We start from the raw sequence: 72,089 nt of genomic DNA on the forward strand, positions 1-72,089 counted from the left end.
AGGACATGTCAATACTTACATTACAATACAATACTACATTAATAGATTTTACAAATACAAAATATACAGCCAAAAATTGTAAAAAATTAGGTCTTACTCTCGTATTATGTCAAAATCACAACAAAAAAAAAAATATAACATGAGAAGATATAGAACATTGCAGCCTACTTCTAGGTGATACTAATTATCCACTTTCATTTGACATTTAATTTTACAAGAAAATATGTGATTATACTGCATTATGTACATTTGTCTTATGTAAAAGTTGCTTCCATGTATTCAGCTATAGAATAAAAAACATGCTTCAGAAGCATTGATTTTATCTTGTGCTTGAATATCATCAATTTTTGTTCTTTCCTCACATCTTGTGGTAGTTTATTGTAGAGGTCTATTGAAGAGTTTAAGGGACCTTTCTTACATAAGTTAAGGCGGCAGTGTTTTATGTGAAGTTTGTCTTTATTTCTTGTGTTTAGGCCATGTATTTCCTCATTTGTGGCAAAGTTGGAAATATTTTGCTTAACATAAATTAAGCATTCATAAATGTATATGCAGGGAAGAGTTAACACATTAAGTTTACGGAAAAGAGTTCTACATGAATAAGTTTTCCTTACTCCAGTTATGATTCTTATAGCTCTTTTTTGAAGCATAAAAAGGACATTGGAGTGGCCCTTGTTACCCCAAACCATAATCCCGTATCTTAGTACAGCATCAAAGTTTGCCATATAAAGGCACTTGACAGTTTGGGTGCTTGAGATGTCTACCATTTCTCGAAGGGCATAGCACACACTACTTAATTTTGATTGTAGCGTGTTTATGTGTTCTGTATAGCTAAGGTGTTCATCCAGAATGATACCCAGAAATTTTGAATTTTTTTTAGGCTCTAGTTGTGTATTCCCAGATATTAGATTGAGGCTTATTTGGTTTCTGGTTTGGATTGTAGAAAATGTAATGTAATTTGTTTTTTTGCTGTTGAGGAGTAGATTATTATTTAAAAACCAGTCATCTAATTTGTTTAATACGTTATTAGCCTTAGATTGTAGAGCATCTTTGGAAGTGTCTGTTACTATAATATTTGTATCATCAGCATATAATATTGCATTTGCCTCGGGTATAACATTTGGTAAATCATTTATGTACATAAGAAACAAAAGAGGGCCAAGAATACTTCCCTGAGGCACCCCACATGTTACACTTTTCATGGTGGAGTGCTGATGTGTTACATATCCTTTTGCTGTGGTGTGAGCGATTTCTATAATTTGCTTTCTATTGGTAAGGTAAGATTGAAACCACTTTTGTGGTAGTTGAATTCAACATGGCCGTCAACACTATGCCTGACCTGTGCTTGACACACACAGCTAGATATCTCCCTGTGCCTAACCTATTTCTTTCATGACCAGGATAACTCCTTTACATTTTGTAGGAGGTGTTAAAGGACTTTTGACTCATCATAGTTTGTGTAATGAGACTTTTATCAGTCACATAGTTACACATATTATTTTATATCTTCTGATCCCATTGCAGTCCAAGAATGATTTTCGATATGTTTTATAGTATGGCATGAGGGACCAAATATATTTTCTTCAGGATTTTTGGTGATGACATGTTTTGAGATATTCAAGGTCAAAGGTCAAGGTCACGTGACAAAACTATAAGCTTTATTTGAGCTTCCTAGGCAAAACAGGGTCAGAGTTACAGCATATTTAATATAGCTAAGCGGGCTCAAAAAGGGCAATTTCTGCTAACATTGACCTTGAATAATTTGACAATTACAAACTAACTAACTAACTCTCTAGCCTTCTTAAACCCGAAGGTTCATGGCTGCAGCAACACAGGCCTTCCATCTGTCCCTGTCTTGAGCAAGATCTATATACTCTTTCCCATCCCTACCGATTTCCTTTAGGTCCATCTCAACGTTGTCCCTCCATCTTCGTCGTGGCCTTCCTACAGGTCTCTTACCATCTGGTTTCCCAACAAGAATCCTGTAAACTCCTCTTTCCTCTCCCATTCGTGCCACATGGCCTGCCCACCTAAGTCTTCTTGATTTAATTATTCTAATAATATCTGGACATGAGTACAAATTATGTAGTTCTAAATTATGTAACCTTCTCCACTCACCTGTCTCCTCATCCCTTTTAGGTCCAAAGATTTTCCTAAGGATCTTATTTTCAAATACTCTCAATTTATGTTCCTCTTTCAATGTAAGGGACCAAGTTTCACACCCATATAATACTACAGGCAAAATTACGGTTTTGTATATTTTAACTTTTAGTTTCTTTGATATTAAACGAGAAGACAAAAGTTTATGAAGAGAGAAGTAACATGCATTTCCTGAATTAAGCCTACTTTTTATTTCCTCTTTAATATAATTTTCATTTGTTAATATTACTCCTAAGTATTTGAATTTGGAAACTGATTCAAACGAGTTGTTATCAATAATTAGATTTTGATTATTACCTAACACTTGGTTTCGGCCTGTAAGCATATATTTAGTTTTCTCTTTGTTAACTTCCAAACCTATCTCTTTAGCAGTTTTGAAAAATATTTTAGCATTATTCTTAATTGTATTCACATCATCCCCCAGTAAGTCTACATCATCTGCATATGCTAACAACTGAGTCACACCATTTAATTTTAGTCCTTCTTTAGTTTCTCTTACCTTCCTTACAGCATATTCTAAGGCAAAATTAAAGAGCAATGGAGATAATGCATCTCCTTGTTTTAACCCATCATGAATTGTAAATTTGTCAGACATATTATTACCCACACGAATTTTACTTTCTGTTTCACTGGTGCATATTTTTATCATACTAACAATTACAAGACAAACAAAACTGAAAATTTTCATAGTTACTAAGTTCCATGCATAGTTTCAACTCCCCAAATTTCATGAAAATCTGAGATGGTCAGGTTGGAAATTGCACATACCTGTGTTGATTTGGCATGGAATGACTCAAACTGTCTTTGCCTCCCAGTTTTGACACCGAATCGCTGTTACTGAACATAAGTAATACTTCTTTGGTCAAGCTTCAAGAAATTGCAGTGTATTTGTGCTAAAAGCACTCAACCTAACAATGAAGGCATTCTGTGCTTATGAGCAAAGATGAGGGACAGAGCTTGACCAAAATGTTGTACGAGGGTACGACCAGTTATACTCATTTGAAATAAGCAATAAAGCCAGTCAGGACCAAGGCATCACACCATTCACTATGCCTAAAATCATGCGGAAAATACTTAGCACCAGGGATGCCCACGGAGGGGATTCATGACGTGTCTGCATCATGGAAATTTTTTGGGGGGGACAAGATTTTATACCAATTCTATATATCTTCACACAAGAATGGGTGGGATCGTTTCTTTGATTGACTTGTTATTGATTTTTAGTTATGGTTATTATGTAGTTTCTCTACCTACCTGTGGCCGATCGCAGCAATAGGGTTGAAATGAAACACCGCTCTATGTTTTTGGAATCGGTTTGGAAAGGGAGGGGGGACATGCTGTTCGCATTGATACAAGGTTAGTCAAGCAGGCAAACTGTTAAGAATAAGGTTCAGTACTCTAACAATGGCAGTGAGCATTTTATGTTAGCAAACATGAAAGCCTAAAGTTCCTAAAGTAAACATATATTGCTTAAATATATCTGTATTATATTGTTCCGTAAATTTACTGACCAAAATAATTTGAGTAAATAATTCAGCATGAAGGGGGGGAGGGCAATGGTAATTTTATTCTTTTTGGAGGGAGTGGGTCACAGGCCTTAGGGGGAATGGGCACCCATGTATAGCGCTGATGATGGGTTGGATCTAAGAGCAGCCCAAGAGGTCAAAACATGCCTATTTAATAAAGACGATTATTATTATTATTTCACTTTACTGTTTTATTAGTCTATGAAATTTGTCTGGGGCTATGCAAACTTTCAAAAACAAATAAGACAACATTGGGGAACCCACTAAGCGAACCCTACAAGGTTAAGGAATTTTACCAGTAGTTCTAAAAATGTAATAAATTGAGCCATGTGATGTAGCATGGCAGTATTAAGCTCATATCAAGCAGTAGCAAAGAGGTCCAGAAGGGAGGGGGGTAGGGGTGACATTTACCTTACAAAGTAAATGTCAACCTTAAAGTACATATTTCCCACATGTAATTTAATTTCAGTCACATTATTATGCAGGGAATATGCCTCTTCACCCCCCCCCCCAGAAAAAAATATCTTGCTTACTCCTTTCTGGAAAATGAATGTCAACCTAAAAGCATATATTTCCCATGTATATGTGAAGACATCACCTGAGCTTTGGTGACAAAAAAAGAATTAACTGGCTTTGGAATCACAACATAACACACTGTCTCACACTTCCTTGTTGACCATGAAGTCTTGCACCAAAAATAACTTTACTGTAGACTAGGGATGTGACGAAGCTGAAAATTTGCCGATGCCGATGTACTCACCGATTATTTTTGGAACCGATACCGATGCCGATATTTAACCGATTCCGATACATAAGACTATTTAACGAAAATGGAATGTTATTTTGAGAATGACAAAAATAAATTTCCTTTAAACACTTATATTTGCACATTATACACATACATATGTATTTTCAGAGATTTAGCATTAGTACAAAAGCAGTTGTTATGAGTCAAAGGACTTCCTGTTCTTAGTAATAAGTTCAATTCTGTAAGATTCAACTTTAAAAACATGAGTTTTTGCAGCACTACTAGTGTTGGGAAAAATTGAACATTTCTCGTACTGAAAATATCCTAACTTGGCCAGGAACTTGTAAATTTTTCCCATCCCAAACGTCAGGATTAAAAAAAAGTCCTAGTGCCATTCCGATCAAAACATTTCTATCCCTCACATCCGATAGTCAAAGTGAAGAAAGCATCGAGAATTAGCCCCTTTTAATTCGATTATTGGACAATTTCTGACACTTCGGGATCCCGAAATATTGGGAAATTATTTCCCGAAGTCCCTGAACAGATTTTTCGGAATCACACAACTGAATGCTGATTAGGGATCACATGAAGCGTGTGAGAATAGTAGGGGAGTAGGGGCGTGCCGGACAATTTTTTTTTTTTTTTTGGTCGGGACGAGAAAAATTCGCAATTTCCTGACTAAGTGGGAAAATGTACGAAATTTTGTGAACCTCGGGAAATCTCGAATTCTACACGTCATTTTCACCTTAAGTGATTATTTTTGCATATCTGGAATAATTAAAAACAAACAACTTCCGATAAGTTCCAGACATTTTCAATGCCGAATATGTCGAGAATTCACGAATTTGTAAAACGACCTTTCGGTATTTTCCGACTGCTCGGGATCCCGAAAAGTCAGGAAGCCATTTCCCCAAGTCGAGATCGGAAGGGAAATTTTTTTCCCGATCCCAACTTTCCGGGATCCCGCACACACCAAGAAGAGGGCCGATATTACTCTTTATCTGGCACGAATGACAACTTGACTCGAGTTAGTAACACTGGTTGCATACACAGGTTCATACTTCATTTTATAACCTGTGTATTAACCTTTTTCGTCTTACGGCGTACGTGCTGTTGCAATGTATGTTAAAATTAGATTATATCATTCAAATAATGATAAATATATTTTAGTTGTTGGTGCAAATATAATTTGGCTTAGCATTTGCTGATTGTCCAACCTAAAACGCATTAATCATAATAAAATGGAAAGAAGAACTGTACACAGAAGCTGTCGGAAACAAGTCGGTATGTGTTTGTGAATACGTTCATCACCGGTACTGTACTTTAGTTGGTTTTCTGTTTTTTATGTGAACATTATAAGCACAGTCTCGGATTTAACTCAATTTAACCTAATTTTCAATAAATCTTACAAAATTAAAATATAAAACTTATTTCAAGGTAAAACTCAAGTATAATCGGTACCGGTTTAAATATCGGACTTTTGCCGATGCCGATGCCGAAGCCGATGTGTCAATTTCGGCCGATATTCGAACATCGGTAATCGGCTTCGGTACATCCCTACTGTAGACCCACTCACCCAACTTTGCTCCTGTGACTTTTTTCTATTTTCCAGACTAAATTTCAAGTTGAAAGGCTGCCACTTTGACAATTGAGACTATCCAAGCAGAAACACATGCAATGCTGGACACCTTTACAGAACATTACTTCCAATAATCACTTAAAAAATTGGCGGAATCTCTGGGATAAGTGTACCTACAGACAGGGGTTACTTTTGAGGTTATGGCATAAAATAGCCCCAAGGTGAGTTTTTCACCAGATGGGGAAAATGTTGGATACCACTTTGTAGACTAACTCCAGTACTTGCTCAAATTCTACTCATAGCATTGTTAACCCTGCAACAAAGTTTGCATTTTACCAACAAGAGTTATTTTTTGTCAGGAGAAATAAGTACACCACACCCCATACACAGTAACATTTGATTTTTAAATCAAATGTTTGCACATAAGTAATACCATCTGTTGAATTTCTGGGGCTATGCAAAATTTCAAAAGCAGATAGACAACATTGCAAAAATCACAAAACTAAGTAAATATTACCAGTAGTTCTAAAAATGAAACACGTGTATTCTGGTTCCATATAGTTTTATTTCAATTTATTTAAAAATATAAAATGGAACAACATTTAATTAAAAAAGGAGCAATCCATGCAGGATTGATTTTAAACAGTTCTTTTAAAATGTTTGACAAACAACAATCATAGTGATATTTAGCTTTATTAAGTTAAATACAATTAAATAATAAAAATACATAGTAGAGGAGTTGCAGATATAATACTACTTTCTTTCCACCCATGTAGCAGAAGCATTGGAAGGTTGTGAAATAGGTTCATAGAATAGTGTGCTTTTAGATACAGAACCAAGATTCCTATTGACATAAGATGTTTTCCTGACCTCGCATTTCTATCAGCATATTACTTTTCACAAAATAAGGTGGCCCACAAATGTTTGTTCTTTTCAAAACATTTTGAATGGAAGTGTGATTTAAAGCATTCAAGGTGTGGCCACAAACCATGAAATGAGATTAACATTTTTCTTTACTGCCTATCAAAAATTATAGAGCAACTGATTTAGTAATTACAAATGGATCAGAAATTGTCAGAAAATTTGACCATTTTGATATGAGAATATTAATGATCCTATTTTCATGTGATTTGTCAATAACTATATTCATTGACTTTTCGTTGATTAACCAACCAATTTAACTCTGTACGCCCTCAAAATCAATATTTCTAATATAATAAAAATGTTATTGCTTAATACTTGATGTGGTCCTAAGAAAGACTGTTGGATGTTGGCAACCATAGCTTGTTTTAAAATCAGTGATTGAGGCTTGAATCCTGAGTAGAGCATGAGTGTTCCCTGATATTTATCGATCAAATCATCAACATTGTGATTAACTTCAAGAAGTAACAAAAAATACAAATTGTTTCAAAACACATTTTGTTTACCCTGACCATTGTTGTGGCACCTGCTTCATGAAATTGGTGGTTGGATTTACAAATCTTTCAAGTGTGAGATGATGTAGGTGTCAAATTTCAAACCACGCAAAGTATAATTAATTCTAATTAAAAGGGGAAAATTAAAGGTTCCCTCACATAGGGTCACCTAGTGATGCATCTGAATCGTGTATGGCATGCTAGATTCTATAGTGCAGTGGTGATCAACCTTTGTGAGACTGTAGCATGGTGAATGCTGCTTTTTAAGTTGATGCCCCAGTCCTAACAATTTTGCTCTTAAAAACCTTCTATTTTTTTAACTTTATGTATATTAATTAATATGCACTCTTGAAATATTAATAAATAAATTATATATGTTTAAGGAACACAAGAAAGAAATAATAAGATTTCATAGTCAAAGAATAAAACTCTATGGACAAGTACAGAGTAAATGAAATGTTGAGCTTTTCCACTTGCAACATTGATTTTACATTTTATACTCAATTTGATACTGAACGTGAATATAAAAATACTGTACTGCAAATAAGAGATATAAAGACATGTAAAGATGTCTTTTAAGTTTAACATATAATATACTTCAGTGCTTGGGGAAACCTAGTTAATTAACTAAATGAGTACTAACTGCAAGTCAATTACTTTTAAAAAGTAACTTTCCAAACACTGATATACTTCAAAGTTAATATTGCAAGATGCTGCTCCACAACTACATTGTGGTAATGCTGTTGCATTGTAATCAAGGGGTCACGGGTTCAATCCCTGGTTGCAGGACATTGCAGAGAGATTCGGATTCAACTTTAAACTCTTGGTCTAGTCTTGATTATCCTATCTGAACATAAAATGGAGTTAAAAACTAACTCTTGCAAATACATAGTCTATATGTAAATATCAGTTGTTTGGGGATATATTCTGTCAGCTGGCAAGATATGAACCTAAATTTAAAAAACTGTGAATTGTATACATAAAAGGCACAACTAGTATCCTTTTATGAAGGCCATACCGCAAGCATCAACAAACTTCAGTTTATGTAAAAACAAATCAAGTAAAATTTTTGGCTTCAGTTCCATCGTAATTTTACAAATAACACTTATAACTTTGCCTTTTCTATTAATTAAATTTTATGTACAACAACATATGCATACTAATATGCAGATACCAAAAGCAAAACATTTTTGTTAAAAAATAGACCTAAAGAAAGCAATACTGTTTACCATGGAAAGGACAACAAAAGACAATAACAACATACAATGTCGATGATCATTGTAAAATAAACATTTTTTTTTGTGGAGAAAATATGTTTTGGAGCAAGCCGTTACATATATAAAAAGTGATTAACTATGCTATTCGTGACTACCTTCAACACTCGAAGATGTCAGTGTACTAAAAGTGAAGTAAAGCTGGAAGTAGTTCCGAAGCTTGAAGTATGGATGGTCCCCGTCCTCATGCAATAAGAATCCAAGCTGACTCTGAAGGAATCCTTTAGCATGAAAGTGAAGGCAAAAACCATATCACCGTTACTTCTTATTAAAAAAATGGCAGCTTAAAAAACCAAGAATAAGTTATATCAAAATGTTCAATAATACTGTGTTATAAAATCCAAACCGAGTCCTCACACTGAACTTTCACATTATGCTGTAAACTGCTGGGACACAAACGTTTTGGAAGTTTTAATTTTCGTGAATGAGAAATCTTGCCTGTTACTTCCCTGCTAGCCTCCTGTACACAAACACTAGCACCAAATTCTTATATTTGGTAGATGTTTCCCCAGACACGTGTAAGTCCTGGCCTCACCAAACGTTTTCCTATCGTTCGCACATGGAAACCCATTTCCATCAACTTCTCGTGATCTAAAATTTTTCTTCCGTCAAATATATAAGCTGGCTTCATCATGTTCTTGTATATCTTCTGGTAATCTAATGCCTGTAAGTAGTGCATAATAAATGAGAATTAGTGAAAACTAAAAGTTACTTATCATACTAACAATTCTACAAATGACCTGGCAGCAAGTGATATTATCTCAGGATATTAGCCAGATCAGTTTGGGATATGCTTCATACTTTGGAGAGTTCATGTCCATCTCGATCATTGCACTTGATGACTGACGGTGAGAGTGACCAGTTCTCAATTGTTATACTTTAGCCATGAAGGCCAGTGACCTTACCTCTCGAAAGTATATCATGAACTCAACTGCCTTATATGCAGAGAAAATCTCTTCATTACTATCATTTTTAAAACCTTCACCACTTGTATCAATATGATGAAAAATCAATACTAATGTCATTGATGATGAACTTCTTCCTATTTAACTTCAACCACGTACAGGTTGATCCAAAAGTAATTAAACATGGGAGACACTCACAAAGTGTTTATTTTTCTTTAGCATCGCTATCACTAAATGAGCCCTATGCCTCACAAAAAAATTAGTAGCAAAATCAACTAATAAAGGAAATTTAAAATTGGACAATGAGGTACCATGCAACAGAGCAAGTTTTAATTCTTTTGAGATTGGCGGGCACTAATGTGTCGGAGGTCAAGGACGTGTTTAGCCCCCCCCCCCCTCGAAAGATTTATCAAGTACTAAAATTAAATAATGAAAAATATATTCGTTTAGCCTTTGTTGTATAATTTCCTCTGAACTTATTGGAAGACAAGGATTATATTGGAATCATAGGGCATGAAGGACTTATTTTGGGGGTTCGGATCACCCCCCCTTCCCTAAATACTTATTAAGTACAAAAATTAAATAATGAAAATATTCTCGTTTAGAATTTGTTATAATTCCTCTGAACATATTGGAAGACAAGGACTGTATTGGAATCATACGGCTTTGAAGGACAGGAAGGAGGGGTCCGGACCCCCGAATAACTCGCCAAGTACTAAAAATAAGTAATGAAAATATTACAATTTGTTGCATAATCGATGGTTATTAATTCCCTCTGAACTTTATACAAGGAAAGGATTATATTGGGATCATACGGCTTTGAATGACATTACAAAGAACATTTATACACTACTACTCAATATGCATAAAATATTAATCAGAAACTTACTTTTCTGCAACTACATGTAACATCATTTTTGTTATTCAATAAATATTCAATTATTCATCTATTTCACATTCATTTCATTTGCCAGGTCATTTGTTTTTATGTAAATTATTCCAATCTTAACTACAGGTAAGTTACGTAATGAATATGCACTCTTATATCTCTATTCTTATACAGTCTTTTTACCTAATCATGTAATAATAGTATTATATTAATTTATATATTGTAATTAGTATTAATTTGATTTATAATTATTTTAATATAAACATTATTATTATTCCTGGGACACTTGGTTTGGACCCCCTCGAAACATATTTCTAGATACGTGCCTGTCGGAGGTCTACTTCATTTCTGAAAGGCTACGATATTTGGCATGATGTTGGTCCCATGATATGTAGTCACTACTTTACAACTTCCCTAAACCAAGGAAAGATTATCTGCAACCACCAGCAAGGTTGCTTGATTGATTGATTTTTATAGTTTGGGCACTTCAGTCCATAGGCTATTTTTTGCCTGTCACAAAATATGGGGATAAGCCCCTTAAGCCCTTAAGTGTGGAATTTGTTCAACAAGTCGCTACTGGAAAATGTAGGTTCTTTTAGTCAAATTCAGTATATGCCCCTCCGCATTGTGCTGCTGTAGTGCGGAAGGCGTATATATATGCTTTATGTTTGTTTCAACTATATTCAATATACTGTGGTGTATATAGTTACACAGACATTTGGCGAGATATTTCTAGCTGTAGTAGAAACAAAAAATAGTAGCAAGAGAAGAAAAAATGAAAAGAAAGAAGAAGAAGAAGGGAAAAATTTGTTTCATCTTCTTTTCTTTCCTCTCTTGCTACTATTTTTTTTGTTTCTACTACAGCTAGAACTATTTCACCAAACGGCTGTGTAACTATATACACGACAGTCAATTGAATATAGTTGAAACAAACAAAGCATACACTACTTCCTCACTACAGCAGCACAATGTGGGGGGCATATATATACGCCATCCACACTTAAGGGGTTAACAAAATTGAGGACAGACCGCTAACAAGAATCTCTCTTAAAAGCTTCCTTTTTCAATTTTTAAAACTAATTCATTCATTCATTACTGAACAAGAACTAACACTATACTCTCTCTGAAGACCAAAATCTCATTACATAATTTAAAAGATGAGGCTGTAAAGGGACACTCAGCACACACAAGGACAAACACAAACAAAAACTAAAAAATATGCAAAAAAATGAAAGAAAAATAGAGGAATAAGGGGCCAAAGTAGTACCAAAGGAAGAAGGGAAAGAAAGAATGAAATAAATGAAGGAAAGAATAAAGGGGGAACCCCCAAAAAATGCTCTCTTCCATCCACACACATTTGGAGGTACAGTAGAGCGTCGATTATCCGAAGTAATTGGGGGACATGGGTGTTCGGAAAACTGGTTTGTTCGGATAATCGAACTGTACATGTTTATTTGCCAAAAAGAAGTACTGTACAGTAAATTTATTCATAAAAACAGGCATCTCTTTAAGTATGTATTACAAAGTAACGTACAAAGGCAACTTTAGTAGGAATATATAGTATGTGGTACAGTTTATTAAACAAAAATATGTACATATTACATACGCATTTTGCATGAACAATACACACAGTACACAAAATTAACGTTTAAAAAATCCTTTATTTTGGTCTGTCTAAGCAAGCCTACACGCTTATGAGCAGCTAAGTCACGTACTTTTTCATTACAGATATCTGAAAGTGAGCGAGTACACAGTTCGGTTAAGCGGTCGTTCGGTTGACCGACGTTCGGATAATCGACGCTCTACTGTATGTGCTACTGTCCCAGTGCCTTAAACTATACCGGAATGTCAGTTACGCGAAATATTTACCGGATTCCCCCATTTGTCTTTTTTTTTTATTTCCATTCTTTTTACATGATGGTATGATTTAATATCATAAATATCACAAAGGAAAGAAGACAAAGAAAATGAAAGATGGACAGGACTATTCTGTCATTGGATCCAGACACCTGAGTCTCGTTGGCCAGCAAGAAGCAGTTACAGGTCGCCCCTTATGCCCCAGTTTCCTGCAAGTCAATCTAGACTTACAACCTGAATAAATATCAACTTCCAAACAAGCACGTACCACAAATTCATCCCACTCTGTGCATATAATTAAAGCATGTGCTCCCGTGGTGGCCGAGTACGGATCCGAGTGAATGGAGATGGATTTCCGAACCTTCTCTGGCTCTTCCGTGAGACTGGGATGTGTCAAATCATACAGGATCTGTTCCTGCTCCACCTATGGAAGAGAATAGTATTTGGTCAGATGGTCAGGTAGCTTAAGTTTGAAATTTCATAAAACATGCAATGATAATATTGAGGTCGAGTCTATAGTAGTGGTACGCATATTGGTATTAGAATGTATCAATTTTAATGATAGGATTTATTCACCTTTACTTTTCTCCAGAGTCCAGGTTTCCTACATGGAACCACAAATGCCAATCAAAACATTCACACGAGCTAACAACATGAACATCTAGAGAATGATGCAAATTTCAGAATGATAATGAAGGTCTTACAAAAGCGTTTAAGGAGTGATAAATGCTGCTATCATATAAAGTCTAAAAGGGAGATCATTGATGGGCTATGACAGCCTTTAGCCACTCGCTTGCTAGGCAAGAGGAATGTTGTAAAAGGAAGGGGGTAGTTCTGGAGCGCAACGTCGACACTCAAACTGCAAGGGGACTAGCCCCGTAAATAAGAATACACGGACATACAGGTAATGGACAACATAATATGAACAGCTTGGTTTGCAAAGGCCTATATACGCCATCGTGGAAAAGGAACAACATTCAGCAGAGATTTCAACCATCTAGTGGCGATGAAAGCAAACATATCAGTCCATCAGAAGCTGATGTGAGAGTTGCATGCGAGCAGTCAGCTATCCGTCAAATGCAGGTATGTCCGACCTTTCAGAGTTCGAAAGAGGCATGATCATAGGAGCCCGCCTGGCTGGAGCATCTGTGACAAAAACAGCTACACTTGTTGGTGTAGCACGGAGCACAGTGTCAACTGTTCTGACAGCCTACAGACAACATGGAAAGACAACGTCTGCAAAGGAGAATAGTGGGCGAAAAACAAAGTTATCCAACAGGGATTGACGTGTGTTGAAGCGAATAGTGACTCGAAAGCACAAGACAACACTGTCCCAGATAACCGCAGAGATGAACAATCACCTCCAGGACCCTGTATCAACGAAAACCATTCAAAGGGAGCTGCATTCTGTGAACATTCATGGCAGAGTTGCCATCCCCAAACCGTTGGTGACTCCACGTAATGCTGTGACACGAAGAAGGTGGTGTCAAGAGCACAAGAATTGGACACAGCAGCAATGGGAACATGTGATATGGTCAGACGAATCGTCTTTCACATTATTTCAGACCACAGGACGTGTTTATGTGTGGAGAACTCCTGCTGAAGCATTTGATATTGACTGCTTAGTGCCTACCGTGAAACATGGTGGGGGGTCTGTGATGGTTTGGGGGGCTATATCTTGGAATGGTGTTGGCCCACTTGTAGTCCTGCGTGGGAGAATCAACGAAGAGAAGTACTGCACCATCCTGGGTGACCACCTCCATCCCATGGTTCAGACTTTGTTTCCCGATGCATGCCCCATCTTCCAAGATGATAACGCCCCTATTCACACTGCTAGGTGCGTTGATGCATGGTTTAATGAGCACAGTGATGAGGTAGAACATCTCATCTGGTGTCCACAGTCCCCCGATCTTAACATCATTGAGCCTTTGTGGGGTATTTTGGAGGCCAAAGTGCGTAATCGGTTTCCACCTCCAATGACACTTTCGGAACTTGAGACTGTTTTGTGCGAGGAGTGGCTTCGTATTCCAGTTCACACTGTACAGGACCTTTATTTGTCTATCCCACGTAGGATACAAGCTGTCATTCAGGCAAAGGGGGGGCCAACCCCCTACTAATACCAGTTTTCTGCAATTGCATTGGTGTTCATATTATTTTGTCCATTACCTGTATATTTCAAAACACTACCTTTGACTGAACAGGCAGGGGAAGGAAAGACAAGGGATGTTCGTTACCTGGAGTTCTACGGCGAACTCTTCTCCGCTGGTGCTTGGATCGACGTGGTCCTACTCTGTAAGAAAACGGACGAGGGAGCAACTCCGGGCTCCAAACTCTGTACTTTCGTAGACCGATATTCTAAACGATAACTTTAACTTCCGATCGTTCGTTCGCTCCTTTTTCTAAACTTATGATGTCTGTGGAGCTCTCTCGCGATAACCGGATTCAACGTAAACTGAAAACAACTAGAAACAGTTCTTTTGTAACTACTTCATCTGACGGAAAACGGAAGACAACTAAACTGATATTTTCTCACGCGACCTATTTAAGTGAAATTCGAACTATTGACCGTTACGACGGATGCTTCGATCGTGTCCTCTGGCAACAGCAATTCTAATGCAATGTCAGCAGAGTTTTTCCAACTCCGCTGGAGGATGCTGTCGCGATGAGCTTTTAAGAAGCTCTTTTTCAATGCTTCAGCGGGACCCTTTTTATAACGTGATAAGCTTATTTATTTATGATGCCCGGGTCCTAGGTTCGATTCACGTATGCGGCGTGATACGCTATTTGAAAATGATACAAGGATGATAAATTTCCGATTACAAAATTTTGGAAAAAGTAATTATCTGTATAACACGATGGACTGGGGGGGGGGGTGTCTTGACTCCTAACCCCTCCCTTCAGTGCGCCCATGTTGCGTATCCTTGTCTAAATGTCACCGCACACCACTGATATAAAATATAAAAATGCTTGGTAGCAAAACTATTATAACTTTCACTTTTATTGTATCCACATGTAGATGATAAAATAAATCATAGACAGTATTTAAATGAATAACTGAGAATAACAATTATTATTTTTATGAGCCATATGCTGATTCCATGTAGCCACATGGCATGTTCACAATTTTGAGACTGACCTGATATTATGAAGACTATTGGGGAGTTACTTGAAAAACTTCCCATTCCTAAAATTTATGACTCAGGTATCTTTGGAAATAAATATGCACACCTTAAACAATATTCTACTTCAGTAATTCACTTCAGGAGTAGAAAACGAAAGATTTGGTTCATAAAAAAGCAAATGGCCACATGATCTTACCTTTGGGTCATAGATGTTAAGTTTTGCCCCTTCATCCAAAAGCTTATTGGCGATGTATATTGCTGGCGACTCTCTTGTATCCCCAGTGTTCTTCTTGAATGCAAAGCCCAGAATAGCTATTCGCTTGTCCGTGACAGTGTTGAACAGAGATTCCACAACTTGTTCTGCAAAACGAGTTTTCTGATACTCGTTCATGTTAATAACCTGCAGGGTAGATAAATAAATTGAAGATTAACGTCCAAGTGACATAAAAATATGCAAGGATTTTATTCTGATTATTTGCATTAATTACATTTAGTTTTTGTAATTAATTGGGAAGTTGATATAACATTTCCAGATAAACAATACCCAATACTCCCTACATCTGATATTAAATAGTAATAATGAGGCAGACTAATCAGTACTCTAACAGTATCAGCCGACACAGATACACTGGCTTATTTGTAAAACTGACGAGAATTTTACCAACCTGTATAAAGAATATAATGGTGTCATTCATGTTCTCTGGTTTTGCAAAGTATATGTCTAAATAAGCAGTTGTTTTTTTTTTTAACAAACCTATTCCACTTCCATGGATACATACTTTAAGAACATTTCAGTTCTTTCATAGAAAATTTCTCATTTTATGTAACATCATTTAAACATTCTTTATCTGTATCATTAAAGTTTATATTGGGACTTTATTGGCACTGGTTAAAATTTAACAATGTTCCACCATTATGGAAAAGCAACCATTCTGTGAGAGTGAATGATTATCATTTACCTCCTTAATTAATCTATGTAGCCATATAACTGTAAACGTATTATACCTTTACATGCAAAATGTAGTATTTTCATACTTTTGTGTGCTAAAAGTGCCTCATAAATGTACTTGATGGGGGAGATTGAGAGGAGGAGGAATTATATACTATATCATTTATAAATATTCCACTGATAAAAGTAAGTGAATAATCTACTTACTTGTTGCCAGTATGCAGCTACTTCAGGCAAATTTAAGCACTCACAGATGTACACCAAATTAAGAATGTCTTTCTGGAAGCAGCTACCACCAAAGCCTACAAATTTAAAACTACATAACAAAAACTATGAAAGTAAACAAACACACAAAGGAAATTGAAATTCAGGTAATTTCTGTTGGTCTTCTACTTTCTATTTGTAACTTACGAGGCATATTTTTTAAGTAAGTACCGTTTTGATATGTACAAAAACAAGTAAACTTTTTGTAACAATTTTATTGTTACATGAAAGACCACACTTTTATCTACTTTTCTACATAATTGCCACCAATATTAAGGCACTTATCATATCGAACAACAAGCTATTGTATTTCGTCATCATACAAGTTTGCCGCCTGAGTTGAGAGCCACTGCAACACGGCCGTTTTGAGGCTATCGTCGTCATCGTGGCACTGACCTCCGAGATGCTTCTTCACTTGCAGAAACACATGGTAGTCACTGGGTGCTAGATCGGGGCTGTATGGAGGATAACCAAATTGTTCCCAGCCAAATGATGCGATGAGATTTTGAGTTCGATTGGCCGCATGTGGACGGGCATTGTCATGCAGCAAAACGACCCCTTTACTCAGCATGCTGCGCCTTTTGTTTTGAATGGCACCGCGCAGTTTTTACAAAGTCTCACAATATGTTTCGGAATTTATTGTGTCACCAAGAGGCAAAAAATCAACAAGCAACACCCCCTTCCTGTACCAAAACACAGTACATATGATTTTCCGGACTGAAATTGTCTGCTTAAACTTCACTTTCTTGGGCGATGTTGAATGCTGCCATTCCATGGATTGTTGTTTTGTTTCGGGTGTAACGTAGGCCACCCATGTTTCATCGCCCGTACACTTCACAAATCTGACGGTGAATTTCAACTGCTTTCATGCCTTTAGCACTAAGAAAACGAATAACAGCACGTATTTCACAGTCGGCAGGATTCTCAATCGGCGGAGGCATTTTAAATACGCAAAAGCAAATGTATACACGATCGATTGTTGCCGCAATGGCATCTGTGGCTTGCCAACAGATGTAGGTACACAGTGCGCTTGCACGGGACATCGACCCCAGCGCTGTAGCGGCGGAATTTCAAAACGGTACTTACTTTAAAAATACGCCTCGTATAATTTAAAACTTATATATACGAAACAGTACTGTTTTGAGACACGCCGCCAGGTGTGCTGTCGTCTGATGTTCCTTGGTACCAGATGCTGCACTAGAGACATCAACACATGACCGAAGCCTGTCGAGCAAGAGTATAACAATTCCCTACATCTTCCGTTCCCCAAAACATGAAGAGGAGGTTGGATCATACAATAAATAATGATAGAAAATAAATTTATATGGATAAACAATCTGCCACCTTGGATCAGATTCAGCACAATATACTTGTACTTTCATGGTGTGGTGTTATAACAGATTATATTTTTAAAACTATTTTAAATCAACTTTATGCACAGAAACACTGTGTGCATATTGTTTGTGAAAAGGTGGAAACAGATCTTTTTATTTCCCAAAAAAACCTTTTTGTTTCTACTCCATTAGTCTGATGATACAAAAATGTTTGTTATTTATTTATATCTTTGTTATTCAGCATTGGTGTCTTTCTGCCAGTTTTAGCTAATCGCAATGATGAGGATGAGTGATGATTAGATGGAATTGATGAATGGATACTTATAAAAAACACCTGTGCCCAGGCCAGGATTTGATTCCAGGAACTTCTGTGACAAGGTTAAAAGTAGACCACAGACAATACCTAAAAATCCTCACATGCACCCCAAACACCTACCGACTGAAGCCTGGAGGAACTTTGGTCCTATCCTGGAGTCCAACCCAATTGCTTGAGCAACTTCTGTCACGTCTGCACCTGTTGCCTCACACACAGCAGATAACGAGTTGATGCTGGAAATCCTCTGAGCTAAAAAGGCATTAGCTGCCTGCAATGGAAACAACTTTACTTATCGTCACTTCTTTTTTTTTTTTTTTTTTTTTTTTTTTTTTGCGACAGGGTATTTTGTTAGTCCTGCACAAGGCAATTAGCTCTTTCTCACAACAGTTCCCTGCGAACTAAGACATGATAGGACTTCATTTGCAAGAAAGAAACATGCAGAAGTGTAGAGTTTGGTTTGCATGCATCTTCCAGCCAAAACTGGAAGCCAAACCACTATGTAACTCCATTGGGTATTGAACCTTGTATCCCTTGATTACTAGGTGATGACGTTACCACATCATTGGGAAAGCCCAAAGAAATTTTGGATAAAAGACGAGTCTAAAGTACATGTACTAATATTAAGACACTCAATAATCTTAAAATGTAATTTTATTTGGACATTTTCTGAATATTATAATTTGATTTTGAAGAATGGTAGTCTGAACAAGCATAACTCTAATGAAGAGGATGTTGAATATTTCAATTTTTTTCCTTAAGCAAATAAAATAATAAGCTTTTCTTTCCTTTATATCTGTTCATAAGATCATAAAAATATATTTTCATAACTAATTTACAAATTAATGAAGTAATGGTTGTATTCGCATTGCACACACTACGCATATATGAGTGTGTAATGAGAGGGGAGGGGGGTAGGAAGCAGACAGCTTTTCCTTTCCACAAATCTGATTATCTTAGACCAGCAAATTTCTTGGTAAATCAATGCAAATAATTGGAGAAGAACATTTACACACCAACATTGATCAAAATTTGGAACAAATTTTAATTATTGCAATTTTCAAGTATCGGTATCAGTGGGAATCGGTAAGAGTATCTTAATCGGTATTGGCTCAGCCCTAATTTTGTTACATTATGTCACTTGGTAAGACTGCAGAATATGGGCTGCTTAGAAGGAATGTGGTTCCTAATTTTTTGGTAAGGTATTGAAGTAAGTAATCGAATAAAGTAAGTTGTAAAGTGCGGAAATTTTTTTTTATTTGAAAAAAAATGAAAAATACGTCCATGCTAGACGGTTTGCATAGCGGAGAAACAATCGAAAAAGCGACATTGTTTATCACGTTCCTGCATGAAAATAAAGAAAAGGGTAAGGAAATCCAAATCAATAATGTATTATAACAAAACATAACCGAAATTTTAATGAAGGGAAGGCTACCTGTGCAGTCCCAAACCATTTTTACGGAAGCATCTCGAATGATGCGAATGTCTATGTGAAAGGTCTAGCTTATCGCACACTTGAGCACACGTGAAAAAGCTTGTTAATTTAATGCCGGGTGCCTCCGTTGTCACATAAGACTATGTTGGTTATGTATTTATGCTAATGAAACCTAACCTAACCTTGTAGGCATTCCTCGTCAAAAGAAATGAAACTGTCTGTAAAGAATATGACTTCGGAACACAAAGTGGTCAATCTGTTGTGCGGATAGGAAGACCCCGAAACCGCACAACACTTGAGCACACGTGAAAAAGCTTGTTAATTTAATGCCGGGTGCCTCCGTTGTCACATAAGACTATGTTGGTTATGTATTTATGCTAATGAAACCTAACCTAACCTTGTAGGCATTCCTCGTCAAAAGAAATGAAACTGTCTGTAAAGAATATGACTTCGGAACACAAGGTGGCCAAACTGTTGTGCGGATAGGAAGACCCCGAAACAAATGAGGGCAACAGTTGTTAAAGAATATGGACGCGAACGAATTGACAAATGCATTGCTTTTAGTACCAGGAAAAACATTTTTTACGCTGAATAATATAATAGTAATCCGAAAAGGAACACCGGAAAATCGAAGCAGAAGGTACGTACTTTGTGTAAATATAAATTTTGTTCCTGTATTCAGAGGAAAACAGCAGCCCATGTTCTGCAGTGAGACCTGTCACTTTTCTGCCTAACTGCAATGATGAGGATGAAATTAATGAAGAGGCTGACAAAAAAACATTCATCCTACGCCATGACTCAAAACTGGGAACTTCGGTGACGACATCAAAGGTGAATGAATCACTTACTTAACATGCTCAGCCACAAAAATGAAACAGTAAGCTACACAATCCAACTCTCAATTTGAGCCAATAAAACATATCAATTTTCGCGTCTATTTTTAAAGAAGCAATTAGCACTACTAACAAATGCACTGAACAACAATACAAGTGAGGTTTCTATGTGATGGCACATAACTTCAACCAAAGATAAGCTCTGTTAATTACCAATTTTGATAGTTCTGATGACCAGGTGTTCATGGTTATGATCCTATCGCTTGGAAGCCAGTGCTCATACACCCAGCGTAGCTCCTGGATGGCTGCTTGTCCATCAGCTGTGTCCTCACCACCAATCAGAACGCGGTCGGCATTCACCAGGTCCGCAATAGCAGTGCCCTCGGCAAGGAATTCAGGATTTGACAGAATCTATTGCAGAAAGGAAGAGAAATAGTACAGAAAAAGTAAGAAGGTACTTTAGATACCAATAATTCTGGACATGTTCAATAACACGAAAGAAAATGGATTAAATCAGTATTATTGACGCATCATTTTCACTAGAGATAAAATAAAAATGTTTTCAGAGATCAAGAAATAAACCTTCCTCTTGTAGTTTATGGTTGTTACAAGCATTTAAACACACTTTTTGATGTAACATTTCAGGAGAAAACACTCTCCCTGCACCACACATTTATTTTTAGTTGATATACTTTCCTTTTATGGATTTCAAATCTGGCATTGGCTTTCTCATTTTATATTCATTCCAAACTTCTTGGTAATTTAAAAAGCATTTTGATGTGAATTTCGTAAAAAAAATTTGCAAATTTATGTGATAAACTATTGTGGAATGGAACACAAATGAAGTTCTGTGTAACAGGTTTCCCATCCTTGCCCACTCTCCCTTCAGTTTTCTTGTAACTTTCTTAATTTGGTTCATTCTATTAGGGTTAATACCATTTTCGTTCGTTATACTGAATTTTCTCCTTCTGTCTTATCTTCATTATTTGAAGGAAATCTTTGTCGGCTTAGGAAAAAGTTAAAAAAAACATTGAATTTTCCATGAATTTGAACGTTCTTCGTAATTTTAGCACCGCAGAAGTGTGTTTGTTACTTGTTTTTAGTATTTGAAAAATAAAAGAGAATCAAGATGTGTCTATGATCTATGGTTTTTCTCAAATATTGAGCCAGTGACACAATCCCTTGTTGAAACCAGGCATGAAGCAATGTACTGGCACTGGTGGTTACTGGTCCTCCACACCTTGGTATGTCAACAAGACGGGCATCTCCAGACAGAAAGCATTGCAAGTTATAACACACCACCTTCTACACTGCAGCCATCATGCTCAATCCCTTTTCCCACATGAGAACATGAACAAGCTTCTCCTGAGACTTTCTTGTCTCGACTTACAAGCCAGTGGGCTGGCTTTGACATAAAGTAATGTACCACTTTATATGAGTAATTTCCCAAACACTGCTCACCTGATACTGTACTCCTGTTTTATCATTTGACCGAAGAACATGCAAAATACTTTCGGCAGCCCTGACAGGCACGGTGCTCTTCTCAACAACAATCTTGTTTCCCGTGGCAACTTCCGCAATCATCCTAGCTGCCCCTTCGACATATTTTAAATCTGCCGCTCTCCCCTGGAAGCAAATGGGAAAATCATTCATAACAATTCCCTCCAGGCAGTATGAGACAGTACTCGCACACCTACACAAGCTAAATACTATTTTTTTTAAGAAATAAACTTCTGACTAATACAATGTGCTACTTGAAAAAATTCTGCTTTACTTCACTTTTGCCTAATCGTGAAGATGAGGATGAGTGGTGATATCATGAAATTGATGAAGGAACATTCACAAATAACACCCATTCTCAGGCTGGAATTCGACCCCTGGCATCATAGCACACTGTGCTAACCACTCCACCATGGACACCCAATATATCTAACAATAACCTGGAATTTAGAGCAAAATTTTGTCAATATTCTTATTAATGTATAAGTACTTTTAATTCATACATCATGGTTTTGTACAGTCTAAATATGCAGTTTCTTTCTCAAAGCATAGCCATACTCATAAATATTAATTTAGGAGGTTAATGAACTGTTCACATTCTTCAGAAACATTTTCAACTACATATCAGATCGATTATTAATGCCAGCAAAAATGTAATTTAGTCCATCCCTAAATAAAACAAACGAGAATGCCATATTTATGGTTATATTTTAAAAAAGGTAAAAAGGTAAAGTGCTCCCCTGTGCTTAACACCATGCCATGAAGGTGTATAGGGGGTGTGGGGGCAACGCCCCACACTTCCTTGATCCGGTCATGAGTGGGGGTGATGTGATCAGCATCACGCCCCTGACTGCCTTTACCCCCCAGGGTTTCCCCCAGGTACCCATGTTATTCGATGCTGGGTGGGCGCCGGAGCCGCTTTCAACGTTAGAAAAGTTCCCGGATTTGAACCGGCCGGGGATCGAACCCGGGACCTTGAGCATGATAGTCAGATGCGTTACCGACTGAGTCACCGCGCCCACTCAGTTGGCATTTTTCCATGGATATAACGTGGATGGTTATATTTTGCATTAACTAATGTGATATTCAAATGTTAAAAAGTTCTAGAATTTTGGAATATTGTATCTATTCAAATTATCCCCGCAATAATCTGTTTTTTTTTTTTTACAATATTGTACATCCATTACATATTTTCTTGAAAATAATACAATCATACATGTTAATTACACGTGAGTTACTACTATATATGAGGCGCAATTTAAAAAAAGGACCACTTTTTATAAGAACCGACTGGCAACAGTGATCACCTGCACAGTAACAACAACACTTGGTCCATTGGCGATCCAGCATCCATAGTTTCGCTAGTCAGCTGTTCGCTATCATGTGTGTGTGTGTGTGTTAAAATGGCTGGGCGCATACACAATCCGCCCAGACGAGAAGTCTGTTCTGTGATTCGATTTCTTCACATCAAAGGTCAAAATGCTGCTGAAATTCACCGAGAATTGTGAGAAGTGTATGGCAACAGTGTAATGAGTGAAGGAAAGGTACGGCAATGGTGTCGTGGATTCAAAGAAGGCCGTACAAATATCTACGATGTAGACAGGAGTGGAAGACCGAGCATTGAGAGTGACGACCTGGTGCAGCGTGTGAATGCAAAAGTGCAAGAAAATCGTTGCTTCACCATTAGCTCCCTCAGCATCGAATTTCCAAAGGTTTCACCATCAACATTGTTCCACATTGTTACAGCCAGATGGGCCCCCAAAATGTTGACAAGACTTCACAAAATGAATCGACAGTGCATTTTCGGATCGCTACGACAGGGAGGGTGATGAATTTTTTTACGCACATTGTTATAGGTGACGAAACGTAGATCTCTTACATCAATGTAGAGTCCAAACAACAATCGATGCAGTGGTATCATTCAAATTCACGTTATTGTGCTTCTCCATGCCAACGCCAGACAACACACTGCTACCCTCAATGTCCAGATGATTCAGAAATTCGGATGGGAACATTTTGATTACCCCTGTACAGTCTGGACCTTGCACCAAGTGACTTGCACCTCTTCCTGCACCTAAAAAAGTGGCATTCGTTTCAACTATTTGAAGAAATTGAGGTGATAAAAATGGCAGTGTTGAATTGACTGAACTCCCAGGTGGCAAACCTCTATGCAGAGGGTATAAAAAAGCTTTTTTCCGCAGTACAGAAAGTGCTTGGAAAATAATAGTGACTATGTTGAAAAATAAGTGGATATGTACATGTTTGTAACCACTAATACAATGTTGTTACACTTACTTACTTTCTTTGCTATAAAATATCGGCCTTTTTTTATCACCTCGTATGTTACTTATACAAGCACTAAATTTCTTCAATTGGTAATTTCGTTACATGCATGCAATTGCAATATTTTTGTTAACTTGTGTAACTGATATTTGCTACAAGTAATACTGATTATATTTTAACTTGAAAACATAGCCTAAACATGCACACACACAAATAATTACCTTTCCTGTTCCAAAACATTTTGTTGGAGTGTTCACGGAGATAAATATAAGGTCAGCTTCAATTATGCTTTTCTCAACATCAGTTGAAAAGAAGAGATTCCGGCCTCTGCACTGGTGAACTACCTCATCTAACCCTGGCTAGAAAAAGGGAACAGATTACAAAATAAGAGTTATAATAATAAATTTTGTTTGGAAAATGGGTTGTATTATCCTGATGATGCTTGGTTTCAGTTCAGTTCAATCTAGACTACCAAGATATAGATAAGGTTGTATTTACAAGAGTGCTTGTTCACTAGCAGTGTCTCTAGGTAATCAGTACCGGTAACCAAAAAAATAGTTCTAAAAAAGTTTAATTTCATTTGTATAATTTGACACTTGTTCTGTGATGAATGCATGAAAATTAAAAAAAACTTTACACTCGATGCATAATTTGAAATTTTATTTTGTTTGTTTTTAATGCACAGAAAAACTAATTGTGACTGGACTTATAGTTTAAAGTGGGATCCAAACCACTATGTGCCTCCACTGGGTATCGAACTCGAGATCCTTTCATTACAAGGTGCTGACATTACCACTATGCCATCGGAAGGCCAAATTTCAATTTGTGATACTTTGTTTTTCATTATCGTAATTACAGTGGAACCCCAATTTTACGTTTTTCTCGCATTATACATTCATTCTTGAATGTTATAAAATTTTCCTCGATTTTATATTTTCCTGTAATTAAAGTTTCTCCAGCTTGGGTTCCCGAACAACATAAAAATCGAGGTTCCACTGCATAGCTATGTGGGGATGAAAGTGAAGAAACACAACAAAAACATCATGCCTTGACCAGGGCTCAAACTCAGATGTTTTGGTGGCAACATAGTTCAATGCTTTAAACAGTAAGATAAAGGTGGCAAAACACAGTCCTAACACATGAAAATGAAACAACAATGCATGCACACACCACACACAATGTAACGTACCTCATATATTGGGAGTTTTTCCGAGTTCCACTGGTCAATTCGATCCTTATTTTTATCTACAACAGTCACTTGAATATCTGGACACTTCAAGGCCATTACACTGCAAGTTGGTCCTCCCACGTAACCAGCCCCTATACAGCATATCTTCTTGATTACCATTGTCACTAAATTCAAAAAAAAAAAAATTGTGATGAATTCAAGACTACTGAACTCAATAAATAGTTTGCCTCATCAAAAAATGCTCCACGTCACACACTCATATCCCTTCTGTAAAGAGGAACACATATTTCAACCACACCATCTTGAAATGTAATCAATAAGCATTTGTACATTAAAACCACACTGTTAGTGAAAAACTTAATGCTACGCAAGCCAACGCAGAAATATCATTAATAATTATTGGGCACGTTATGGTACAACACACGCCTAGACTATAACATGGAAATTTCCTTTGGAAGCAACAGATACCCTGCTGAATTTTTCAACTGGTTTTACTATCTGGAAACAGAAACCAGAGGAGAAAGTGAAGTGAAAGGCAGAGCAATGAACAGTAGGGGGTGTGAATGATAGATAAACATTAGTAAAGAAACTGGGAATGCCTGACAAAACTATTTAACACTGCAGTGTTAGTGCTGGTGGCAAGACAGTATAAGAAAAATAACATCAGTGTCAGTGTAGTTCCACAGAGGAATCTTCCATGGCAGTACCCTCAGAGGCAAGAAACATCAAAGAGCACCAAAAATTTCGATTTTCATGAGGAAAAACACTAAGTTGCTGACCAAGGCAGTTTATTAAGATGAAAAACACTTAACAGGTAACGTTTCAACCCTGTATCAGGGTCTTCCTCAGACGAAGAACTGAACTAGTTACCTGTTAAGTGTTTTTTTATCTTAATAAACTGCCTCGGTCAGCAACTTAGTGTTTTTAATATGGAAACAAGGCTTAATTATATTACAATTTAATGAGGAGTGCAAATGAATGATCTCTCAGGATACGTGTTTGAAATTGAAACTAGTATCAAAGTACGAGTGTAACATCAAGCCATAATGTTGACTCCTCTTCAGTTTCTCTACTAGAATAAGAGAATTCCACTTCTATAATTTCTTTGATGTTTCACACAGCTAATAATAAGAAGACATGCATCTGATTTACTGTTCGAAGTGTAAGTGTAAACAGGAATTTTAAAAATCATAAGAAAAATAAAAGTGCAGTGATCCTCATACCTTACAACGATTTCCACAAATGCTCTTTCACTACAAGGAATTACACTCCAGCCTTTGAAACACTACTAGTTCTGTTTGCGAACTGTTTGTCGATCTGTCTTCCTCGGCTTCTTTCTTGTAGATGACGGCTTCGCCCATTCGCCTTGGCTCCGCGAACCACATAGAGTATGACTGAAAGCACACCTTATCCAACACAAGCCCCGCCTGCCCATGTTCTAACGTCACGATAAATTCATTCATGGTTAGGTAAGGCAGCATTCACACAGAAATGTTCATTACGTCACACGGCGAAGGGCAGGGCGAAGTTCAATAAGGTGTGCAAAAAGTGAAACCCGACATCCACTCGAACGAAACTGCGAATTACTGACTTCACTTGTTTAACAGTGCATCCAACCACGCACGAAATTTTACTCCAACTCTCTCCATCAAGTATACCTACAGCATGTTCTTCGCGCGTAATTTTAAATGTATCGATCATAGCATTTGGTAGTAAGAAGGTAATCAATCAAATGTTAGACATTATGCATTTCCTGTTCACATTTAAGTCGTTGTCCTGTCACACTGAGCGCATTACGCAGACAAATCAACATAAAAAAAGAGAACCGGGAGGGAGGGTTTTACCGAGGGGGAATTATTTTCAGTAATGCAACATTGTGAAAATCTATAAGAAGCGAATGGTAGGGCTGCAATGAGTGATTTATCCACCATCAATTTTCGCCAAAATCCAATGTATTGACCATTTGGTGCTAAATTTACCCCATTAAGACAACCCTACACCTTCCCCGCAGATGGAAAAATGTCAATAATTGATGGTTTATTTTACTTTGCTTTTCTGCCATGCCACTAATGGCTAATCGCGAAGATGAGGATGATTGTTGATGTGAAGAACACCAAAGCCCAGTCCAGGATTAGAACTCGGCACCCCTGGCGTCGCAGCGGTAGGTTAAAAGAGTATCCATAAACCTTGGGATATTACAGAAAGGTGCGTGTTTTTGTAGCAATACAGAATTTCAACCTACAATCGTTACAGATAAGCTAAAGCGAGAGGTTAATTTAAAATCAACGTCGCTTATTACTGCAATTAGGTTAACCTTGACGGTGATGAGGAAACAATAATTAAAACAAGGGGCAAGGTAATAGAATAAAGATTGCGTGGCCTAAGTGACACATAAAATACTTCTTCATAAACATGGTCGTACATAAGCGGAAGGTTTAACGGTTCCAAAAGTCTCCCATTGGTTTATAAAACATTTTGCACTAATTATGTATAATCAAAGAAAGAATATCTCAATATTTGTCAAGGTTATGCCGACACCGGAACTACAACAGATCTGATCAATTGAATCGGGAGGTTTAAGAAGGGAATGAAGTCCAAAAATGGCAAAATGACTTTTTGTACTCCACATCATCGGAAAGCGTCGCTCTACACGTGAGTGTGAAAAACATTTAAAAGGCAGTCCCTAGACGAAGATAAAGAACCCTGAAATCAACGTAAGGTGTAAGAAGGAAATGAATCCTGGACCTGTGACAATCCCCACGGATGCAGCTTACAATGCCACATTACCAATCAACAGAAAAGTAAATTGAATGATGTTAGGAAAATCATCCCCTACATTCCAGACGACAAAAAACTTTCTACGACGTCATGATAACTTGGTCTGCAACTTCTCACCACGATGAAGATCAGTTGGTGGATGAATGACTGTTTGTTGTTTGACATTATTTTGTATTTTTCATTCCATTGTGCACTTTCGTGTTGTAAACTACACGAGAATTTATTTTCTTTTCCATTATACACTTTATTTCTGCTTTTTCCCCCAGCAAAAACTTCATACGTTTTAAGAAGGAAATAAATCCACCACTTTTTTTTACATTCTATAAAAGTTCTGGTTTCATGTACGTTGTTTTTCACGTACTCCTCTATACCTACACAGGGTTCTCACGTTCCAGTACGAATCTTGTTGTTCTTGGACGCACACTCATCCACTTATACAGTTTTTTTGATTTCCCACAAATTTACTTTTTGGACTTATTCCCTTCTTAAACCTGCCGATTCAATTTAGAAGCTTGTGACACATATACGCATAGGAGCACAGTAATAATAATAATAAAAGCAACAACTACGCCACTTAGGTGGCCAAGCTTGTTGAGCGGTCGAATCCCGATCACTAGCGAGAGTTCCAGGATCGAGTGTTGGTCTGGGCATGGATATTCCTTTCTGACTGTCCTATATCATTCTTTCTTTCAGGTAATAACTGTTTCATTCTCATGTCAGGACTAGTAACCAATAGTTGGAGAAAATCGACATAAAATAATAATAAATAATAATAATAATGATAATAATAATAATGAGTTATCTTGAAAATACACAAAATAATTTGTAAAAGGAATAAAATTCTATATTTCTTTCTCTTTGTCCGCGATAACAAAAACCAAATAAGTAAATATTATATTTACACATGAATGAAAATTATGAAGCACTCTTAGAATGCCTGAATGTGACGTCAGAGTTCTGGGAATCAAATTTTCCACCTTCCTGAGAATCCGCTTTCAATTCAATTCTACTAACTACTACATGGCTTCCCGCTTTTTGTCCTGGGGCGAATTAAAATTTCCTCAGGAAATTCCGATGCGAAGGACCTCTACAAATGCTCCATTTATCTGTGACGTGGATATGGGAGAGCATTCACTAATTTTCAAGGACTCCGAACCAGAATGATGTTCTAGTACTTCCTCGGGCAGAGGTAGCCTATAGACTAAAATCGCTCACAGTGGATTACGGGAGCTTTCAGACCGAAGCGACACGCTACACGAAAATCTGCGCCTACGCAAGCACCAGACCGAGGCGACAGGTTGCATGATATTGAGAAACCAGGCGCAGTCCGAGCGACACGTGAAGCTTTGTCGTGTAACTCCGGTGCTAAAGGTTGCATTTATTTCTGAAGGCTTGTTTCCAATTGACACATGTCGTTTTGGTCTGAAAGCTCTCTAAGAGAGGAGCAACGGTTGATTGATTTGGTTTATTTTACTTCGCTTTTCTGCCACTTTTGGCTAATTGCGAGGACGGGGGATCAGTGATAATATGATGAAATTAATTAATAGACACTCACAAAGAACACACATGCCCAGGACGGGATTCGAACCCGGGATCCCTGGCGTTGTAGCGCGAATGTTCTTTCTAACCACTCCCCCCGGAGGCCAGCTGGGGAACAACGAAGATAGCTTGATTGTTGAGTAGAAGGTAACTGAGGTTATTGTCAAAATGTGGAAGTATACCTGGTTACAAATAATGCAGTTACAAGTATCAGACACTTTTCTTTGAGGGGGGGGATCCAACTGTGACTACAGAGCTACTATTATAATTAAGTAGCTGTAACTGAGTTACTTTTTAGCAATAGATTGTTAACTTGAAAATTTTTAACGTTTTGGAAGAGGTAAATTTAGTAACTGTTTTGTCTGGATACTCAGGACAGGTGAAAGGATTTTTCGTGGAATCATCAAAGGCGATGAAGCTAGTGCAAGTAGAACTGATGCCAGCATACGAACGATTTTTGGAATTAAAATCATTCCAGAAAATCCCACTATTTGTTCCATTAATCATCATTTGTTGTGATAAAATAAATCTTCATGTATTTGTTATTATGTACCACAAACATGGGCTCCCAACATTTTAGTTACGGCACAGCTCGGAGGGCTAAAGCCCCCATTACCCATCTTCTGGCGGCGCCCCTAACAGCGACAATGATTATGAGTTGCTTCACTTGACGAGGAAATAAGAACCGAAATCAACTGCCTAGGCTTTTCCTGAAATCCCAACTACTAGAGCCGACTTCCGTGGCGGAGTGGTTAGCACATCGCGCTACGACGCCAGGGTCTCCGGAATCGAATCCCCGCCTGGGCATGGAAGTTCTTTGTGAGTGTCCATTCAATTGAATCATATCATCACTCATCCTCATCTTCTCGATTAGCCAAAATCGGCAGAAAAGCGACGCTAAATAATGAAAATTAAAATCAAGCCAAAGTACTGTACCTGAACCCTTACGCTAAACGCTCTTCCGCACCTCCCGATGGCGTAGTGGTAACGTCCTTGCCTTCATAGGCGAAATTTGGGGCTTGTCTTTGGGGGAACAGAATGAAACTTAGGATTTAACTTTAGGGGGCAGAATCGACAAGGTTTCCATCCCATAAAAATACAGTCCAGAACTATTTTGCTAAATAATTTACATTTGTGCATTCAAAAACATACTCTTCAATACTTTGCTCCTCAGGTTCCAGGAAGTTAACAAAACTATCCCTAACTTTTAAGTTTAATAACCTGAAAATTTGGTAGGGGACAAGTGCCGCCTTGCCCCCGTCAAGCTACGCATATGCTTGCCTTGGATCCCTGGTTCGATACATAGTAGTTCTGATCCCACTTTAAACTGTGGGTAAAGTCCCGATTAGCATATCTGTGCATAAAGTAGACTTAAAAGCATACTAAACATTCTGACGTGAAAGTTCCACCTGCTCTTTGGCAGGGCAGGTAAGTGAGAAGAGCTGTTTGCACAGCTGATGGTGAAGGCCCTGCCAAGAGAAAGCATTTAATCTTCTTGTCAGGCGAGACCAAACATTGCGCAAGCTTCTCTTCTTCGAAAGGAAGAAGTGAAGAACCCAGTCACGCCTGTTTCTTTCAAGGCGAAACCATCGTCGAGAATGCCGTAAACAATAAAAACAGACACAGAGGAAAACTGCACACTTGTACTGTACTGGCATGCCTCAAGAGCAAACATCATTTAACACTCCACACCAAGGTTATTAGAATTCTCCACACAATGTCCCTATTGTATTTCCGAGATGTTATAATGTCTCACATACGTTACATATACGCTTTTGCAACGTGTCTCTGCAATGCGTGCTGTAAAGAAGACGATTACAATACTGGAGAACGCATATCATTGAGGACTTGGGTTACAGTAAAACCTCGTTAATCCGAACTAATGGGGGGGATAAACAGGCCCGTAGCCAGGAATTCTTTGCAGGGGGGACGATGTCACTCCTAGAGGGGACAAATTTTTAACATATTGTGTCACATTGGCAAATATAGCAGGGTACACAGAGGCATTTGCCCCGTCCCCAAAAAAGATAAGTAACAGAAAAGGGATGATATCTTTAAATTGCAACGAACAAAAAAAAAAAAAAAAAAAAAAAAACCTTCGAGCAACATCAAATAGCAATATTTCGATATGACCTTTCCAGATTGCTAAAGAATATAAAGTTTAACATAAATAGGCTAATAGGGACTGTATCTATTTGATATTTACAGGTCGATAATGTTAATAGGCGATTAATATGTACCAACAGATTTGGGCTTCTCTGCAGAACTGATTAATGGAGCCCTTTATAAATCATGCTTCATAATGATTCCCTCTAGTTTCCAGTATGAAAGCTTTTTACGCGCAAAGGAATCTAACGAGAATTCAACAACACCATTGTGTTGTGTTATGCAAAAAATCGAATTAATTACATAATAATGGTTACACATTATCTACACTTTGATGAATTGTGTAAAAATTTGTAATACATTTTTTTGTGCTTGCTAAAACATTAACACATGGGTCCCTTAGTCCACCACGGACTGTATTTCCTTCAAAGGGGAGACTCTTGCATTACTACAGACAATGTTTGTCTACTGGTTACGTAAACCATGTTGCAAAATATTGTGTGAATTGTATTACATTATAGTTGAAATGTATGTAATGACACCTGACAAACAAATAGGAATCCCTTGATTGATCAATGAGTTCTTGGATTACAGTGTCATCATCAATATTTCATATTAAGTTTCATAGAAATAAAATGTTTTAATAGGGCGCAAATAATTTTACAGGACGCCATGGCATTCTCCTTAACATTATTTTTCATATAGATCGTTTGGCTCACAGGGTCGACTCCCGCCGCCCCATAACTATAGCTCTGAACTTGGACTATAAGAATAGAAGGGAATGCGAGCGAAGCGAGCAAGAAAGTTTTAAGAAATGTATTTTTATTTGTATAAAATTTGAAATTGAGGGGGGGCAATTGCCCCTCTGTCCCCCTTGCAAGTGCCCTTTGCCGTCTGGAAGAAAAATGCAAGGAATACGTAAAAACTAATTCCATCATGAGATCCAATTGTCCTGCTACTCTTACATTCTCCTAGTCTTGTTTTTTTACTTCAATGTTTGCTTCCCCTAGAATGAATTTCCGTCCAAGGTCGGGGGGGTGAGATAATGCCCCCTGCCCCCTGTGGTTGCGGCACTGTTTATGAGTGTATCTTCATCAATTTCACGTCATCACTCATTGTTGCGATTAGCTACGTGGCAGAAAAGCAAAGAAAAGTAAAAAGAATCAAATATCCACTCCCTCTCTCTACTAGGGATGGCCAAACGGATCCCGATCCGAAAGTTCCGGATCCGGATCCGAGAGTTTCCTATCTCAATCCCATTATAATATTACCACACCTTAAAAGGTTTTATGATCTTCGATTACAAAGAAATTTTTCATTAGTTAGTCCTACAAGAATTTTTTTCAAGTGTTGTTCCTAAAACACTTTGCTACGCATCGGCTAACACACTCGTGCACAAAAATAATCTTACTTGTTTCACATAAAATGTCAGGGGTCATTTTGTAAATGCCATTGAAACGAATATGTATTCATTCGAATGTATTGGAAATGGAAACGCACATAAATGTGAGACATTCCATTCCGGGATGAAACCTTCAACACATATAACAACATAGAAATGTTATACAAAAATTATACAATTGTTCTACAGTTACAGTTTTACAAATTAAAATAAAACATTATAATATATGCAGTGTTATATAATTACAACGTCTAAGACTAACAAGGGAGGTGTTCTAAGTGTCCCCCTCCGATTTCCATGAAAATTGGCAGGTGTATAGAGGAGCCCAAAGGAAGAAATACGTATTTTTTGTTTCAGCTAAAATACTGTCTTAGGGGGCAAAACCCCCTCAAATGTCAAGATGAGGACAAATTGAAGTGAGGATCTGACCCCGGTGTCCCTCTCCGATTTCTATGATACTTGGCAGGTGTGTGTATAAACGGGCCCAAAGGAAGAAATACGTGTTTTTTTGTTTCAGCTTAAAAACGGTTTTAGGGGCAAAACCCACTCAAATGTCAAGATGAGGACAAATTTAAGTGGGCATTTGACCCCTGTGTCCCCCTCCGATTTCCATGAAACTTGGCAGGTGTGTGTATAAACGGAGCCAAATGAAGAAATACGTGTTTTTTTGGGCTAAAAAACTGTTTTAGGGGGCAACCCCCCCTCAAATGTCAATATGAGGACAAATTGAAGTGGGGATCTGACCCCTGCGTCCCCCTCCGATTTCCATGAAACTTGGCAGGTGTATAGAGAGGCTCTATGCCCCTTGTTTCTTCCTATGCCATATTTACGTAGTTTCGCGGTCAGATCCCCACTTCAATTTCTCCTCATTTTGACATTTGAGGGAGGGTTGCCCCCTAAAACCGTTTTTTAGCTGAAACACAAAAACACGTATTTCTTCCTTTGGGCCCCTCTATACACCTGCCAAGTTTCATGGAAATCGGAGGGGGAGACTTAGACCTCCCTTGTATGTGTATTAATTAATTACAAATCGCGCACGCGCACACACACACTATATATATAATTATATATATATATATATATATATATATATATATATATATATATATATATATATATATATATATATAATATATGTGTGTGTGTTTGTGTGTGTGTGTGTGTGTGTGTATATATATTAGCAGGTAACAATATGTTATAAACACATTCCTACTTTTCAAAGAAGCGCATGTGGGATGGCAAAACGGATCCGGATCCGGATCCAGAAGTACCGGATCCGGATACAAAAGTACCGGATCCGGATACAAAAGTACCGGATCCGGATACAAAAGTACCGGATCCGGATACAAAAGTAACGGATCCGGATACAAAAGTACCGGATCCGGATCCGAAAATTTTAGGATCCGAATCTGGCCATCCCTACTCTCTACTACATGAATCACTATTACCAAAAGGTAGACTTGGGAAACAAAAATGTAAGCAGTTCCAAGTTCATAGCAACAAATGCAAGAAAAACTTCGGAACACATTAGTCACCTTATACTGGGTGATTTTTTTAACCTGAATCATTTGAATATCTTGAAAAAAAAATCATCCTACAAAAAAATGTTCCAAATTAAAAGTTGATAGTTTGGAGGGGGAAGTTTAGTGGTGCAACAAAAGAACACCCCTCCCCCTCTTGTAGGTGGGGCGGGGGGCAACTTTGAAATTTCAAATAGAAACCCCTATTTTTTTATTACAGATTAGGATTTTACGGAAAAAAAATACATAAGTTTTGTCTGAAACATTTTTTTCGATTCGTGATAGATGGCGCTATAATCGACAAATTTTCATTTCTTGAATGTTTACACTTTAAAACCAATGTATTTCATTTCGCAATTCATTTAAAGTCAAAAAATAAAACATTCTCGTGCATGAACTTTGTACTAATTCTTGACAAATCTTTTGAGATTTCATTAAGCTGGTAATTCGCCTATTTACAACATTTAAAAGTTAGATTCGATATTTGTTTAATTTTTTTTATTGTTGTGTGAAAGATGCTTAAGAAAGCTACAACAGAAAAAAATTTAAAAAAATAAAACAATGTCAAGAAACAGTTCCTTTTTAGACTTTTCCTGATAAATCATTGTTTGTTTTTCATTGCTTTTTAGATCACAAGAATGGTCCGAGCGATTAATTTGACTAAGCTGTTGATACTTTTTAAAATCAATGGATGTATTAACTGTAGAAGAGAAAATTGAAATGGTTCTCGTGAATGGAGAATCTGGAAGGAATCTCTGTCAAGCTGTCGTTGTTTATGCTCAGCGTGTTTCAGACAGGGTGCGTTCTTTCGCTTCGTTTCAACGTACAGTCAGTCAATTTACTACTGAAGGAAGTGTTAAACCTAAACAAAGGACCCGTCGAAGAACAGTTACTGGAGAAGAAAATGAAATTAATGTGTTAGGTGCTGTGGCCCATGATCCTCATGTCAGCTCATGAAAATTTGTCGTTTATAGCGCCATCTATCACGAATCGAAAAAAATGTTCAGACGAAACTTGTGTATTTTTTTTCCGTAAAATCCGAATCTGTAATAAAAAATAGGGGTTTCTATTTGAAATTTCAAAGTTGCCCCCCCCCCCACCTACAAGAAGGGAGGGGGTGTTCTTTTGTTGCACCACTAAACTTCCCCCTCCAAACTATCAACTTTTTATTTGGAACATTTTTTTTGTAGGATGATTTCATTTCAAGATATTCAAATGATTCAGGTTAAAAAAATCACCCAGTATATAAGACTACTCAAAATGTCACAACTGTTCTAGATACTGAAAATTGCGAAATCACTTCCCGAAGTTTGAATCTGGAAGGGAATTTTCCCCCCAATCCTGATCCAGTATACGGAATCCCGTACACCCTAATAATGATTGATTGTATGATTGATTGATTTGGTGTTTTAAGTCCACTTTATGCACAGTAAGGCTAATCGGGACTGGACCTACAGTTTAAAGTGGGATCCAAACCACTATATGCCTCCACCGGGTATCGAACCCGGGAGCCCTTGATTACAAGGCGACGACGCTACCACTGTGCCATCGGGGAGGCCAATATACACCCTAATAAATCACAAAATCAATAAGTGTCTTTGTTATGTTGCTAGAGTAACACATGATGTAATTGTAAAGATTAGTGAGAATTCTAGGTATGAATGTGTTCTGCATTTTTCACGGGGGGAGGGGCAAGGTAGGCTCTCAGAGGGGCAGTTGCCCTCCTGCCCCCCCTAGCTACGGGCCTGGGGATAAGTTAACCGGTTTAACGGAAGTCTGGATTAACTGAAATAACCTAAAAGAACAGTAGAAAGTGCATTAAAACTCAGTTTATAGCAACAAAACACGTTTATTATGGTGTATTTAAAGGGCATAGGCCTAAATGCACTATACAGTACAGTACAAAGTCTGCGGGAAACAGAATTTCATCGGTGGTTGACTTTATTTTCTTTGGGAAGTTCCTTTTTGACTTCTAGGCACATTTAAAACCTTGTATTCTGCTATTCTTTTTGGGGGCTTTGCTTAAGCTATGTCCAGCTTATCGGGGTTCGGATTAACGAGGTTTTACTGTATAATCTTATACAATATAGTAAATATTTATAAAATTATTGAATATAAAATCAAATTACTAAAAATTTAAATGAAAGGTCTCTTGAAAGAGCGAAAGAGAGCGTGCAACACTCACAACCACTTACCACACTACTTTGTGTTTTCGATATTATTCTTTGTAAGTATATTTAACGTCAAAACTAATTGCTTATCTTTTGTTGTAATAACAAAAGCTCTCCCCCCTGGATATGTTCGATTCAGGGATTTTTGAGACCAAGATTGTTGGTGGGGGGAAATCCACCCTGTTCCCCCACCTCCTCCCACCAGCCAGTGCCGTATTCGTGACTTTCGTAAAGGGGATGCTCATGAACGAATTTGTCACTTTTCTAAGCTAGCCTGTCATTAAAACCGTACATATATACCACGGTCATGATTTTTATTGGAAGACTGTGGAAAGTAGCACCAGGATAGAAAGATGGGGGTCGGGGAGCAGCGTGGAAAGTGAGAGGCGCGAAAATTCCACCTCGCCTGAGTGAAAATTTTATTTTGAACCGCCCCTGGGGAGAGAGAAACACAAAGTGTCCCAGGAGAAGCAGTCTGCCCCCTAAACACCAACAAAGAATAAAAACCAGGTAAATAAAAGCTGATTTAGCTCAAATTTGTATTTTTGTATGGTATTTGTAATGGTGTACACTTGTAAACAGTGGCGTAGCAACACATCGCGAGGCCCTGGGCAAGTTTAGAATGCGAGACCTCCATCCGTTCTTTAAATGTGAGATCTCAGTGAATCGATACAAAATCTTCAGGGATACGTCAGAAAATTATCATGTTTAAATAATAGTAATACATTCCTGACGAAATTTAATAATTTCATTCACCCTGAAAATGTATTTATTTCTTTTCCGAAAGCTGAAATCTGAAGCTGTAGGAAGGCAGGAAGAAAATATTACTCATGTCCTCCTTGGGTTGAAAACAACGCAAGCATTAAAATGTCTCGCAGTTGCTTCGTGGCAGTTGGAGGTTCTTTATTAAAATCGGGAGTACAATGTCAAGAGAAAGAAGAAAACACAAGACAAAGAGCTTTTTGTTCGAGAAAAGAATAAATGGGTAAAAATAACCAAGCAAGTTGGCGTGAATTTTTGCGTAAATGTTTCACGTGAGAAATACGACAATATTTTTTACATTTTTCGGTCCTCCTTAAGCTTAGAGTCCGCCTGCCTGTATGTTAGCCCCTGATTTGACGTATAATAATAAATGATATTAAAATTTAAAGCCAGATAGAAACAGAATGTTGTAATTTTATTGGCCACAAAAACCTTTCCCATCTGTTTTTTACATTCCTATTTATTAGGACTTGAGGCCCCTTCAGGCGCGAGGATGGTCGCCCTCTTCGCCCACTCCTTGCTACGCTACTGTCCCCAGAAAATATTCCCTTCCCCTCTGTCTCCCATCTCATTCTTCTGGCACCGTCATTGGAGGAGGAAGACGACGAAAGGAACAAAGCACGACAAAAGAGAGAAAGAAAAAATAAAGGAGGCAAAGAGACAGACGTAAACAGAGAGAGGAACGGAGACACGAGAGAGTAAAAGAGAGAGATAGCGGAAAAGGGAAAGAGAGACAAACAGAGAAAGGAAGAGAGAGAGAGAGAGAGAGAGAGAGAGAGAGAGAGAGATTGGAAGAAAGAGAGAAAGAGACAGCGAAATATCGCGTTAAGTACACAACACGCAGAAGAACTGTTTTGCTTGACAACAAAACACGTTTGATTTTCAAGTGGACTTCAAACTCAAACTCAAAATTTTATTCGTATTTTGGCTTTTACAACAGTCTCAAGGTATTGGACAACATCAACACACTTGGATTGCCATCGTGCATGGCGAATCTTGAAGACTTCCAAACCTGCAGTCATCACGAATGACAGATTGAAGATGACGTGCTTCTCAAGTTATGCTCTTACGCCATAGCCGAAGCTCGTTAAAGACGAGAAAGTGCTTCTGGAGAAACGTGACCGCAGCCTTGTGCAACGCGGCCTCGATTCCCTGCATTGTCTGCGGACACGTTGCGATTCTTCCCGTGCAGAGGAGGACCGCTTACTTTTCGATGGACGACATCCCTACGTCATAAAAACATATTCGTAGACACATTTCAAAAACACAAATACCAATAACCATAGGCAGCCCCGTAGCGAGGGGTAGGCTAGTGGGGCTGAAGCATAGAGCGCCATGCAAAGCTTTTTATTATTATTATTATTATTATTATTATTATTATTATTATTATTATTATTATTATTATTATAATTATTAAGACAATAGAATATTGGACGGAGTAATTTACATTGTACTATTGCCAATTGAAAACTAAATGCAAAAATTGTCCATTTTGATACTGTAATTGACGGTTTTGCTTCATTGAGAGGAAGTAAAGTTAAATTTTAATTTCTTTCTGAGATATCATTCATTGATTTGCTTTATTTTACTTCGCTTCTTGTACAGTGGTGGAAAAAAGTTCTTCCCCATAAGACTATAATGGCAGTAAATAATGCCGGAAGGGAAGGCAACACACATTGCACCATTAGGTGATCGGGTGATTCTGTCTGTCTCAAGAGCAACTCGTCTTTCATGCAAAAGCCAACAGGCACAGGAAATGTAGGAAAGTCACGTGACTTGTCAGGTGGAATGTTCTTCGTCAGAAAATCGCCTTTTCTCAACCCAGGTCGCAGAACCGACAAGAGCTACCCGTTATATCTCCGAAAATGATTCCCCTAAAAACGTTGAACGAAACGCTAAAACAATTCTTGCCTTAATTACTGTATGTGCCGCAGCAGCACAGTCGTTAGGGTGTTTTATTACCATGCGAGAGATCTGGGTTCGATCCTCGACGGGGGATAATCGGGATTTTGTCCACCTGTTCAAGCTGCTTCGGTGCCCACCCAGCGTCGTATAAAGTCGGTACCCTCGAGGAAACTCTGGGGAAGGGGGGGGGGGGTATGGCGGCCAGGGGCGTGGTGCTGATCACATCATTCCCACCTTCCGCCTGATGAAGAAAGCGTGGGGCCCTAACTCCACTAACTCCACGCCCCCTATACGCCTTCATGGCTTGGTGCAAAGCACAAGGTAGGACTTTGCATTTTAATTTACTACACATCCCAATTTTGTCGTAACAAAACTTCCCAATCTCTACGTGGGCTTTCTTCCAAGTTCCGTAGGGATGTGAATAGGCTCCAATATTTCTTGAGACAATTCATACATGTTATATTTCCTTATAAGAACAACAGCCGATATATATTTTGTCTCTTTTTTTTGGCGGGGAGGTATAATCCAAACATGTGAGGTGATCCTTTTCCCACTACTCACTCCATTCTCAGAAATAAATCGCAATTCCAAACACTGAAAATGCAGCACTTTCTACATCTTAGCATGCAAATATCTACATAGTAGCAAAGTAATGTGTGGAAAGAGAAAAATTAACGATTAGTAACGGCACTCTGGAAATCTTTTAAAAGTAGTTTATTTTTTTTCAATTTGAACTGACATTCATAACATTCATTCATTAACGATTCCAATATTGACAAAAGAATAGCTTAGGCGTTCTGCTACTTTCAATTCTTCATTATCGTAGTCACCGTAACTCTCTCTCTCTCTCTCTCTCTCTCTCTCTCTCTCTCTCTCTCATCCTTCCCGAAGGCGCTGTAGTAGAGGAGTCGCATTGTAATCAAGGAGTCCCCTGTTCGATACCCGGTGGAGACACAGTGGTTAGGATCCCACTTTAAACTGTAGATGCAGTCTCGATTAGCCTTTGTGTGCATAAAGTGGACTTAAAATACCAAATGAAAATAAAAATAAAAATCACCGTAACTCTCTACAAAGCCAGAGGATCCATTTTTGAAACCTGTTGAGGCTTAGATATAGCATTGCATTCGTATCATTACTCATCATCTTCGTCGTCGCGATTATCGCAAGAGGTAAAAATGCGACACAAAATAACCCAAACAGAAGCTTGGAATCAATCTGAATATTGGTTACGTTGGATACGTGGTAGAATTGTTTTAAATATCACTTCCTGTGATGTAATAGGGTTTTTTATTAAGGACCATTTGTATAATGCATATCGTTGATGCGAACAATAAGTAGTTTCACGTTCACCACACTCTTCGGTTGTTTAGAAATCGTAAGGAAGAAGGATCTCTAAATTTCCGCTTTCACATGTCAATGAAACTTTAAAATAAGTTCAGTGTAGGTCACAAAAGAGATTTACATATTGTTATGATATCTTTTAAACACCACGAAATCTAATTCCAAGAGAATACGATACTACTCCTTACGTTCCTGTAAATGTTCACCATTAGTCTGGCGAAAGAAAGTAACTAAGATTTCCGTGTTTCCTTGAGGAATGATATGGCGCCTGCTTGTAGTAAGCAAGCATCAACTGCTTCGATCAGTGACCTTCACTGCCAGAGTGACTCACACCAGGCCTGCGCTCGTTCCAGTGTGCGTATAAAACAGGTATTTTATTTCGTTCGTTCCAATCCACAGTTATATCAAGCTAACATTCTAATATTTTCGTAAAATATGTAGTAAACAAGTTGTATACATTATGGTCTTCCAGAGTGTTGTTGCCTGCTATTTACACGCGGGATATGGGGGTGTTGTAAACATTTATGAACCCAAAGTTGTGTAAGCATTGGAGGTAATAACAAGGTAATAGAAGTTGAAGGAAATGCTGGAATAAATTATATCAGAAATTGAGTAAAAACAGTTTTCATCACACATAGGGCTATCAGATCACTCGTCAGCGGAAAGTAGGACAAATTGTCTCAAAATGTTGAACACGATCGTATTTGCAGTAACTATAATAGGTTACTAGGACATCTTAGCATATAACGAGAATATGACACATCTTCAGCTGAAAAATTAATGTTGAAGTGAACGGTTGAGTTCAAAATTCCTCAACTGCTAATTAATAGCACGGCTGTATGTGATTTCAACTTGAGTATGTAAGACAGAACGTTGTTCGTCGATGTGGGGCCAGGAAGAGAAAACAATCCATGAATTCGGGAAGGAAAAAATTCACAATTTCGTAAACAAAGTCTGGAAGTTCTTGTTTATTAATATGTAAAAAAAACTACTATACACCGGGAAAAAACAGAATTGTGTGCCTTATTTCTCCAATAACGAGAAAAATTACTTGTTACTTCGAACAAATTACCGACACTTATATCGATAAAACTTCACAAAGTAAGCATTTTTATACATATATCCGGACTTTTTCGGATCTAGAAAATCGTGAAGTAATTTCTGAGCTGGGATTGTAATTGTTTTTCCGAACATCCAGTAGCAACCATGCACACTCTTTGATTTAAGCATACTTCTCCAAGGAACCACGTTATCTTAGACTACCCTCAGTTTTTCTGTTTCTCCATCTAATTTGAAGTTACGTGATGCTCAAAATACGTATAAGACATTTGAGATTTCTTTCAAATTCCTTCCGGAGGCCAGACACAACTATAAAATGTAGGACACGTCCGGAAATAAGATTGATTCTTATAAGTCTTTTTATTTTCTTATTTAGCGTCGTTTTTCTTTCACCTCTTGCTAATCGCGACGACGAGGATGAGTGATATGATGAAATTGATGAAGGGGCACTCACAAAGAACACTCATACGCACGACGGGATTCGAACCCAGGACATCAGACATCGTAGCGCACTGTGCTAACCACTCCGTCACGGACGGAATTCTTATAGCCCTAATCGTTCCTCAACCATATTTCCTATCTTTAGCTACACACGAAACATAATGAACAATCTAAATAAACAGGTGCCAGTTCACACTCTAACCGTAAAAAAACATGTGCACGTGAAAATGCAAAATAATATTTATTTTTAGGTAGTTGTGACTTATTATTGTATATTAAAGAAATATATTAGTGATAAAATGACGGAAGTAGAGGAACATCTCCAATGAAACACTCATGCCTTATGGATATTTTTATTTCTTGCCGAACAAGGTTCCGAGTTCGAGTTCCGACCAAAATGGATTCATTGTGTATGTTCATTCATGTCTTTAATGTAATCATAAATCGTCGTCATGAATAATTTAACTTCAGAGGAAGAAAACTGAGGTAATTACTAATAAAAACAATAACAAAACAAATTTGATCTTAAAGCCCTGGCTTTGCGCTACATATTCCATCACGGGGATCATAGGCGTGCGCCCATGGGGCCAGGGGGAGGGCAAATGCACCCCTAATCATGGACGTCTGCAGATTTTTTCCACGAAGAGACAAGCAAGGTATTTTTCCATGGGGCATATTACCCCGATAATAGTGTTGCATTATCGCATTCCTGCATCCTCATTATAATAATTAATGTAAATTATTATGACTGAAATCAAATTATACATGTGAAAACGTACTTTTTGGTTGACATTCGTTTTCTAAGGGGAAGATGTGGCAATCCTTGCCTCCCTTTCAGACATCTATGCCCCTATATTATTATATTTTCACCTAGAAATTAAGGATAGATGAATCCTATCGCCGTTATTAAACTATATAGTAGTTGTATTGATGCTATTATAAACTCAGGAAAGGAAGAGCCCCCCTCAAGCAGATTTGCTTATACTTAAAACAAGCTCAACATGAGCATATGAGCTTTTTGCTCTAGTGTGGAACCCTGCCTAATCCAAGATTTTTGTAAAAATGCCCTCTGGAATTTTTTGTGAAAGGAAGAGCCCCCTCAGATTGATTTGTCTATACTTACAAAAATTGCATCAGCCAGATTTTTGTCCATAAACTTGTCAAAAATTGATATTTTTTTGGCTACACCTGAAATTAAGCCAAAAAGCTATATATACACACATACACACACACAAACCCACCCATATACACACATATTTACTTCCAGTTTAAGTTTAATTGATAAACAAGGGGTTCTGGGTTCGAGTCCTGATAGATTGAAATACATGTGGCAAAATAATATTTCCATACGTGAGATTTTGAGAATAATTACTGCTAGTTGATATACAACTCCCAGATCTGAAAACCTGGTAAAAGTGTTATACAACAGAACAACAGAGCAGAATTATTTTGTTGGGTAATTGGATCACCCAAGCCTAGTTAATAGCTGTTGTCTGGGTATAAAATCACATTAACTGCTGTTATATTTTTATGAAGCAAAACTCTCTGATCAATACAATAGAATAGAGGTCAAGCAAACATAATTAACTGCTTGCATGTTCTAATCTTTTAATCAATCCTATGTTTTGGCCAGCAGTTAATTATGTTTGCCCGGGAAAATTATATTTCTTTTATGCCAACAGATATAATCTACACTGCGTCTTTTCAGAGAGAAATAACATATTATTCATCATCAAAGAGTAATTACCTTATTTCTGTATGCCAGCAGATATAATCTATATTGTGTTTTTTCAGAGAGAAATAACATATTATTCATCATCAAAGAGTAATTGCCTTCTTTCTGTATGCCTGGGAGATTTTATCTGTTGGCATAACCTGCACTATGTTTTTTCAGAGGGAAATTACATGTCATTTGTCATAGAACTCAAAGAGAAATTCTTATCTGTACTGTACCCCCTTTCAGGGAAAATTACTTGCCATTCATCATATTGAGGAAATTCCTAGTATTGGCTTCATGGATATTTGTCATGCAAACTGAATTGCAGGTTTGGTCTTGTTGCAATAATATGGGCTCAAGTCTTTAACTTACAGAATAATTATTGCAATATTTCTGTATTTCAGCTTTTGGCAGATGTGTTGTGTTTTGGGTAGGTATAAAAGCTTTTCTGCCACGAGCAGATGTACTATAAAATTTGGGTAAGTAATATATTTCCTGACAGCAAAATGTTGGTATTATTGTTTTATAATCAAAGGGCCTCTGTGTTTGAATCGGAGCTCTAGAATTGCTCTGTGACTCTCTCATTTCTTACATCATAAACATATGATTTTTCACCTATGAGAATAACACTACATATGGTGTCATCAGGTAATGCCTCATGGAATTCACAGATAATTTTAATGTTTGTTCTGTCATTCACCACAACTTGTTTCCTTTTTGAAGTGTTTATTACAAACATGGGTCTCTGTGCTTTGAATTCATCTGGTGTGTAATACATGTCAGTATTACCTGTAGTGACACGTTTGAAGGAAGAAAATGCCTCACATAATTTGAGGAAATCATTCTTGGACATGTCTAAATTGTAATTTTCTCTAGGAAAAACCTCATTTCTGCCATTTTTAAGATATATGTTCTTGATGTTGCAGCTATCAAATTTGCTTGAATTTTTTTCCTGATTGTTGTGTCTTCCAGTCTGAAACAATACCACTACAAAATCAGGCATGTCAAATTGTATGCTGGAGAATGAATTTGTAGCATCAAATTCATAATATGTACCAGATGCGGGCTTCTGTACACATTGATATGTATAAAATTGTAGAGGAACCTGTGGATTTTTTATTATATCTGCTTTGTATTTAAGAGCATAACTGGCCTCATACTCAACAACAGGGATTCTTAACTCCATAGTCTGAATAATGCATTTGCCTGCATCTGGTAGGGTATTAGGCAGAGCTTCTCCTGTAGAGTTTATTGCACTGTACCTCATCAAAGTATTATTATCATTTGCAGCTCTTCTAAATGTGATTCTTAACCCACCCTTCCACATAATTTCTTTGTAATCCGAGAAGAATCCTGGCAATAGGCGCATCGGGAACAGCACTGTGTGGTTCTTAGATAATATATTATCACCAGCCTCAAATCCACCGATTTTGTAGTATGAAGCCTCGGTTTTGGATAATTTTAATGTAGCCAAAGCTGTGGAGGTAATACCGGGATAATCTATTCTGTTTATAACAACACCATGCTTTCTGATCTCAATTTCAGAGAAAAGATGCGGCACAAAATTGTCTACAAGTCTTATATTTGTATTTGCCGGATAATCGGTACCATCGAGCTTTACAACATCAAATTTGATGTATAGATCTGCTCTGTGGGGGTGTATAAATCCATCCCCTACATCAAGATCAACCTCAATTTCTGTGTTGGGTTGATTTAAATTTGCAAATGTCCTCCTGTTTGGAGGGAATGATTGTAGCTCATAACTCTCAATATTTTCCATTTTCTTCTTGTATGTATTTTTATTTAAATGTTAATCTCTATGATTGCAGTTGTTGTGGCTCCAGCAAAATCAACTAATTCTTCTTTTTCATTAGTGACCATCAATTCAATATTATCTATTCTATTATGACACACAGGAAAATATAATGTTGGGGATGGATTGTAGATGATGGGCTCCATGAATTCAGAATTAGGTTTGAATGTTGCAATAATGCCTGTTTGTTTGTGAGTGCCTATGCCATTTGATTTGGTGATCATACCCTCAGCCACATTGCAGTGAATATTCAGAGTCTCTATGGCTAAGAATTTAGGTATATTCATAGCAGTGTGTTTGATGCCTGGTTCAAGTTTTGTGTTGTTCTCAAATCCTAACAGCTCTCCTATAGTGTCCAGATCCACTGTTTCTGTGGCAGATACAATTTCTACTCTGTGAGTGACAGAATTTTGACTTAACACTACACCTCTGGGTAATTGAGCATTTAGAGTGGAGAGATTATATTGCCCTGGAGTGATGACAATTTTTTCATCCCCTACTGCAATTTTGTTGTTGTGGTGTGTAATATTGGGGATCAGGTACATGCCATAAAATGCCCTGAGAGCTATTGTTTTGGGATATACTATGTCATCATGTAATTTGAGTTTCAATATTGAATTTTGGCTGGTGAGATGGAATACCCCCATGATGTTTCAGATGCCACAAGGCTTTTTGAAAATCTTCAATTGATGGTTTATTTATTTGAGACATATATCTAAGAACAGATAAACACAAATGTCCACAATTAACATCTTTGAAGTTTTGAACACGGGCATTATTGTAATAAAGATTAGCTGAATTTAGATATTTTATTAAATTTTCAGGTGGAACACCTCCAAATGAATCAAACACAAATACCTCATTTTTTAAATATTTAAGATAACAAATCCAGTGAGTGCCCTGATTTTTGTACTTATTCAAATTAACTATGCCACACTCTTTGTTGAGTGGTTGTTCTGGCAAAGAATCAGACATGTACACACCTCTAAAATGTTTGATGCCCAGTGGCTTGATTAAAGCTTCAATATCTTGGTTTGTAAGCGGCTCTTGTTTTTTTTAAACTTATTCATGGTTCTCTTAACACCTTTGCCTTGTTTCTCCATTGCCAGGTTATGGCGCTTCTGCTCATCTAATTCTGCCCTATTCTTCTTGGCATCTATTACTGTTTTTGCTATGGCAGCTGATCCCCCGGCCAAGCTCCCAACAGCCCCGAGAGCAGCTAAGATGGCAGGGATAGTAAATATAAATCCCCCCACATGTGATTTTTTCTTGATTGCTGTAATTTTTTTAATTGGGGGGTGCTAAGTAACAATTTCATACCATGCCCCTTTGCAATACAAGAATTTTTTTTCTTGCGCTGCTTTTTGGTTAAAAGACTGTCAATAGTTTTAAGAGATTTGAGACCTGCATAAGGTATTTGATACATAACACCCTTGGCCTTCATTGTAGGTTTATTATATATATATTCACAACCCCCACCCCAGTTTTTGTTTGGTGCTCATGGCTATGGTGGTTCCCAATGCTGCTATTTTTTCACTCAAAGAAGCATCTTTGCTTACAAATCTGCCAAATGCAGCCTCTTCTAATTTCTTGTCTGCAACATGTCTCTTGTCAAGATCAGAATGTGTGTTGTATGCAATATCATGGTCTCTACAAGCAGCATCTAAGGGATTAACACCAGGATCCCCTCTGTTTAATCTATGATCCAGTTTTGTGCCTGGACCACAATACTGATAGCCCGGAATGTGTAGTTCAAATGGCAGCTTGTTTATAATGTCATTAACAAGGCCCCGACCCTCAGAAATATTCCAAAATTTAGGTGGTAGAGTATTAATTATTTTTATAAGATATCCAATCCCCTTAGTGTCATTCACTATAAAATTAGACAATTTGGTGCTTATCATGTCCATAATTCCAACCTTTTCATTGTAAAAATTGTGGTTCCCAGCATTTTCCTCCCCAGCTATCACCAATAACCTATCTACAAGTTTCCTGACATCATCAACCCACACAAATTCTTTAGGCAGGGTGTTGTATTGTTTGATTCCACTGCCAGTCTTGATCTGTGACCATATGGGCTTGATTAAATTATTGTATTTTGCCCCACTGCTCGACTTGACTCTTTTTTGTGTGGGATCATTGTTCTGGTATAGAGCATCTGATTTTATTAATATTTCTTTGTAATCCTCATAATCTTGATCTGTATAGCTGCCAGGCCTTTTCCTAGTCATCAGTTCCCACAATCCAGGTGTGCCGGTGTACTTAACAAAAGCACCTTTTTCTCCAAGTCGAGATTCTGAATATACAATTATATCATCTCCCATAAATGTTACTCTGAAATTGCCAATTCGATGTATGATGCTGCCATCAAGCTCTGTGTCAGCATATAAGCCAAACACCTCATCTTTATTGTCTTTAGGTGTGGTTAAATATTTTTGAGCAAGAAGACCCAATTCAATAGGATCCTGACTAGCCTCAATTCTTCTAGGAGCAATAGGACTAGGTGTATGAATACTGGAAAGTGGGGTGAATGGATAATCTAATATGTTCCTTGCAGCTACAGGTACAAGCTCTGTGAGCAAATTTTGATTTTGCTCTGTAACAGTTTTGATATTCTTACCTAAATTATTAATAGCATCAATTACAGGCTGTTCTGTTTGTTTGTGTTTTTCATAAATTCCTCGGTTCTCTGATTTCCATCCCTTAAATCTTTTTACAAGATAATCTCTTAATTTAAGATCATCAATAATTGGCCTTTTCATGGTTATTTATTTATGTTTCAATGTCTAGAAAATTGTTGATTTTATTTCTGTATTTGCCACTATTGGGTGTTCTTGTCATATCAATTGTGACAAACCCATAACTGTCCTGGCTCCAGCACTTGCTGCAAAACTTGGAAAAATCATTGTAGCTCAAGTCCCCACCTACATATTCATCATGTATGTGTTTGAGGTTGGTATGGTCTTGATGAAAGACACATATAAAATTGCTGTTGTCCCGGATCAGTTGCTTGGGTATTTTTGAAAAAGTCTGTGCCAGGTAGAAGCAATCAATGTTTTTGTGCCGGCCCTGTGTAAAAAAGTTTCTAACCTTGTTTTGATTATCCAATATAATGTCATCAAACACAACAACAGAATTATCGAGACATTCATGAAGTGGCTTAACATCTGGTTCAAAAGTGGCAATATCCAATCCATCATATAGCTTCATCAGCTGCTGATATTTTAATTGTTCCAAGCTCTTAGAGAAGATATACAAGTGCCTGTTTTTCCAGTCTAACCAGTTGGGTGCCAATAAAAAATTATCAACCATTAGTGTAGTTTTACCACAAGCAGATGGCCCAACAATAAGACACCTAATATTATCAGGTAGCAACTTCCCATTTCTCTTATTCTGCTGTTCAGGTTCTGGCAGCCTCTTTATAACATCCCAGGTGCTCATATTATTATTTTGTTTGCATCGATCCAGCTGTGTTCTCGAAGTCCTAGCCATTTGACAAGTAACTTGTTGCCTTTTCTGCGGATAATTTTTTCTATGAGATATGTGTCAGGCTGTTTAGTTTTGCTGAGCTCTTGTTCATAGAACCTGCCTTTGAGAATTTCTCCTCGGTGATCCTTTATTATATATGTGTTAAGGGTCCCGGGTTTAACTTGAACCACTGTAAATAATTCAGTGCTCCAGTTTCTTGTAAAGCCTCTTTTGAATAAGTGCTTATATTTGCTGATTCTTACTTGATCACCCACCCTGTATTTGGCCTTTCTTGTTGTTGTCTAATATTTAGGATAATAAACAGTCCTGATCAATTTTTGCTCATCAGATGAAGTTACTTCAGAGGGTTTCATGTTGATTGTGGAATGGACGGAGTTGTTATATTTATGTAGAAGTTCTGGAAGAATATTAATCCATTTATAATTACCTTGGAGGGTAAATTGTTTATACATAAGATTTTTTAAGGTTCTGTTGAATCTCTCTACAATTGAGGCTTTGAGATCACTGTAACTCGAATAATGTTTTATTGCCTGGCTTTTAATAAATTGTTGAAACACTGAATTATAAAATTCTTTGCCATTATCTGTTTGCAAATAGCGCGGGGATCTTCCACTCTGATTGATGATTGTCCTGAGGGCTTCTGTAACACATGTTCCAGTCTTGGATTTGAGTGGCACAGCCCAGGCAAATTTTGAAAATGTGTCTATTACAGTGAGTAGATATTTGTAGCCCTTGTTGATTTTGTCTAAGTTTTTCAACTGTCCACTTGCCATTTCAATCAAGTCCCCCTGCCATAAATCATCTATGCCTTTTGTGACTACTGGCAGTCTCTTAAAATTATGTCTGGCTTGTCTGTGTAATTCATCAACAATAATTTGTCTAGACATAATATGTAAACAAGAATATTGCAACTATGGGGTGTTCAGCAGCTGATACTGCAGGATTTTCTAAATATAATTTGTCCCCTATTTGTATTTTAAATTCCAAAGAGCCATCATCTTCAACATATGCTGTTTCTAATGTATTGGGATCTGTAAAATCCTCCAATTCTACACGGGTGATTTTCACTTTGTTATCAGCATTTGTTATTGATAAGGTGGGGTAGTGGTGTGCCTGTGGTTGTAGCCAATATTTGATTTTGATTGGTCTCAATGTGCCCCCAACAAAAAAACTGGTAATAAAATTGTGCAGGGGACAGCATATATATTTTGCCTCCTGGTGTAAATGGTGAATCATATTCTTTGTTGGGGATGCTGTACAATTCAAGAATTACTGAATGTTTTGGATTCTCAATTATGCCTGTTATTTCCTTTTCTGCTGTGAGCAATCTGCTTGTTACAGATTCAAGGTGCTCATTGATGGTCCTAACAACATCATCATGGCCTGGCTTGATTTTTATGTCCACAACAAGTTTCTTGTATTGCTGCACAATTTCTTGTAGCTGGGTGGCAAAAACAGACAGAGCATTTGCTTGATTGGATTCCATGGTCCCTAGCTGTTGCTTGATATTAGCTAAAATTTGTTTCAAATTTTCAACAACTGCCAATTTTGAATTTTGAGCTGTAAGATCATGGACCTGTCTTCTGATATCCTCAAACAGGGCATGCAGTTCATTAATATGTTGATTGGTTGGAAGAGTGGCCACTGTCTGAGTGAGATGTTTGATCTCTGCTTGGATATTTTTGATATCTTCTGATTTCAATATGCGATTCACTGCCCTCTTAATATTTTTAAGTTCCTGTGATGTAGGAAGATTTGATACTGTATTTTGCAAAGATTCAAGTGCCAATTTCACATCATTTAATTCAGAAGCATGAGCCACATTTTGCATAGCATTTTGGAGCAGGGCTATATCTGCCTGAGAGGGTGTGGATTGTTGTAAAATTTCAAGTTTTGTTTGGATATCATCTATCAAGTGATGAAAATGAGATAGTTCAGATTCAGTGTTGAGGTTTTCAAGCTTTGTGATTTGTTGCTGGACACTGACAAGGGTATCTACAATACCGGGCAGGCGAGATTCTAGTACATTTGCCAAATCACTTTGCACTGCTGCTATTGTACCTTCAAGATGGGTTATGGAACTTTGAATTTTTCCAAAATCTTCATATGTTTCAAGTTGCAGCTTAATATTTGCTACACTCCGAGTTATTGCATTCAAAGCATCAGAAGATGGCAAGTTGTTCATAAAATTTTCAAGTGTCTCAATTTTTTCTTTAACCTCGGCTATGGCATTGTTCAGAGGATCCAGATTTGGTATCTCCAGTGACTGAATCTGTTCTTTTAGAGTGGAAATCACCAGATCAAAATCTTCCTGTGATTTTATGCTTTTGACAATTGTTTGGAGTTGTGTCTGGACATTATTTATTTGCTCTTCCAATTGTTGTTTCAATTGCTCAGAGTTGTTAGCCTGGGTCTTAAATTTGGCTTGAAGAGCTGCAACAGCTTCTTCTAAACTTTGAAAATTATCCAATGTGGCCAGGTCAGTATATTTCTGAAGCAATAATTTGAGTTCAGAATCAATTTTAAGAAGAGGGTCCATGCATTGTGATTGTAAATTTGTAATTTCTAATTGAAGGCTGGCATTGAGTGTTGTTTGTAAAGCTTGTAAATCACTTCTTAATTTCTTGACTCTGACATCAAGCATCAAAATCTCATCACTGTGATCTTCATGTCTTGTATGGCCAAAAATATCATTAGGCATTTTGTTTAGTGGTTATTTATTATTGAATATCTGATTCTTAATTCTATAAAAAAAGGTATAAGTTTGTCATATGATCCAGGGACCTCAATATATAAGCAATCACCAGCAGAAACAGTATAAACAGTGCCAGAAACCATGTTTGAGTGCTTAATTCTGTAAATATTTCTCCCTACTGAAATTTTAACATCACCCTCAGGAGTTGTAATAAATTGCAATTGCGCACCTACAGGTAATTGGTAATGATTTAAATTATTGTTAAATATGTACAATATTTTGCCTGTTTCATCATCAACATCTGTAAGTATGCTGTTCAGATGAATAATTAACAAGCCACTCAGTTTAGATATTATATCAGAAGAGTATTGTGGTGTTGGCAGCTCCATAATAGCCTGTTTTTTGAACCCAAATAAGTTCATAGGCATGTTTATTTATTTCAAATCATGCTCTGTAATTGGGCATTGATTCCCATTTTTCAAATCACAATGACCCCATGGTAAAGTATGAATGCCACATGATAAAATGCATCTCTTATCATCATGTGGGTCCAGAGCCACTTTTCTTACAATATTGCTAGTCAATAAGTGATCCACACTCTGAATTCTGGATTCTGATGTTCTGATTAAACTCTGGGATTTGAGGCAATTTTTATAATCTTCAAATTCAAGCTCTTTTTCCACAGCTATTTTGCCAATACCCTTGGCCTTTTTAGCAGCAACACCACTACATGTTTTAAAACTGTACATCTTGGCACTTAACCCAGCAAATTCCACAATAACATCACCAAGTGTTTCATCTTTTAACTTGCCGGGCACCTTTTTGTTGTGGGGTTGAATATTCAAATGGCCTGGCAATTCACTGGTATCAAAATATTTAAACAATTCAGGCTGGGTCATATCTTTATAAACATCTTCTGTTTTAATATCAAGAATAAAACTATCCGTATCCATGTACATCAATTTTACATTATCACCATAAAAAGGTTTCAACACATCATAATACAATATTAACATATGTAATTTGGCCAATTCCAATATTGCAGCCCCTACATAAATAGGTTTATCAAACTTAATCTTTGTTTTTTTCATGTTGAAAAGTGCCATATTTTCATCAAAAATTCTTCTATAATTAAAATTAGGCTTTGCAACCAATTTTTTGCTCAGGCTGGGGTCAGTAATTATTTTAACATCGGTATGTTTTCTGACATTTTCAATAGTTTTGCCATACACAGAATTGACCATCAATTTAAACAAGGCCTTATCAAATTGGCTCTTTGCAGATGTTCGAAGCTCCGTGTTTGTATCAATATATGGTTTCAACCATCTTGAGTGCCTGAACCTCAAAACTTTGCCAATTTTGGTCACTTGAACACCATGTTTCATCAGGAACTGGAGGTTTTTGTAATATATGACATAGCCTTGTTTTGGCTCCAGTGTCATCATGAGCTTCTTCTGTTTAGAGCCAGGTGAGCACTGAACCTCAGGAATTGGGGGCAGATCAGAAAATTTGTTGTGTAAATCATCTGGAATTGTCAGATCAACCTCTAAGAATAGGCCATAATTACTGTCATCAAAGTCCTGAAGATCTTCAATATTGAAATCTTCAACCCATTCAAGCCCTGCATATGGCAGTTTTTGCATCATGGCATGACCATAGAGGCTGTTTGCATCTACATACTGTATATAATTTGATGGCAATTCTGGATTATAATCAGGCATATATTTGTTATTTGCTCTGGCATATCTCTGGGAACATTGCACCATCCCCCCTCTTATATCTTCCTCCATAAACAGATACTTATTTTGATCTTGGATCAGATCCAATTGCTTTTTGGTGTTTAAAAACATTGCAGCCCATGCTAGGCCCGGGGCACTGAAAAAATATATTGGATCCAGTTTATAATTTTGCATTGATGATTTTCTGAATGCCTGCAATATATCAGCTAAGAGGGTCACATCAAGTTTCAAATAAGCCATGTGATAATCACCAAATGTCTGGCATTTTAAATTGTTCCACATCAATTGGGCATGGTGATAATCATCATCAGTGATTCCAGATCCTCTGATTTTGCTGTAAAACTCTTCTTGTGGTGGCAGGGAACACTCATCAAATTTAGAAAAATCTGTAACATAGTCATATGGCTATACACCCTTCCGCCTAATTAATTTCAGGTCCTGATTTGGAAACAAGGCACATGTGATTTTGAATTGATCATCAGATAATTGAGTGGCCAGTGTAGCCAGGCTAGCAGATAAAATTCTGTAAGAATCAAGAAATCTTATGTGAATAGGAACACCATTAACTTTAATTATTTTGCTAATAGCAATATATTTCTCATCATTTTCAGCTAAAATATTTAAATTCTGCTTGTCAAACCCCTCATATCTGATCAAATGATGAAAATCATAATTGGATGCTCCATGGCAAAATATGGGGACAAATTTTGGTCTCTTGATCTGAATATTACAGTTATTACACAGGGCCATTAAGAATTTACCATCTGTATGAGAATGGTGTTTCACCTTGATATTTGTATCTGAAAATTCAGATTCACATACCGGGCATTTTTCTGCATTGTTGAAATCTTCAATCTGTTTCTCTGTTAAAGGCAACATGGGTTTTGATTTTAATAAGATGTTAGATGCTATGTTATGGCACTCATTTTCTATTCTATGTGCAAATATTTTGATGGCATCTGGTCCCATGTATGAATATTCTTTACTAACAACACCATCCTGTACAATCACATAATAAAAGCTGGAAGGTTCATGTAACTGGTATGGTGTAATTGAAGATTCTTCTGGATCTGGATTGCAGAATGCAAGAGATTTGAGAATTGATTCAAAATCACAGACAATATATACTGGGTGTTCCAACAAGGCTTCAAACTTTTTGAATTTGCAATTTTCACTTGGATTGGGCATCACCATATGAACAGGTTTATGGTTGCCACAGTATTTCAGATGCTCAATTAACTTGTTTTTGGCAATTTCTGCATTTTTTTCCCGAACCCCATTCACCATTTTTTGACCATCAAGTACAGTTAAACATCTTCTGCACAACTTAAATATTCTATTGGATTTATCTAGTTGTGTTCTCACTAAAGCTTCAAGATTATGTATCAGAGTGTAATGATATGTGCCATCCCCTTCAATTAAGAGCAAATCAATCGGAATAGCAGATTCATCATCAAATATACTGATTCTGAGAGGTTCTATCGGGCAATTGCCAGTGGAACAAATAAATACATTAATAGATAATTGTTTGCCATTAATATTCCTGGCTCTTTTTTCAAATTTATCAATATTCTGTACAGACATTTTATATTCTAAACCCTCCATTGCATCGTCAAAAATATGTTCATGTTGTTTGTAATAATTTATTCTCTGAGGATTCCTTGAAACTGGGTACAAAGCAGCTAAAATACACCACAAAAAGCATTTCTGGTCGGTATTTTCAATATTAACCACGGCTCTTCTGTTTTTAATATTGGCAGGTAATGGCAGATATGTAGATCCTTGTAATGGGCTGAATTCAGAAATATTAACATATAACTTGTGTGGAGAGCCGCATAGGCTCCATCCAGACTCTTTTGCCGCAAATTCAGAGTGTTTAATATTCAATTGATCTATTAAACTGCTTATTATTGTGTCTGAATTTGCATTTGAATACACAGGTACAGTTTCTGTTTTGTGGGGCTGTGTAAATTTTGTGCCATTTGGCTTCTTATATTGTGTATACAATTTGAGGGACAGCTTATAAGAACCATTTTGTGCATTAAGAATTGCCTGCAGATCAGAATTTATACTGTTCAAAAAATTCTCAATGCCACATCTTGGCTCTGATACAAACCGGTAATCCCTAAGTTGGCCATTAAAACTGCTATGGATAGGTTCATAGCGTGGCTGCTTTGCTGCTCTGGCATTAAGAGGTGCTTCATGCTTCCTTTTCAGACCAGATGTGGATGGTTGTGGGGGCAATATTGATGACTGTGCAGAACAAGTATCTTTATGTGTATATGTGAAGTATTGCATGCTGTATTTTCTATTGCATTTGGGGCAAATTTTTGTGGGAGTTCTGTATTTGTCTGGGTTACAAATCTTTTGGTGTCTGGCCCAATTAGAGCTAAATATATTTTTATTGCACTGATTACAATATTTTTGATTTGGCATTTTTGCTGTTGTTTATTATATACAATTTCCTGGGTTTCAATTCAAAACTTTATACTGAATAAAAATATCAGTTGGGTTCAGCACTGTGCTTTGTGTGTGTGTATGTGTGTATGTGTGTTAATATTTTTAGCTTTGGTATTTATATAAAATTTCCTGGGGTTCAATTCAAATCTCTATGCTTATTATGACAGGTTGTAAAGCCAATAGCCCACAAGTGGAAAAAGAGAATAAATATTCATTCACACTGACCTTCCGCAAATACCTGCACGAACATGCATATCTTGAATAGCAATGACCCAGCACTGCTATTGATTTTTGTATAACAAGCTGGGATAGATATATGCCTGACTCTAAATGTGAGTGGATTACAACAAACAAGCTAGATGTAACAAATATCAGGCAAAATATTGTTCAATATATATTTAATATTCATATTAAATCAAACAGGCCTATAAATATGAGAAGCACTGTAAAAACACATCTGTTCTCCTCAACCACTCTCACAATACTGGCTGATGCAATACTCGGGAATTTCTGTAAGTACTGGCGCTGAGGAGAAACATGCAAAGCAAAAAATCAATATTACCGTCTCGGGAATTGCACACATTGCCACAGAGGAGAAACATGCAAACATATAATATAAGAAATGAGAGAATCACGGAGCAATTCTAGAGAGTCTCTGCATATTATATTGTTTTAATATTGGATATGCAAGTTGAGGCTGGGGTCCAATTAAACTTAAACTGGAAGTAAATATGTGTGTGTATGTATGGGTTTTTGGCTTAATTTCAGGTGTAGCCAAAAAAATATCAATTTTTGACAAGTTTATGGACAAAAATCTGGCTGATGCAACTTTTGTAAGTATAGACAAATCAATCTGAGGGGCTCTTCCTTTCACAAAAAATTCCAGAGGGCATTTTTACAAAAATCTTGGATTAGGCAGGGTTCCACACTTGAGCAAAAAACTCATATGCTCATGTTGAGCTTGTTTTAAGTATAAGCAAATCTGCTTGATGGGGGCTCTTCCTTTCCTGAGTTTATAATAGCATCAATACAACTACTCTATATTATACTCTTAAAGAAAATTAAGTATTTTCAAGCCGATGAAAGTTCAAGGCAACTAGTGTTGCCCACGGGACGAGACGGGACAGGCTTTTAAAAATTCGAGACGAGACGAGATTGATCATGTGTCCCGAGACAAACGAATATTTTCGAGACGAGACAGCATTTCACAGCATTTCCACGAGACGAGACAGGCCAAAGTCTCGTCTCGTGGGCAACACTAAAGGCAACTACGGGGATAGGGGGTGCAGTGGCGAAACTACAGCCCCCCCACAACCTTGAACGGAAATCAATTTTAGAGGGCAAACATGGAAGTAAAGGAAAGCAAGAGTAACAGAATCTAAGAGTAGCAGGACAAAAGGATACTCAAGATGGATTTTGTTTTCACGTGTTTCTTGCATTATTTCTTCCTGACTGCCAAGAGCACCTGCGGGGGGGGGGGCAGAGCTGCAATTGCCCCCTTGATTTCAAATTTTATACAAATATAAATATCTTTTGTAAAATGTTCTTGCTCGTTTCGCTCTTAATGTCTGCTTTTCTTGCAGTCTAGTCAAGTTCAGAGCCGTAGCTAGGGGTCGGCGAGAGTTAACCCTGGACGTTAAACGATCTAAATGAAAAAAATTGTAAAAGAGAATAATATGGAGCTCCATGAATTTTTTTCCCATATTAAATCGACATTGTTTTCATTTTGCAAAAATTTGGATCTGAAAATTTATTGGTCGCTTTGCTCGCAATTAGTTTTCTGTAATGCATTTTATATTACCGAGGAGAGAAGTACTGCTGCTAAAAGGTTTTCTCTTAAGTGCATGAACAATTGCTTGTAGGAAAAGGAACACGCAGATTTGAGAGACAATTTATATGATTTTTACTATTGGTATATATGTATATATATATATATATATATATATATATATATATATGTGTGTGTGTGTGTGTGTGTGTGTGTGTGTGTGTGTGTGTGTTGTATATATATATGTATGTATGTATTTATATGTGTGTGTGGGGCGGGGGGAGGGGTTTATATATAAACACACCCATCAATGCAATAAAATTTAAACAAGTGAGATGAAATTACGTTATTCTTTTCCGGACTGAAATATAATCAAGGCTATTCCCCTCTAATCAGAGGGTCTGCGCACTCCTATGACGGGCACTGACACTTTACGTAGGTGTAGACACGCTTCGTACAATTTGATGATATCGCGATTACGTAATGGATGTGCAGCCACTTAACTGAAGCCCCCAAAATTCACATTTTATTACTAAATTATAAATTAGCATAATATCACATAGTTTACCTATTCATAATATGAGCTGCTTTGGTGCACTTTGTGGATTGTGCATTAATCAACATCAGGTTAATCGCGGCAGGCAAAGTGGAGGGAAAATGACAATGAAGCACAACGAGGGGGCCCTTGGTTCCCGATTAATGAAACTTTGTCTACATGCAACTGAGTCGCTGCGTGAAATCGCTGAAAATGTAATTTATTAATTTCTTAATTTTGCTTATTTTATATTGCTTTTCTAGCACTTGGCGTCAACAAAGGCGATGAGGATGATTAATGAAGTTATGAAATGGATGATAGGACATTATGATCCATGTCTTACACAAAATTCTAAGTTGGGACTAATGAATGTCGATTCGTTTTATCATTTGTCAAGTAGTTGTTTTTAACTCCAATCTTTTTCAAGGACTTCTGGGTTGACAGCATGTGTGTTGCGCGATGATGATTCGACGAAAACCACCATTTCAGTGAACTTTCTTGACAATGACTCTAATATCAGTAAAGAGAACATATTCTTACGAATAGCTGTTGTTAAGAAACCAATTCCTGAAACTTTTTCTGGTGGTCTCACGGCACCCAGCTGTCGTTTGTTATGGCTGGGCCTGGGGGTATGACTTACGCTGCTGTCAATACTCAATCATTCCCGAGAATCCAGGTCCGCCAGGCAAACCCAAGCGACAATTTTGTTATTTGGGTTGCATAGACAACAGGCTTTAAGATGATACGATATCGTAGGTCTCGTGGCCCAAGAACTATTTTCCATGACTGTACCACTTTTGGCTAATTTGCGAAGATGGGGTTGAGTTATGATGTGATGAAAGGACACTCACAAACATCCATGCCCAGACCTAGATTCGAACGTAGCACGATGTGCTAACCATTCCGCCACGGGGGCCGGCTTCTGAGATATCAGTTTGCTTTTATAAATGTTCTACTTTTACCTAGAATAATGTGTAATACGTAGTTTATTATTTTGAAGTAGAGATTAATTATTTTAAATTACTATTTTTTTTTTCTATTGAGAAGATGCTGCACACCTTATTAATTTTAATTATTATTCTTAACGTTTTCTCTTCTTTTACTTGTAGGATTATATCCTGGCAACACACTACTGGGATTTTGTTTCCAAAAGTGCAAGTACGAGTAGAAATGGTCCCTTTTAAGATGTTCTTTAGGCACTGTGTCGTAACTGAATTATACTTAAATTCGGTAGCTAAACTTTCTTAATATAAGAAATTCAAACTACGAATCTTTAAATATAACCTATATTACATTTAATGAGTTTTCCTTGTTTCATCATTTCAAAATTTGTAGGAAGTAAATATCACAAACCATGGCAAAAAAAGAAAATATCGAAATGTCGGTGCTTGGTAGTGCGAAGGGGTAAGGGGCGCCAACGCACAATTATACCTAGGGGGCCAAAATATCTAACTACGGGGCTGACCATATGCCGATCTAGAATTTTTGCCGGGAGGGGCACTTCAAAATCTGAAAAATGTTCAATTTTTCTATTTTTTTTTACAGGTTCACAAATCACAATAGAATATTTAATGGTTGAAGGGGGCATGGTCCCCCATGGGTACGGGCTACGTTTCAGTAAAAGTACTGTAGGGATGGGCATCCTTGGTTCCACGTAGGGAGAAGACATTCAAAAGTAACCACGATGCTCGGACAAAACTGAACCCACGATTGAGTTCATCGGGACACAGCTTAATGCTATTTATCTAATCGCTTGCCTTTTATCCCTCTGGCATCCTTTTCCTGTGCTTCATTGGCAGATTTCGGTTCTAGGAATTTCGACTGACGACAGAGTATGGTGCATTTAAAGACATTGTTTAAAAATTCATTTACGTTATAATTTACGACTCAACTCGAGTTGTAAATACCTGTCTCGCATGGGCCTAGGTATCGGAACATAGGCACACTGACGTAGGCAGGATTTTTGGGTGGGGGGAGACTGGAATTGTATGGGTGGATATTACATAGCTGCGTTCTATAGAGGGGGGGACGGATTTGTTAGCATATCGCGCTACAACGCCAGGGGTCCTTGGTTCGAATCCTGGGCTGGGCATGGGTGTTTGTGAATGTCCAATCATCAATTTCATCATGTCATTGCTCATCCCCATCTTCGCAAATTAGCCAAAAGTGGCACAAAAAGGCGAAGTAAAATACAGCAAATCAATCAATCAATCAATTCAGAGTGCGGGAGGGAAGTACAGCATAAAATATTTCATGATTACTATTTTCAACCTTTGTTTTAAAAGTTGTTCAAAGACAAGAAATGTAATATGAGGTCATTTGAAGGTCGAATTTCGGTTTTCCCGAGTTCTTTACCACTTTCTTCGAAAAATTTTGATTTTCTGAAAAATTCTGGAAAGGCTGTAGCTCCATTAGCCTCCCCTCTGTGTACGTCAGTGTCTAGGTATACAAGGGTTGGATAAAAAGTAATGGCAACACTGGTATAATTGGTACTTGACTGTATTGGCAGAGGAGCACGTGTTACATTCCTTCAAAGTAATCGCCCCTCATCTCTACGACCTTCTGTCACAAGTATGGAGGGCGTCGTACACCGTCAGCACGTCCATCTCTGTCGATGTCCCGCAGTGGCCGCCCTATAGCACGTATGATGGCTTCGCGCGTGTCGTAGTGCTTCCCGCCCAGTGGTTCCTTCATTTTGACAAAACGGTCGTAATCACACGGTCTCATACCGGTGAATACGGCGGATGTTCCAGTACCTCCCACTACCAGTTATGCAGGAGCGCCGTCACATTGTTCGCAGTGTGACACCTTGCATTGTCAAGCAGGATGATGGGACACCGTGCCGTCGCTTCCTTCTTAATGTGAGACGAAGGTGGTGTTGCAAGAAGGTGCAGAAGTAGGCTGCGTTGACCGTCTGCCTGAGAGACGTTGTTCTTCTTGCCTAAACATATTGTTAGGGCGCTTGCACTCTCGTCCTCTGCTTCAGAGCACTGCTGTTTTTGACTGAATAACATACAATCGCTCCCACTCACTGTACTCCCTCGTCTGACATTCCTCTATCAGCCACGAAACGATTGTGGCGGTGTGACTCACCCCTTTCACGGGACAGCAGTGTTGCCATTACTTTTTATCCAACCCTTCCATATGAGATGAAAATGTCAAAGTCGGCGGTGGTGGCCAACTTCAGGGGATAGGGCCACACTTCGTCGCATGGCAGAAACTTTAAAAATTCATAAACCGATGCAGAAAGGTGTGTGTGTGGAGAGAGAGATAGAGAGAGGGAGGGAGAATAAAGAAGAAATAGAATAATAGAACAAAGATGAATAGAGTAAAGAAGAGGGAAAACAAGACGGAAAATGTAGAAAAACAAATAAACAAGAAGAGAGGTTGTAATCACGAATGGAAGGCTAATTGATGTCAGGAATGGAGGGGACACGCACCCCCATGAAATGTGAAATTTAACCTAAAATTATATATTACACATATATACTTTCATTGACAGTCGTTTGTGTTATTTATTATAAGGAGGTTGCAGGAACCTGATAACTCCGAACTGAAAGAGTTCTTACTGAAGAACTGAAAGAGCAACGCTATTATGGGAAATAATATGCCTCGTTTGCTGCTTGCTTCAACTTCCCTTGGAAAAATCCTGCGGTTGTTTTGGAAGGGGCGCTTCATTTTTCACTTGTTTTATAAGGACAGGATGAAGGCAGTGGCGGAAGTGAGGTTTCTATGCTGGGGAAATGTTTGTCCTTCCACCCGCTTCCCTTTTTTTGTGTGTTTTTCCTGACATTGTTCATGTAGTTGTCAGTTATCACTGGACCTGTAAGATTGTAACCTTGTGCTTTTCTTGTTCGCAACAAAACCTAAGTACTCACCTTCGACTTTTCCGTCAACACATACAGAATCTACAAGAGAGGTGCATTCCCAAAGGCGTAACTTGACAAGGGCAAGGGAGGGTACTTCCCCCCTTGAAAAAAAATCAGGTGCATTAAAATTTACATGTTTAGGGCACTTTGGTTAACCTCCTCAGGATATTGAACCCGGGACCTATTGATAGATTTACATATAGAAGGGGCGAGGTTGATTGATTGATTTTATTTATTTCACTTGGCTTTTCTGCCACTTTTGTTAATCGCGAAGATGATAAGTGATGTATTGACGAAGGAACAAGCAAAAACACCCATGTCTAGACCGGAATTCGAACCCGGGACTCCTGGCGTCGTAGCGCGCTGTGTTAACCACTCTACCAGCGAGATTGGTGGAGAAGGGAGACACGGAAAAAATAAGAGGGTGGGCAAAGAATCTGAAAATAAATATTAACAAGAGAAATAACGACACAGTGTTGATCTGGTAAGTTGTATTAACAATTCAACTTGATACATCTTTGATGTCTCATCAATTTCTGTATGAAACAACCGATTCTCATGTCCCTACATGCTGAATAGCATTTACCCGAGAGTCGTCCTAATCGCAGTCCCCTTCGGAACACTCTTTGATGAGGAGATCCTTCGCTTCTTTCAATCCCTTGCGCGCGGCGTACTTCACCAGTTTATGTGCGTCCCTGGAAATAGAAAAATAGTGCAATTACATTGTGAATACTTTAATGGTGCAAGCAATAGTCGTGAATACAGATAAGGAATGCGAGTTCCACTCTCAATGTATTAAGTGCATTTTCAAAGACATTATGCGGATCTTACACGCTCGATCTTTTGTGCAAGATTGTGGCTTTGGGTCACGTGCGCAAGCTCGTGCAATGACGTGTCGTACGATCAGTTAGAGGTTTCCTAGGTCCAATCCTGATTAGCCTCTCTGTTAGGGATGTGCCGAATCCGATTACAGATGTATGAAAATCGGCCGAAATTGACATATCGGAATCGGCAAAAATCCGATATTTAAACCGGTACAGATTATACTAGAGTTTTACCTTCTAATAAGTTTATATTCTAGTTTTGTAAGATTTATTGAAAATTTGGTTATGATTCGTCATTATTGTAGAGTTTTTGTAATAAAATTATTGCAAACTCTCATTCAGAGGATCAACCTAACTCAAAATCGAAAAAAAAACAGTACATTGCTGAACCAGGATTTGCTGTTGTATTGGAAATTCAAAAATGAGTATTGAAACCTGAAGCAAGTGCTGAGAAAGTACTTGGGCATACCTGCTGCATCAGTATTCAGTGATTGAGTGTTCAGTGTTGCTGAACAGATTTGCGATAAGAGAAGAAGTAGGTTACTTCCTGAAGTGCTTCCAAATCTCGTGTTTCTGAAGTTGAATCTGGCAGACCAGGAATTCATTTTGCATTTCAAAGAAATGCTTGTGTACTAATGTTAAATCTCTAGGTTCACATAACCTTTTGTCGATGCAAATGTACATTCGCATCTCTTGAGAATACATATGTATACACATATGATATGCAATAGAAATGTACATACCAAATTAGTTTTGTCATGCAGAAAGTAACATCCCATTTCTGTTTAATAATCTGATGTATCGGAATCGGTTAAATATCGGCATCGGTATCGGTTCCAAAAAATTATCGGTGAGTACATCGGCATCGGTAAATTTTTAGCTTCGTCACATCCCTAGTCTCTGTGCATAAAGTGGACTTAAAACAACAACTCAACCTTTCTTTCTATTCCTATGTAAGGCCCACCCCGATGTCATAATGGTAACGCAATCTCCTTGCAATCAAGGGGTCTCGCGTTCGATTCCCAGTGGAAGCACATTGCATAGTGGGTTCGGATCCCACTCTAAACTGTAGGTCCAGTCCCGATTAGCCCATTTGTGCACAAAGTGGACTTAAAACAACATTTTGACAGTTCAAGTTTGTGTCACACGAAAACACAAGCGTTCGTCTACAGAATTCGATCTGAGCGGATTCCGTACATATATACATCTTCTCCCTGCCAGTACATGAACGAGCGATAAAAGTTTAAGAGAAGGGATAAAGATAATGGAAAAGTATGCCCTTTATAATTGTTCTTTCTGCTTACGCATGTGCTTTGGTGTATCATTATCGGTGGTTCGGAGATTTCCTGTTTATTAGTGGGATTTTAATGGCAAATTGTGCAAACATGTTAACATTCTGTGTTTCCTTCCAGGAATTTAATGTTTCTTTTGTTTCCCGCCAGGTGGCTGAGACGTCAAGACTGCATTTTCTGTTTAACAGCTGCTGTAAAGGGATTTAGCACTTACGAATAGCTTTCGTTGCCATTTGAGTAAAGAACACGCCGAGTGACGTGGTTCCTTGGAGCCACAGGTGAATTAAGAGAGAGCCCCTTCCCCCATGGCATTTATAAAATTGTAATCAACCTTCAATTAGCAAAGAAAAGGTAATCGTTTCTCCTAATTCGATATCTAACAATTAAACAAACCATACAAAAAGTTCTTATTTTTTCTTCGCTTTTAGGCACTTTGTATTTGTAGTTTTAGTTATTTAGCTTTCATGGGCGTCCTAAAGGGAGGGCAAGGGGGCCGTGGCCCCCCTGGAAAATGAAAGTCAACCAAAAATTATGTATTTCAGACATATAATTTCATATTAACCACAATAATATGTGTTAATTATTGCATGAACACCATAAATTCAAATTTAAGCAATGTTTTTTTTAGGAAACAACACTATTTTTGGGAAAAATGTGCCTTGTTTGCCCCCCTGGAGAAAAAATACCTTCTTTGCCCCTCCCTGGAAAAAATCCTGCGGACGTCCATGTTAGCTTTACCTTTCTGCCAATTTAGAGTCGCGCCAGCTCAATCGTTGTCGACCTCCGTGGCGGAGTGGTTAGCACAGCGCCCTACGAAGCCAGGGGTCCCGGGTTCGAATCCCGGCTAGGACTTGGATGTTTGTGTTTGTCCGAAATGAGAAAACACGAGAATAGCTACAGTAAAAACTGACATGTGTGAAAGTTTGAGGAATGTGTATGTAAATGACGGGGGATACTGACGAATAGGAGTATTCCTTAAAAAAAAAAGAAGTCCTTAGGGCATCTGACTTCCATGCGAGAGATCTGGGTTCGAACCGCGGTGGGGGAGAACCAGGATTCTTTCCACCTGTTAAAATGTCTCCATCGTCCACCCAGTGGCGTATAGAGTGGGTACCTGGAGGAAACTCTGGGGGTTAAGGCAGCCTGGGGCGTGGTGCTGATCACATCATCCCCACCTTCGGCCGTGATCAAGAAGTGTTGGGCTCTAACCTAACACACCCCTTATACGCCTTCATGACGTGGTGCAAAGCACAGGGGAGCACTTTACCTTTTTTACTTTTTTCCTGCCGATTTTTGCTAATTGCGACGATGAAGATGAGTGATGATTAGATGATGTTGAAGTCCAGGCTGGGACTCGAACCAGGCAACCTTGGTGACGAGATCGACGTCGTTTTATGCTGTTGGGCTAATCACGACAGTTGAAGCGGTCCCCTCCTTGTAGCAAATGTATACTATTATGTGCCTAACAATTGGCCGTGAAGGTACCGGCTATTGGCGGCGAAGGAACCACGTGATCTGCTTTCGTAGCTGCAAGTGGAAAGTTGCTTCTCTCGTTGGACGACGCAAGCAGATATAGTAAGGCAAGACGTTCAATTTTGCATCAACAAACGACGATCGCTTCCAATCTCTACCCCTTCTAGACTCGTTGCCAAAATGAATCATATTAGTGGTGACGTCACAGGAGACGACAAACCAGGCTTTGAGTCTAAACAACGAGCAAACGTGTTTTCTTCCTATCCAAATCAATGGGATTTTCCATCGGAAGGGGTAGCTTTAATTATTGTGACAGCAGTTATGAAACAAAATTATGATGCGTATCGTACATCAATATAAATATGAGATTTCGGAGAATACAACTATATATCGCACATACCTTACAGACAATAAGGTAAAGAATAACCGGAGCAAAAGGCTGGTTTACATTGGTCGAGTAAGCGGGAGAGTTACTGGGACGAGTTACTGGCCTGTCTACTCGACTCGACCCTTCTATGGCGAGTAGCTGTTTACACACTTTCTACTCGACTCCAGCAAAGTGGGATAGTAGCTGCAGCTGTTTGGTGCTATTTGACTAAATTAATTCATGGACGTCGTTGGCGATTTAAAACAAACGTTCTGAAACGGTTTACACACTTTTTTCACGAGAAATGAATATAATAATGCACGAGGACATGTCGGGAGAGAAAACTAATTTCCTTGCAACACTTTTTGCCTCATACGCCTGTAGTTTGTTTTGTTTGTTCCTATAAACGAAACAAATTCCATGGACACTCGCACAACACAGACTCTATACCTCTATACTGTCCTCAAAAAAGTCTTTACATTGACCGAGTGGTCTGTCGAGTTTACGTGCGAGTGAAAAAATCGGTGGGAGATGAAGCAACTCGGTCGAGTCGCTGTCCTCCGTGGACAGCCACTCTACTGTCCTGACTATTAGAGCGAGTACTGGCTCCAGTACTCTCCCCTGTTGCTAACACGGGGAGAGTATCTCGCTTTACCCTACTCGCTCTAGCTACTCTCCCGTCTACTCGGCCATTGTAAACCAGGCTTAAGAAAAATAATGCATTTTTATACAAAGTTGGACATTCCAGTTCCGAGCACAGCCGAAGCCGGCTCGAAACTCACCCAATCTCAAGTCGGCCACGCTGAAGCTATGGATGATGGGAAACCAGCAGCCTCAGGCGATTGAACCGGCGGCGCCCGTTGGCTGCGATTCCGGATCGGATTTCTTTTGGAGCATCCGCTTTACTCGATTTCCTACTCCATTTATTCTTTGCATTCTCATCTGTAAGGTATATGTTATGCGATATAGACGTATTCTCCGAAATCTCATCTTTACATTGATGTACGATGCACATCACATTTTTGTTTCGTGACTGCTGTGACGATTTTTAAAGTTACCCTTTGCAATGGGAAACTCAATGGATTTGGATAGAGAGAAAAACACGTTCTTATTTGTTTAGACTCAGTTCCAGCTCGTCGTCTGCTGTGACGTCACACTAATACGGCCCATTCAACCATCGCCCACCCATTTGGTGTTTAAAATCGAAATGCGCGCCAAACCATTTCACGTCTAGAAATTAGTCTCTTGGCTTAAATTTATCAGACCACTAGTGGTAATTACTGGATTTCTTTGAAGTAGCGGTTTGAATGCGCACAATCTTTCCTCTCCAGATAGTAAGTTGTGAGATTCTCTTCAGATAAAAGTTAAAAAAGGAATTCCACACCTGTCACGGCAATTTATATAAGCTTTTGTATTATCATAATTCTCACACTTGACTCTCGCAAGAAAGAATATGTTAGATCTGACGTGTATGAGTGAGGTGGTAGAGATTATCACATATCTCACACAAAATGCTTATCAGAACGAGCTAAGATATTTATCATTCCTGTATGAGTGTATTTTGTAACCCTAAGTGTCTGCACAATAAAGATAACCCTGTTGGCCTGACACACAGATAATTGAAAACGTAATGGACATATCACGAAAAAAATTAAAATATTTTATCTTCAACTTTCACTACAGATAACACGTGGCGGTCAACACAGCATGAGGACAGCGTGATGTAGTGGAACTGTATTTCGATGTGCGATATGTAGATATTTTAATGTCCTTTTCTTATAGGGCCTCCCCGATGGCGCAGTGGTAGCGTCGTCGCTTTGTAATCAAGGGGTCCCGGGTTCGATAGTGGTTCGGATTCCACTTTAAACTGTAGGTGCAGTCCCGATTAGCCCTACTGTGCATAAAGTGGACTTAAAACACCAAATCAACCAACCAAATATTAGGTACTTGTAATAGGCGGCGATTATGGGTGGGCACTTATTGCCACTTTTGCCTTACACAGTGGCCTCTTGATACTAAGTCTTGCCAACCAGGAAAGTCAACTATTCTCCCCCCCCCAAAAAAGTATTGGCACCCGCTACTGGTTCTAGATGGCAATGGGCGTATAAAGCCGTAGTTAATGAGAGTTCAAACAACGAAACTAACTTGCAGACATATTTGAGGAGCATATATTTTAAACAAAATTTGACGTATGAACATCAGTGATGTGCCGTAGACTATACGTTTACGTCTACATGCGTTATCTACACGTAATCTACGCGTAGATTACATTGGGTTGTAGTTTACATAGATTACGTAGACAATCTAAAGTGCATGAAAATTAATTTTGAAGGGTTTCATGTAAGAAAAGTGACTTTCAACTATATTGGTTCCTAACGAAATGAAAAGAATCCCATTTACAACAAAAATTTCTCTTCTCTTCTATCATCAACTATGGAAGAAGATAAATAGTATGCAAAAAACAACAACAGATGGCAGTCGTGAGGCAAGAGTGGTCTTTTCCCCAAAGAACACTAGAATATATCCTATATTAGGTTTCTTTCTAGGTGAGAAATTGTTCGAATTTGGAAAAAAGGGTATGAAAAGTTCTTTTCACACATTAGTAACTAATACGCAATATAATTTTCTTTTAATTCCACGGCGCCCTTTGCTAAGTTATCATCTTTCGCCATGTTGTTTACATAGATTACGTAATCTACGTGTATAAAATAGTCTACGTGTAGAATGTAGACTATCGTTGTTTACGCGTAGACGCACATCACTGATGAACATTAAAACATATTTCGTATATCCCATTGGCTATATAGATTTCCCACAGGCGCCCTTATACTTGGCGGAGGCTTGAATACAAGTACTACAAAACAGGGGCAGCGATTAGGGGGCATGGAGGTAGTTGCCCCCTACTTCTTTCCACTTTTCCCCCACACAATGCTAACTACGCTAAACCTTATCTACCAAGGGAAATAAACTGTGCTTGCCCCCTCCCCCAGTTTTGAAACCCAAACGCCGTCACGGCTACAAAATAAGATTAGTAAGAAAAGGGTAAAACTAACCCCTGCACACTGCAATATGTCGTAAAGGCACATTGCAGAATGGTTCCGCTCAGTTTCGATTAGCCCTTCTGTGCATAAAGTGGGCTTAAAAATACCTCCTTTCATATGGTAGGGCGTGGATGTAGGATACACGCATTCACATTCTTGGACATTTGTACAGGTAACGTGATCAACGTCACGCTCCGGTCGCCTTTTCCCTGTAGGTTTTAGAGGCTGGGAGAACCCCAGAGTAACCTGAAATTCTGACGAGAATCGAATGCGGGTCTCCCGCTTCGCAGATAGACGCAATGCTGACTTGTTTCCTATTTATTGATTACAAGAAAATCCCTAAGCGGCAATTTCCCTTTCATTCTCTCTCAAACCTTCTCATATCTGTTTTAATTCTCTACTTTTTTCATTCAGGATAGACAAACACACATATCAATCGAGCCCTTACCAGTATTCAAACCAAGGATCCCTGACGTTATAGGTCGTGGTTGAGTGTTATTAGTGTCATTAAAAGAAGGCATTGTTGTAGTTTTATTTTTCGTCGCTTTTCTGCCTCTTGACTAATCGCGACTATGAGGATGAATAATGATGAGATGAAATTGATGAAGTGACACTCATAAGGAACATTCATGCCCAGGCCTCAACACAAATCCGATACCTTCGGTGGCGAGATCGAAAGTCGACCACTGAAAAAAAAATAGGGTAAGTAGTATTCGAAATAACTGCCTACATACCCTCTCTCGATTCCTGTCCTGTATCCTTTCATGTGTCCAACTGCCAAGTTGTACGAGGCGTGAACATGTCCTTGGTCGGCTGCTTTCTTAAACCACTGCATGGCAGCCGCGTGGTTCTTCTGCACCCCAAGACCTGGAGGAAAACAAACGCCACTGTAGTTCTAGATCTGTACCCACTGCACAACTGTTGTTATTTATTAGTGTAACTAGTAATTCCTGTCATCTCTGAATAACATTTAGGCGCGAAAGATGAAAACTCTTTCCCCCTCTGTAACTATCTTTTCTGTCCTTCTCGCTTTCTGATTCCTTTCTTTTCTTCCTCTTTCTATCTTCCATGCTTCCCTTTCTTCCTTCTTTCTATTCCGCCTGTCTCTTTTTGTTTCTTTCTATCTTCTGTTTCTCTTTTCTCTCTATCTCTTTGTCACTCCATTTTCTTCTATCTCCCTCTTTTCCTTTATGTCTTTTTTTTCTTTTTTGTTCATTCTTCTTCTTCTTTCTTTCTTTCGATCTTCCTCTTTCTGTCTCTCTTTCCTTCAATTTTCTTTCTGTCTCTCTTTCCTTCTCTTTCTCTCTACATCTCTACCAGTGTGCATACCATTCTTGTAAATTGAAAGTATGGAAATAAAAATAGCACTTTTTGAGCTCACATACCACACAATTGGCAAAGATAATACGAAGTAGACATTGATTCTATCATCATATGAAAATATGCACTTGCATACAAATCCGTTTCCTGCTCATTAGAAAAAGAAGTGTTGCACAAACCTTGGATGTAGCGTTGTCCCAAAATATGTTGAGCCTCTGCATATCCTAGATGCGCATAGAAAGCAGCCACATAATAGTGGAAACCGTTTCTGCAATAATATGCGTAGAGAAGAGTGAACACGAATATACACAACAGGCACACCTACAAAAGAAAGCAAGCAATATTGGTAAATTGAAAATATAAGTCTATTCAATGATGCTACACAACACAATGTGACTTATTCATTGATTTCGTTTATTTTACGGTGCTTTTCTGCTACTTTGTCTAATCGCAACGAAAGGCTACTCAGACGAACATTATCAGAAAATAATTATTAATATGTTTAGCTCTGCCAATTGGTACACTCACCGGCAATAAAAATGTGACACCTAGATCCTGAAATACTCGCTTCCCTCCAACGCATTATGTGTGTTGCCCAACTCTACGGCGATAAGTGGATTTCAATGGCAACTTCTACCTCCGCCGCAGAGTTAGGCAACACACATAACGCGTTGGAGGGAAGCGAATATTTCAGGATCTAGGTGTCCCATTTTTATTGCCGCTGATTGTACATTAATTCGAGATCTCGAAATTACTGCTTTTATAATTAACCCAGTTCAGAGATGTGCTGGGTATAGTCCAATTTGGTTATTTGGTTAATATTTCTTTTTAGTATAAAAGCATGGAAAATATAGCATCGACTGGTTGAAAAGAAGCCACAACCACCCCATTATAAAACTTCTGGAAAAGTCACCCTCTCAGCTACAAGGTCGATCATTAAAAAGTAAAATTAAAATTCCTCTGAGAAGAATGACAAACGAATAGATACAGAGAGTGCTTTGTTCCCGATGATACCTAGACCAAAACCGACTTCTAAACCTCGACACGAGAACGAGACCTCGAGACTTGTCGAGACGAGACGGAGAAGTAAT

General features: G+C 38.0%; 2 protein-coding genes across 2 annotated transcripts in view; both read right to left on the minus strand.

Annotated features, from left to right (window-relative positions):
• Positions 1-6,555: 6,555 nt before the first annotated feature.
• Positions 6,556-26,936, minus strand: sgl (UDP-glucose 6-dehydrogenase sgl). The gene is made up of 10 exons (XM_083121962.1): positions 26,796-26,936; positions 25,573-25,736; positions 24,605-24,742; positions 22,062-22,226; positions 20,814-21,011; positions 18,456-18,603; positions 16,629-16,723; positions 15,669-15,872; positions 12,619-12,774; positions 6,556-9,363 (listed from the first exon to the last, which is right to left on the minus strand). Exons 2-10 carry the CDS (start codon positions 25,729-25,731, stop codon positions 9,187-9,189), a joined length of 1,440 nt encoding a protein of 479 aa, XP_082978088.1. The 5' UTR covers positions 25,732-25,736; positions 26,796-26,936; the 3' UTR covers positions 6,556-9,186.
• Positions 26,937-63,168: 36,232 nt separating this feature from the next.
• The window catches only part of LOC145988172 (uncharacterized), a 10,621-nt gene continuing 1,700 nt past the window's right edge, over positions 63,169-72,089 (minus strand). The window contains exons 2-4 of the mRNA XM_083123000.1: positions 71,178-71,319; positions 70,413-70,545; positions 63,169-63,376 (exon numbers count right to left, since the gene is read on the minus strand). Of these exons, the coding sequence (XP_082979126.1) occupies positions 63,280-63,376; positions 70,413-70,545; positions 71,178-71,319 (372 nt within the window). The 3' untranslated portion in view covers positions 63,169-63,279. The remainder of the gene's footprint in view (positions 63,377-70,412; positions 70,546-71,177; positions 71,320-72,089) is intronic.

Source organism: Lepisma saccharinum, chromosome 5 (assembly GCF_977018435.1).
Source record: "Lepisma saccharinum chromosome 5, izLepSacc3.1, whole genome shotgun sequence".
In the NCBI taxonomy this organism is placed as follows: Eukaryota; Metazoa; Arthropoda; class Insecta; order Zygentoma; family Lepismatidae; genus Lepisma; species Lepisma saccharinum.

What these genes read in the sequence shown, in the direction of transcription:
- sgl (XM_083121962.1), bottom strand. Translation starts at nt 25,731, where the DNA reads ATGGTAATCAAGAAGATATGCTGTATAGGGGCTGGTTACGTGGGAGGA. An exon ending in AAAAACTCCCAATATATGAG is followed by an intron (nt 24,743 to 25,572) that starts GTACGTTACATT and finishes CCCTTTTTCTAG; the next exon opens with CCAGGGTTAGATGAGGTAGT. An exon ending in CAGAGTGGGATGAATTTGTG is followed by an intron (nt 9,364 to 12,618) that starts GTACGTGCTTGT and finishes CACTACTTACAG; the next exon opens with GCATTAGATTACCAGAAGAT.